The 71,637-nt window shown below is 37.9% G+C and overlaps 5 protein-coding genes and 1 long non-coding RNA gene across 10 annotated transcripts; 4 read left to right on the top strand and 2 right to left on the bottom strand.

Annotated features, from left to right (window-relative positions):
• The first annotated feature begins 17,527 nt into the window (after window positions 1-17,527).
• Window positions 17,528-21,338, top strand: LOC104240487 (bifunctional protein FolD 1, mitochondrial-like). Of its 2 annotated transcripts, none has more exons than XM_009795332.2 (5): window positions 17,528-17,767; window positions 18,777-19,093; window positions 19,418-19,654; window positions 20,404-20,571; window positions 20,724-21,338. In XM_009795332.2, exons 1-5 carry the CDS (start codon window positions 17,599-17,601, stop codon window positions 20,892-20,894), a joined length of 1,062 nt encoding a protein of 353 aa, XP_009793634.1. In that variant the 5' UTR covers window positions 17,528-17,598; the 3' UTR covers window positions 20,895-21,338. The 2 variants fall into 2 exon arrangements, with proteins under 2 accessions (XP_009793634.1, XP_009793636.1); XM_009795334.2 differs by having other exon boundaries at window positions 18,796-19,093.
• Window positions 21,339-24,997: 3,659 nt separating this feature from the next.
• On the top strand, window positions 24,998-33,191 carry LOC104240488 (tRNA dimethylallyltransferase 2). 3 transcript variants are annotated; one of them, XM_009795336.2, is made up of 11 exons: window positions 24,998-25,249; window positions 25,329-25,383; window positions 26,422-26,501; window positions 27,633-27,701; window positions 28,144-28,216; window positions 28,313-28,431; window positions 29,672-29,746; window positions 31,379-31,777; window positions 32,304-32,379; window positions 32,513-32,670; window positions 32,873-33,185. In XM_009795336.2, exons 1-11 carry the CDS (start codon window positions 25,046-25,048, stop codon window positions 32,984-32,986), a joined length of 1,422 nt encoding a protein of 473 aa, XP_009793638.1. In that variant the 5' UTR covers window positions 24,998-25,045; the 3' UTR covers window positions 32,987-33,185. The 3 variants fall into 3 exon arrangements, with proteins under 3 accessions (XP_009793638.1, XP_009793637.1, XP_009793639.1); XM_009795335.2 differs by having other exon boundaries at window positions 24,999-25,249; window positions 28,310-28,431; window positions 32,873-33,191; XM_009795337.2 differs by lacking the exons at window positions 24,998-25,249; window positions 25,329-25,383; window positions 26,422-26,501 and adding an exon at window positions 26,509-27,537 and having other exon boundaries at window positions 28,310-28,431.
• A 4,480-nt stretch (window positions 33,192-37,671) lies between these two features.
• LOC104240489 (stress-response A/B barrel domain-containing protein At5g22580) lies at window positions 37,672-38,659 on the top strand. Its single transcript, XM_009795338.2, has 2 exons — window positions 37,672-37,834; window positions 38,237-38,659. The coding sequence occupies exons 1-2, from the start codon at window positions 37,713-37,715 to the stop codon at window positions 38,439-38,441; spliced, it is 327 nt and encodes a 108-aa protein (XP_009793640.1). The 5' UTR covers window positions 37,672-37,712; the 3' UTR covers window positions 38,442-38,659.
• A 2,425-nt stretch (window positions 38,660-41,084) lies between these two features.
• Window positions 41,085-42,465, top strand: LOC104240490 (uncharacterized). The gene is made up of 2 exons (XM_009795339.2): window positions 41,085-41,990; window positions 42,235-42,465. Exons 1-2 carry the CDS (start codon window positions 41,276-41,278, stop codon window positions 42,333-42,335), a joined length of 816 nt encoding a protein of 271 aa, XP_009793641.1. The 5' UTR covers window positions 41,085-41,275; the 3' UTR covers window positions 42,336-42,465.
• A 1,269-nt stretch (window positions 42,466-43,734) lies between these two features.
• LOC138882264 (uncharacterized) lies at window positions 43,735-45,587 on the bottom strand. Of its 2 annotated transcripts, XR_011403744.1 has the most exons (3): window positions 45,398-45,587; window positions 44,999-45,063; window positions 43,735-44,229 (listed from the first exon to the last, which is right to left on the bottom strand). It is a non-coding gene; the product is annotated as an uncharacterized lncRNA (long non-coding RNA). The 2 variants fall into 2 exon arrangements; XR_011403743.1 differs by lacking the exon at window positions 44,999-45,063 and having other exon boundaries at window positions 45,398-45,533.
• A 1,435-nt stretch (window positions 45,588-47,022) lies between these two features.
• Window positions 47,023-47,433, bottom strand: LOC138881603 (uncharacterized). The gene has a single exon (XM_070161840.1). It carries the CDS (start codon window positions 47,431-47,433, stop codon window positions 47,023-47,025), a length of 411 nt encoding a protein of 136 aa, XP_070017941.1.
• Between the last annotated feature and the right edge of the window lie 24,204 nt (window positions 47,434-71,637).

Genomic DNA, 71,637 nt, shown 5'->3' on the forward strand with positions numbered 1-71,637 from the left:
CTTCGGACTCCTCATCATCTTCAGGATATGCCAGTTTTGTCATGACCAAAACTAGAGGGCCATGACTAGCACCCGACCATACTTGCCGAGCACCAACGTACATTTTATCTAACCTTGTTTATTATCTTTTAGGGTTGACGAGATCAATATGAATGGTAGACATAGATCATGGACAACCAACAATAAAATATGATGGCATGAACATACATAACATGGGATAACCAGACAATCAAGAAACTACATATAAGGTACGAGCTACCACGCTACCATGAAAGACAATACAACAAAAACCAGCCGACAAGGCATACCAAACTATACATGAGTCGACACTTGTCTATGAGCCTCTAAAAGAACATAAGTGCTGCAACATAGCCGAAACAGGGCCCTGACATACCCGTAATGTCTATAACAAAACTGCATACCAAGACCACGTCAAGTCCGGAGAAGGGATCTCGCCAATTACTGCTGAACTGGACAACCTACTGTGGTGGGGGAGCTGCACCTGCCTGTCTATCAGGGCCTTCAGAACGACATGCAGCGTCTACAAACAAAAGGACGTCAGTACGAATAAAGTACTGAGTATGTAAGGCAGGGAACCATAAATACGAACAATAATATAAGCAGGGATAGAGAATATACAACCTGTAACATGTGAGTACCTCAGAGGGCTACTGACATGAAATGCATGATACATATATATAAATACATAAACTTTTAAATCATACGCCTCTGTGGACATCATCATCATCATATCGTACCCGGCCGTAATAGGCTCGATAAAAAAAACGTACCCGGCCATCATAAGGCTCGGTAGTATCGTACCCGGCCACGTAGAGCTCGGTAAAACCCAACTGATCAGTGGTTGCACAATAGGTGCCGTACCCGGCCGACTATAGCGCGGCTCGGTAGAGTAAAATAAATACATATATATAATGCATGCTCGACTCATGGAATCACATTCTAAACCTTTCGGAGTGACGTAAGGTCGGTATCCTCTGTACACGTTATTAGGACTAACTCTTCACTGTGAACCTTATAAGAATTAGGAAGTACCAACAACATTGATAACATAAGAATAAGAGAATCAACATTAACATCAATCGTTCCATAAGAGGGAAAACAATGTAAGTACTGCTAGCTTCTAAGAGTAGAGTATCTTTGGAAGCTCGTTCATTACATTATGTACAATCGAAGTCGTGCAAAAGAAGGAAAGGGATAGCCTCACATACCTTGTATATACTGCCCCAATTACAAGCTATGCAATTGTCACAACTCCTTAGTCTACAATAAGAGAAATGATACTATCGTTATCATTTAAGCGTCATAACTATTATGTATCGACCACAACCTATTTTACGATGAAACGGACAACACCTCCCCTATATATATGACTTCACACAATTCAAAACAATCACCAAACAGCCCAAACAACATCAATAATAATCATATTGAGCCTCCCAAAACAGTCCACGCACAACCTAATCACTTTATACATACGACGGCCACCGTAGTCGTGTCAAACGACCAGGAAATGCTACGAAGAACTATCAGCACACAACCCTACATATATATATGGTGCTTCTCCACCCCCTTACACCTCCAAAACTCCACAAAACAGTAGTAAACCACACATCCCAACAGCAACACAAAATAGTCCACAAAATAGTCCGCTACAAGTGAATAACTCGAACTCATGGCTTCCGATCACCGTCCCGTGAGTTCTTACATGTATAGAACGAATTACCATGAATTCATAGCAGAAAAAAATGTATGAAAGAGGGCAGTAACTTATCTTACTTGTTGGATAACTCAGCCCTTCCCTTGGTTCTTCAAACTCTAGGTTTTATCTTCAATTAGAACTTGAAAAAGAGGGAAAATCGATTAGGGTTTGTGTAGGATTTTTGGGGAGGAGTTGCAGGGGTTTAAATTGGTTTTGAAGGTCTGAAATAAGGGTGAAATAACTGAGTTTATAATCCCTTAAAATTCCTCTCTTGGCCGACTTTGGGACTTTTACTTTTGTCCTCTCATTTTGGCAAGTAGGTGATGCACCTACTTGTCACCTACCAATCTGCGCAGACTTGCGAAAATACGAATATCTCTATACTTCGAGATCGTATTGACAAACGGTTTAATGCGTTGAAAACAAGACTTATAGATCTTTAATTTGGTGGGTAGATCACCCTGTAATTCCTTGTAAATTGGGAGAAAAGCTTAGAAACATTTGACCTAATGTTTAAGTAAAATTATGAACCTAAGTTGCGACAACGTTTGTCGACTTTTGTTTCATGACTCGTTTGACTTCAAGACTTATGATATGGATATTATATGATTAAAATACCTTAACACATGACCTCTTGAGTGTATTAAGAACCTCTAGGTTTTACCTGAAAATACGAGTTACAACATCCTTGATTCGTTTAACTTCTAATACTTGTTAATCACCCTTATACACCCTTGTATCACTTAAGACCAATAGGATTAACTTCTTATCATCTCAAAGGTAATTCCTTCTTGGATTTATGTTAAGTAATATATGGCATGAACTAACGCGTGTGGATATGGGTTGTAATACCCTTTCCCCCCTTAGGAACATTCGTCCTCGAATGTAAGGGTTCATGGGGAGTCTAAATCATCATGGATTCCGGCCAAGTTTCTCCCATAAATAGAGGACAAACTTGCAAGTAGTTAACTCAATGTATTGCCTTACAAGAGTATGCAAAGCATTATGCATATTTACATTATCTACATATCACCATTTTGTATTAAGGAGGAGTATTCTCAAATTATTGCTTACCTCATAGAGCCGTTTCACCTTCCAATGTATCCTGTCTTCCACCAGCATCCTTGTTATCTTCATTCTGGAATAAGTAAGGGTATTTAGACTTCATCTCCTCTTCTGCTTCCCATGTCATTTCTTCCATATTTTTGTTCCTCCACAATACTTTGACGGAAGCTACATCTTTTGTTCTCAGCTTGCGGACTTGCCGATCTAATATCGCCACTGGCACTTCTTCATATGATAGGTCCTCTGTAACTTGTACATCTTTGATAGGGACGACTCGAGAAGGGTCTCCAATACATTTTCTCAACATAGATACATGGAATACCGGGTGGACAAATTCCAATTCGGATGGCAATTCTAACTCATAAGCAACCTGTCCAATCCGTCGAAGAATTTTATACGGCCCGATATACCTTGGACTCAGCTTACCTTTCTTCCCAAAATGCATAATACCCTTCATTGGTGAGATCCTCAGGAAAACCCAATCACCAACCTCAAACTCCAGATCACGATGTCGGACATCGGAATAAGATTTTTGCCTGCTTTGTGCCGTCCTCAATCGCTCATGTATCACTTTCACCTTCTCAATAGCTTGGTGAATCAAATCTGGCCCATATAATTCTGTTTCACCGACTTCGAACCATCCAACCGGTGATCTACATCTCCTTCCGTATAGTGCCTCGTATGGGGCCATTTTAATACTGGAATGGTAGCTATTATTGTAGGCGAATTCTATGAGTGGAAGATGGTCATCCCAATTTCCCTTACAATCTAGAACACATGCTCGTAGCATATCTTCCAGTGTCTGAATGGTACGTTCAGCCTGTCTGTTAGTCTGCGGATGAAATGTAGTGCTGAGATTCACTTGTGTGCCTAAACCCTTCTAAAAATACCTCCAAAAGTTAGCTGTAAATTGAGCTCTTCGGTCTGATATAATAGATATCGGCACACCATGAAGCCTAACAATCTCCTTTGATATACAACTTCGCATAATCTTCAGCCATGTAAGTTGTCTTAACTGGCAGAAAATAGGCATATTTTGTAAGTCGATCAATTATCACCCAGATGGAGTCAAACTTATGATAAGAGCGAGGTAATCCAATAATGAAGTCCATATTAATCACATCCCATTTCCATGTTGGAATCTCTATATTCTGAGGCAATCCACCGGGTTTCTGATGTTCTATCTTTACTTGTTGACAATTGGGACACTGGGCTACAAATTCTACAATAGACTTCTTCATGTTATCCCACCAATACTGCTCTTTGACACCCTGATACATCTTTGTCGAGCCGGGATGGATGGAATATCGGGATTGATGAATCTCATTCATAATCTTCTCTCGCAACCCTGCCACATTAGGCACATATAATCGGCCCTGGTATCTCAGTGCCCCATCTCTTCCGATATCAAAAGCCATACTTTTACACTACTGAATGCTCTCTCTTAATCGTACTAAGATAGGATCTTCATATTGTCGTGCTTTTACCTCGGCTACCAAAGATGATTCTGATGTATTCTGTACAGTAACACCCCCGTCATCAGAGTCTAACAATCTGATTCTCATATTGTCTAGCTGATAAAGCTCTTTAGTCAACCCACATCTACCTGCCTTAATATGTACTAAGCTTCCCATTGATTTATGGCTGAGAGCGTCTGCCACAACATTGGCTTTATCGGGATGATACAATATCTTGACGTTGTAGTTTTTCAGCAATTCAAGCCACCTACGCTGCCTCAAATTCAACTCTTTCTACTTGAAGATGTATTGTAAACTCTTATGATTTGTGTAGACGTCAACATGGACGTCGTATAAGTAGTGCCGCTATATCTTCAAAGCATATATTACTGCAGCCAATTCCAAATCATGGGTTGGATAATTATTTTCATGCTTCTTCAATTGTCTTGATGCATAAGCAATTACCTTCCCACGTTGCATCAATACGCACCCCAAACCTATACCTAAGGAATCACAATATACCACATAACCTTCTGTTCCTTCAGGGATGAGCACTGGTGCGGATGTCAATCGATTCTTTAGCTCATGAAAACTACGTTCACAAGTGTAAGACCACTGGAACTTGGTAGCTTTCTGTGTTAACTTAGTCAATGGTGATGTTATAGAGGAAAACCCTTCTATAAACTGCCTATAGTATCCTGCTAGCCCTAGGAAGCTGCGGACTTTTGATGGTGTTGTAGGTCTCGGCCAATTATTTACTGCATCGATCTTCTGAGTGTCGACACTAATACCCTCATCAGATATCACATGGCCAAGGAAAGCTACTGAGTTCAACAAAAATTTACATTTGGAGAGCTTAGCATATAACTTACAATCCTGAAGCGTCTGTAATACTATCCGCAAGTGGACCGCATGTTCCGCCTCCGAACGAGAATACACTAGAATGTCATCAATGAATACAATCACGAACACATCAAGATAGGGCCTAAATACAGTATTCATGAGATCCATAAAAGCTGCTGGGGCATTTGTTAGCCCGAACGACATCACCAAGAACTCAAAGTGCTTGTATCTTGTCCGGAAGGCCGTCTTTGGAATATCCTTCTCCTTAACCCTCACCTGATGATGCCCTGGACGTAAATCAATCTTGGAGAAATACTTGGCACCCTGGAGTTGGTCAAACAGGTCATCAATTCTTGGAAGTGGATACTTGTTCTTTATAGTAAACTTATTCAACTGTTGATAGTCGATACACATCCGTAACGACCCGTCTTTCTTCTGCACGAATAGGACTGGTGCACCCCAAGGTGAAGTGCTAGGCCTAATGAAGCTCTTATCCAGCAAGTCCTTCAACTGCACCTTCAACTCTCGCAACTCTACCGGGGCCATTCTGTATGGAGGGATAAAGATCGGTTGAGTGTTAGGCAACACATCAATGCTAAACTCAATCTCCCTTTTAGGAGGAAGGCCTAGGAGTTCATTTGGGAAAACATCTGGAAATTCATTGACCACGAGGATTGATTGTAGAATAGGCGGCTTCGCCTCCGCATCCCTAACGCGAACGAGATGATAAATGTAACCTTATGAGATTATTTTCCTAGCCTTAAGATAGGAAATAAACCTACCTTTCGGTGTAGCAATGTTCTCTTTCCATTCAATGATGGGTTCACCAGGAAATTGAAACCTAACCATCTTCGTATGACAGTCAAAATTTGCATAGCATGAGGCCAACCAGTCCATTCCCATTATCACATCAAAATCAACCATTTCCAACTCAAATAAATTTGTCGAGGTTTGACGACTATAAATCATCACAGTGCAACCTCTATATTCTCTTCTAGCAATCACCAAATCTCCTATCGGAGTAGATACCGCAAGGGGTTTACTTATCAATTCAGGTTCAATGCCAAACTTATTAGACACAAAGGGTGTAACATATGATAATGTAGATCCCAGATCAATCAGCGCGTATACATCATAAGAAAACACAGACAATATACCTGTAACAACATCTGGAGATGACTCAAGATCCTATCGACCTACTAGAGCATAGGTTCGATTTTGAGCACCACTCGAACTCGGCACTGCACCTCTACCTCTACCACGACATGTCGACTGCTGAAAACCCCGTACTGGAGGTCGAACTGATGAGGAAGAACCTGGCACAGATCTAGTCGGTTGAGCCATACCATCACCTTCTCTATTAGGACAATCACGTATCATATGGCTAAGTTGTCCGCAAGAATAACACGCATCAGAACCTCGACTACACAGTCCAAAGTGGGCCTTGCCGCACTGATCACAATATGGTGTTGGGGGTCTTGTCTGACTAGTATCCCTGTGATGTTGCGAGCTTGATGCCCGCGAACTCTAACCTGGACTAGAATAGGTAAATCGATTATATCGAGGCCTCTGAAACTGGGGAGGAGCACTAGCTACAGGTGGCGCCGAACTCCTCGAAGACCGGGGCCTGACGCTGCCTCTGAAGTCATCAGAATACCCTGCAAATCTCACCCTCTTATGCTAGCCCCTATCTTGCTCCCTATCAGCCCCCTGCCGGCGCTTACGATCCTCTAGGGTTTGGGCATAAGCCTGAATACGGGAAATATCCATGCCCTCCACCAAGGAGGCTGTCGTACACTCATTTATTAGATGTGGTCCTAACCCGTTCACGAATAGATGCACCCTATCATTCATCTCGGTCACCATATGGGGAGCATACCTTGCCAAAGAATAAAACTGCATACTATACTCTCGCACACTTATATTACCTTGTCGAAGGTTCAAGAACTTATCAGCTCTAGCTCGTCGTATCTCAACTGGCAAGTAGTGACGAAGAAAGGCCTCAGAAAATTCCTTCCACACAGCTGGAGGAGCATTCGGACCCCTAGATCTCTCCCAACTATCATACCAGAAAACCGCTAAATCCCGTAACCGATAAGAAGCCAACTCTACTGCCTCCGTATCTCTAGCATGCATAACCCGCAGTGTACGATGAACCTGGTCAATAAAAGTCTGCGGGTCCTCCTTGGGGTCTGATCCGGTAAACACTGGAGGGTCTAAATTAATAAAATCACGAACTCTTGTACTAATTGGTTTATCAACAGCACCTGTATTCTGCCTCTAAGCCTGAGCAGCTACCAAGCTAGTCAACAACTGCAAAGCACTCAGCATATCCTGGTCTGTAGTGCCAGACGGAGGAACTCGAGGTGTTGGGTGCCTCCTAATATCCTCTGGAGGAATGGAGTAGATGAGGTATGAGAGGGCATCTCACTCTGAGCCTCACTTTGTCCTGCTCTGGCTTGGGGAACCTGACTGGTACCCTATCCCGCTGCTATATCAAGCCGTCTACTAATCGTTTGCTTCCTAGTTGAAGGCATCACTGAAAGAAAACAAGGTGAATATTAGAGACGAACACTTACGACTCAACTCTATGCACGATCTAGATTCATGAAGAAGGTAACAACCCTAGATGTCATGTAGCCTCCTGATTATAAATGTGGCACGCTACACATCTATAATCAAGACTCTACTAGAAACGACTCATAGACAACCCCTAGGACACACTTGCTCTGATACCAAGTTTTGTCACAACCCAAACTGGAGGGCCATGACTAGCACCCAACCATACTTGCCGAGCACCAATGTACATTTTATCTAACCTTCTTTATTATCTTTTAGGGTTGACGAGATCAATATAAATGGTAGACATGGATCATGGACAACCAACAATAAAATATGATGGCATGAAATACATAACATGGGATGACCAGACAATCAACAAACTACATATAAGGTACGAGCTACCACGCTATCATGAAAGACAATACAACAAAAACAAGCCGACAAGGCATACCAAACTATACATGAGTCGACACCTGTCTATGAGCCTCTAAATGAACATAAGCGCTGCAACATAGCTGGAACATGGCCCCAACATACCCATAATGTCTATAACAAAACTGCATACCAAGACCACGACAAGTCCGGAGAAGGGATCTCGTCAATCACTGCTGAACTGGAAAACCTACTGTGGTGGGGAAGTTGCACCTGCCTGTCCATCAGGGCATGCAATATGACATGCAGCGTCTACAAACAAAAGGATGTCAGTATGAATAAAGTACTAAGTATGTAAGGCAGGGAACCATAAATACGAACAATAATGTAAGCATGGATAGAGAATATACAACTTGTAACATCTGAGTACTTTGAGGGCTAATGACATGAAATGCATGATACATATATATAAATACATAAACTTTTAAATCATACGCCTCTGTGGACATCATCATCATTATATCGTACCCGGCCGTAATAGGCTCGGTAAAAAAAACGTACCCGACCATCATAAGGCTCGGTAGTATCGTACCCGGCCACGTAGAGCTCGGTAAAACCCAACTGATCAGTGGTTGCACAATAGGTGCCGTACCCGGCCGACTATAGTGTGGCTCGGTAGAGTAAAATCGATACATATATATAATGCATGCTCGACTCATGGAATCACATTCTAAACCTTTCGGAGTGACGTAAGGTCGGTATCCTCTGTACATGTTATTAGGACTAACTCTTCATTGTGAACCTTATAAGAATCAGGAAGTACCAACAACATTGATAACATAAGAATAAGAGAAGCAACATTAACATCAATCGTTCCATAAGAGGGAAAACAATGAAAGTACTGCTAGCTTCTAAGAGTAAAGTATCTTTGGAAGCTCGTTCATTACATTATGTACAATCGGAGTCGTGCAAAAGAATGAAAGGGAAAGCCTCACATACCTTGTATATACTGCCTCAATCTCAAGCTATGCAATTGTCACAACTCCTTAGTCTATAATAAGAGAAACGATACTATCGCTATCATTTAAGCGTCATAACTATTATGTATCGACCGCAACCTATTTTACGATGAAACGGACAGCACCTCCCCTATATATATGACTTCACACAATTCAAAACAATCACCAAACAGCCCAAACAACATCAATAATAATCATATTGAGCCTCCTAAAACAGTCCACGCACAACCTAATCACTTCATATATACGACGACCACCGTAGTCGTGTCAAACGACCCGAAAATGTTACGAAGAAACTATCAACCCACAACCCTACATATATAAGGTGTTTCTACACCCCCTTCCACCTTCAAAACGCCACAAAATATTAGTAAACCACGCAGCCCAATAGCAACACAAAACAGTCCACAAAACAGTCCGTTATAAGTGAATAACTCGAACTCACAGCTTCCGATCACCGTCCCGTGAGTTCTTACATGTATAAAACGAATTACCATGAATTCACAGCAGAAAAAAATGTATGAAAGACGGAAGTAACTTACCTTACTTGTTGGATAACTCATCCCTTCCCTTGGTTCTTCAAACTCTAGGTTTTATCTTCAATTAGAACTTGAAAGAGAGGGAAAATCGAATAGGGTTTGTATGGGATTTTTGGGGAGGAGTTGCAGGGATTTAATTTGGTTTTGAAGGTCTGAAATAAGGGTGAAATAACTGGGTTTATAATCCCTTAAAAGTCCTCTCTTGGCCGACTTTGGGACTTTTACTTTTGTTCTCTCATTTTGGCAAGTAGGTGATGCACCTACTTGTCTCTTACCAATCTGCGTAGACTTGCAAAAATACGAATATCTCTATACTTCGAGATCGTATTGACAAAAGGTTTAATGTGTTGAAAACTAAACTCATAGATCTTTAATTTGGTAGGTAGATCACCCCGTGATTCCTTGTAAATTGGGAGAAAATCTTAGAAACATTTGACCTAATGTTTAAGTAAAATTATGAACCTAAGTTGCGACAATGTTTGTCGACTTTTGTTTCATAACTCGTTTGACTTCAAGAATTATGATACGGATATTATATGATTCAAATACCTTAATACATGACCTCTTGAGTGTATTAAGAACCTCTAGTTTTTACCTGAAAATACGAGTTACAACATTCTTGCTTCGTTTAACTTCTAATACTTGTTAATCACCCTTATACACCCTTGTATCACTTAAGACCAATAGGATTAACTTCTTATCATCTCAAAGGTAATTCCTTCTTGGATTTATGTTAACTAATATATGGCATGAACTAACTTGGGTGTTGTAACAAGTTTTTTGGCCTCGGCTTTGAGCTTTTTAACACTTTCAATCTCAGCCGATAAGTCGAAGCCCCGAGCATGAATTTCTTCAAGGGTTCCCTTCGAGACTGCCACTTAGCATGGTCAATGATGTCCTTTGCCCAAACCTGTGTTGCCTCGGCGCCGGCCTTATAAACGACCACTATTTCCTCAGTATCAACTTTTATTGCTTTGGCCTCTGACTTGACCATTTCGAGATCCTTGGCCAAATTTTCTCGATCAGAAACGGCCAAGTTCAGCTGGGACTGGAGCTCCTCGATTTCCTTGGTCTGGGCCAAGGACTTCTCCTTTAAGCCTAGAAGTTAAACCACAGTTGCAGCCAGCTATGCTCGGGCAGTCTCCTTTTCTGAGGCCAAGCGGTCCATGTTCTTTTTCCATTCTTCTATATAGGACTTTACCATGTTTACCTCTGCCCGAAGCTGTCCGATATGGTCAAGCTTCTATTGGACCTGCATATTCGGACCATTAGCCACTAGATCTTACTTATTGTCACTATCCTCAAAGACTATTCTTACCTGCTCTTCCAGGTCAGCATGCTCCTTCCAGGCCGCCTCCAGCTCAACTTGGAGTTTCCTGACCCCACTCGCGTTGCTCACTAAGAAGCTTGAAAGCATCCCTGTTCTCGATGAGCTCACGGGTCTCGGCCTCGTGGTGGTTTAATTCTTCTCGGTACCGGAGAAAAGCCTCGTGAGTGAGCACTGAGGCCTACAAACACAAAGGAAAATATTGCGATTGTTTACAGATTAATCTAAGTACATAATAAATGAGGCATCAAGAGGCATTCGAAGTTACCCAGTTTAACACCTGTTGGGCTTTGTTGAACAGGCAGAGCGCTTCCACGTCGTTCATCTTCGTTTGATCCTCTTCTGTCACCAAGCACCGAAGATAACTTGCGACCCCCATAGGGACTGAGAGAACCCGGGCATCCTATGGGATGGACATAATAATTGTTCGCTTCCGGATAAGATCTAAACTAGGGGCTGGGAACTGGTTAACTAATTTCGGACTTAAAGAATGCCCACTAGTTCCGAAGACAGACTCGTCTTTGGTACCGTTAAGTTGCCCAACCCGGTGACATCCTCTGAGGCGGAAGAATCTAAGCCATCTAGGAAGTGGTCAAAGGGGTATGTTGCCCCTTGGGAACCCTTAATTGGGCATCCTTTAAGTGTTTGGGCGTCACGGATCATGGAGTCGATGAATAACGGCGACTCAGAGAGGTCTATCACCCCGAGAGCATCTTCCGCGCATTATCCTCCGATCGAGAGGCATTATCCACAATATTTTGGTTGACATTCCTAACTTAGGGCAAAACGGCTTTGACCCTACCTGGTTCAGAGGCCTCGACCACCGCCTCCTCAACAACCCTCTGGTTTGAGGCAATACGACATTGCCTCGCACACGGGCCACCAGCTTGGATTTTCTTCTTCTTCTTCAGACTCATCCCTTAGCTGGTGGACTGAGTCTGATGGGAGAGTGTTGGTGCTTTCCTTGGGTTTGCGCACCAGCCTCCTTCTGGATTTTTTCTTCTTCGAGTTAGGAGAACTCGGAGGTCTTTTACTCTTCTTTTCCTCGCCCTGCCTCGGAGCAGAGGACTCTCGGGGCTATCCTCATCGCTAGTTGGGGGCGTCATTGCAACATCCTTCCCAAGGCCTACATAGAAAAATAAATTATTAATCTCAGAAGAAGCTCAAGTGTTGTCTACTCTAGGAAGGGATCTCACCATGAGAACGGACCTCCCACCGGTGCTTTGAAAGTTTGCTCCATGCACGCTCATAGTACGGTTTCTTGGAGACAATGCCCTTAACCTACTCCCTGAGTTAAGGAACTGCCCTTGGAACCTGAGCAACAAGTGCATTGCAACCAAACATCAGTAAGAAAGCTGGAAAGGAGAACAAAAATATTAAATTCTGGAAAAAAAAAAGAACTTGACTTACATTTTGTGTTCCACTCTTCAGGGAACGACATATCCTCGGCCGAGATCAAGTCCAAGGTTCTCACTCGGACAAATCGGCCTAGCCAACCTTGGTCTCGATCCTCATCGATGCTCGAGAATGGGGATTTAATGACCCGGCGCGCAAGTTTGATTAGTCCCTCCAGAAAAATCAGGGACTGTACAAGGGCATCAGATGATCAACGGTGAAAGGGCACCCGTCGATCTTGCTCACGAAGAATAGAGGGAGAATGACTACCCTCCAGAATGAGGGGTGGATCTAACCGAGGCACACCTCGTACCTCTTGCAAAACTGGTTGATCACCGGGTCCAACGGGCCCAACGTAAAGGAATAAGTGTAAACACTTAAATATCCCTTTACGTGGATAGTGATGTCTTTTTCGGGTCGGGGAATCACCACGTCATTTTCGGCCCAATTGCAATCCTATATGACCTTAGGAAGTATATCCTTGGTGATCAAGCAAATATACCTAGGCACCTTCTCACCCCAGCCCAGAACGGGTGAAGGTTTCTAAACCTTGAAGTCGGCGGACACTGAGCACCCGCCAGGAATAAACGCGTCGATCGGCCGGGAAGCAAAAGCGCTTTCTTTTTGAGAAACTGTTTTACAAGTCTTCACCATTTTGTGGATAAAGATAGAAGAATGAGTTAAAAGAGTATGCTTACAAAGGGGTAATCCTTGCAAAGCTCTCAAGAAATTTGGGTATGAGTACTAGAAAATGCAAAGATTCTTTAAGAACAAGAGTAGGAAAAGATTGGATGTATAGTTTGAATGAATGAATGAGGAGGTATTTATAGTTTTCAAATGATGGTTCAAAATTTGAAGCAGTCGACCAGTAACTGACGAACATTAATGCCATTAAGACGTGACTAACGGAAGATTTTGTTCGTTTTGTCATTTCTGGCACGAAGTATCGAGATGAGGATCGAGGGCTCATATCGTTTCTCGTCGTTTACTCTCCGAAAAATGAAGGGACTATCTGTATACGGTCGAAATCGGGCTCATCTATTGCATGACAGAGCGAGGCTGAAACGTGATGGATTGAAGATCGACCCCCGATTTCATCGAACCAAGGTACGAGGTAAGAACATACATATTCAAGATCGTCGGGTCCATGACTCCGGAACCAACCCCTACTACGAATGAGCCCAAGCAAACATTATCGGATCGAATAACGGAAAGGCAAAATATCTGTAACCGGGCGAATATCACGGCAGAAAACTCGACACGTATTAATGAGAAACGGATTAATTAGCAAATCATGAGATTTTTTACCTTAAATAAAGTTGTACTTAATATAGGACTCCCCTACTATATAAAGGACTCTTATTATTCGTAAAAGGGATTGTAACATTCAGTCAGAAGCAATATACTGTTATTTTCTCTTTAAAGCTCTATTTCAACGGTGTCTTGATACTGTGATCGAAGTACACACTGTTCAAGGGAAACTTTTCTCCTAAGGTTGTTACTGTCTAACTCATATGGTTTGAACTTATTTTATCATACCTTATTTGCAATTTCAATTTAACTTATTACTTTGTGTCAATTTAATCCACGTATCCTTAAAACCACTTATAAATTTATTTGTTATTTGATTTTGAGGATAAACATGCATACAAGTTAAATACAAAAAAAGAATAGCCTTGATGTTTCTTGGAAAGTAACTTCATGTACCAAGTGAATCCTAAAATATCCATCACAGGGGCGGCTCAAAGAATTGTGTGGCCTAAAGCCAAAATATATTAAAAGGACCTTAAATTTTCATAAAATACATATCATAATGAGACATAAAAAAATTCATGTGACTTTGGTTTAGTGGTAAGAGTATAACGCATGATGAAGCTAGGCTCATTTTATGATTTCGAACTCTCACGTAGACAAAAGCATGATATTTGAGTGAAAAAGAGTAGAAGAACGAGCTCATTATCCATCGAGTTCAAATCTTCGTCGCTGTCCTCGAGAATTTCTTAGTTAAAAAAGATGAGACACAAAAAATAGCTAATCCAGAGAATCTGAGTTGAAATGAGTGTGAAATGTCAAAACATGAAGAAAAGAAAGAGTATACATAGAAAAATTAGAATTAATGAGAAGGCAAATATACAATTTAATTTAATAAGAGTGAAAAATTGTGTTATTTACTCACTCAATCATACAACGTCAATCAAATTTAAAAATTTAAATTTTTTATTAATAATAATTGTATAAATTATATGGTATATATAATACTAATAGTATGTTGTAATTATGAGCCCTTAATATTTGGGGCCCAAGGCAAGAGATTCGTTTGCCTTACCTTAGAGTCTTGTATTAAAAAAAGAACTTTTACATTCCTATACACTATTTGAAACCTTATTACTCTCCCTGCTTAAGTTTCAATTTAATTACATGGTCATATACAATTTACCAATTATATACAAATAAGTTTTAAATGAGTATCCCTTTATATTAGGAATTGAATAAAGAATATTAGTTATTTCCTTATTCCTTTATACTTGTCCACTCTCTCTCTTTGTGTCTCTCTCTGCTTTTTCCAGTGTACCCATCGTCTAGCTTTCTTTCCAGTAGTGTGATCTTAATAAAAGAATATAATTTCTGGCAGTGGAACTTTCACACTTAATTGGTTATTATAAAACTTAGAGTTCACAGAACAAAGATTGCAACTCAAAAGTGTGGATTACAAATATTGAAAAGAATTACTAAATTCAAGACGAAGATATTGTAGTAATTCATCAGTGGATTTCTTGTTGTATAAAGTTTTACTGGAATTCATCAATGGATTGCAATCGTTTTAACTTAGCAATTTCCTTTCGTGTTGCACAATTGGTGTTCAAATTGAAATTGTCAATCAATAAATTTTGAAGGTGTTTGACTCTCCACCATTGACAGCCACTAAAAAGCTTTGAAATTGAATTTGGGTTTTCAAAAATCATTATTTGTTTGGATTGGGTGTTATTGCAAACAATTGAAAATATTATTTGGAGTTTAGATCTCAAATTTGAGAGTGTTTTGGTGAAGATTAGACTTGATTTTGGCTGAATTTCAGATTGAAACTCGAAGAAGAAGAAGAAGAAGAAGAAGAAGAAGAAGAAGAAGAAGAAGAAGAAGAAGAAGAAGAAGAAGAAGAAGACATGACATACAATACACCTACAAAATTGTAGTAAAGTTGTAGGTAAATTGTATTCTGTTATAGTTATATATTTTTTTATTTGAAAGTTGTATGAAAGTTGAAAAATAGTTGTATTATGTATGAATTGTTGTATAAAATTTATATTTAAGTTATCAATACTATCTTTTTACATAAAGTTGTTGATATGTATCAAAATAAGAGAGTAAGTTTTGATTGGAATTTTAGAGAGGAAGAAGCACACACTACACACAAAATATATACAAATCAGATACAAAATATACAAAAGACATATTGTATAAAATTTATATAACAATTGTATTTAAGTTGTATGATATTGTAATTGTATTTAATTGGGTATAAATAATGTATGAATGTTGTAGATAAATTGCAGATTAGTTACAAATAAGTGTATATTGTATATTTAGTTGTAATTCACTATAACAAAATCAAATGCAATGTGCCTAATTCAATATTACATTCAAGTCGCAATTGACTATAATTTCTTTGAGGGTAAAATTTGATTACGTAATTTGACCAAATAACTTGTGACTATAATTGTCAAAAATGTCGATAAGTTCAAAATGTCTCTGTGCCAATTCTCAGTACTTGTACTGAGTATTGCCATTTGTCTAAGTAATAAGGAGCCCTATTTTCAAGTTGGTTACGTGATAGACCTGTAGGCTTTCGGTGCTTGTGATGTAATTTTGATTTCCTCTGCGTTATGAAAAGTAATGCATGTTTAAGGAAATCAATTGTGCTAAGCTGATAATAATGAGATAAATATTATCGTTGAAAGGCATTTGCTAAAAAAGAATTTCGTGATGCTTAATTGTGTGAATGTTAGAGTTAAATGCCAAGAGGTATTGTTATATCAAATATCACCAGTTTCTCAAATTATACATGGGGAGACAACTAGATTTTATCATCGTACAACTATTTTTAACTTTCAAATTAAAAAAAATATATAACTACAACAGAATATAATTTACCTACAATTTTCTACAACTTTACTGCAATTTCGTAAGTATATTGTATGTCATGTCTTCTTCTTCTTCTTCTTCTTCTTCTTCTTCTTCTTCTTCTTCTTCTTCTTCTTCTTCTTCTTTCAATCTAAAATTCAATCAGAACCAAGTCTAATCTTCACCAAGCACCCTCAAAATTGAGATATAAACTCCAAACAATATATCCAATTGTTTGCAACAACATCTAATCCAAACAAATAATGATTTTTGAAAACCCAAATTCAAATTCAGAGCTTTATGATAGATCGGTGTTTGAAACTTCAATTCCTACGACCTGGAGGTTACTTCAATAGGTTGATTGGCAGAAGACAATTTTAGGCTTACCTTATTGAGAGAGAAAACCAGTGAGAAAAAAAAAAAGAAAGAAAAATTGATGAGAGATGCGGCAGCGAGGAACGATGAAAGGAGAGAAAAAAGAAAAAAGGATGTAACTAAATCCCCTAATTCAAGGCACTAATAATGGATTGTATATAATTTGTAAGTAATCCTTGTTTAGGATGAGTAATATACAAAACTAAGACAATTTTGATAAATAAGTTTCAAATATTGCATAGGAAGGAAAAAAATCCCATTTAAAAACCTCTTACTACAAAGATAACCTTAATTTAAAGATTAGTAGCCTAATGAAAAAAGGTATTTGGAACTTTTCCTCTATTTCTTTTGACCTTCCTCCAAACCTAATTCATACCATCAAAAGTGTTCATCTTCCACTATATTTTGTTACTGAATTGTAATGACCTCTTCACTACTGAATCTGCTTCCCAACTCGTTCACTTTGGATATGAAAACTTAATTAGGACTCTAAATAAAAATAAGTTTTTTCTTTTGTTGTGCTACCATAACAGATTACCAACTAGATCATATTTAAAACTCTATTGGGATCATATTAACAAACAATGCTCTATTCAAAGTGAAACCACTAATTTTAGGGCTTAGGACCAAATTTGTCAACCTTTTTTTTTTTTTTTAGGGACTATATTTGTTGAGGGGTATATATTAATATTAATTAAGAACCAAAATAGTCCAACTTGTAAACATTAAGGACCATTTTGATCATTCTCCCACTAAACCCTTGGCATTCCTTTTCTTCACTCTCTTCTCTCTTCAGTACTGAAAAATGATAGGTATGAGAACGGTAAGAAGAATGGTTTCATTATTATCAAGAACGTCTCAGATTCGAAATGGTTCCAGAATTCCTAAGTCGTCTCCACCTCTTGTTTCACTTGACCTCCCCGATGAATGGTCCTCCAATTTTATCCAGTCTGATTCTCCTCCTCCAAAATGCTGTAAGCACCTCGATTTTTGAGTTTTCCCCCTATTTCGTTATTCCTAGATTCTTTTTCCTCTCATTTTTTCCTTTTTTTGGGCTCTAAATGTCATGTAGAGAATTAAGCTTTGCAAATTAATTTTTTCGGAGGTTAAATGAAATTCATTTAACTTTTTTTCTCCTTCATTTTTTGCCGTAAAAGTATTCCCTTTGTGAGCCCCAACAGGCTGATTGGATGGTTGTATCTGTGGTTTCATAACGTACTGTTTTGTGTTGTATCGTGTTTTAATATATTGGTTTGATAGATTATAATGTTTGCTCTGGTTTAATAACATGTTTATTGTCTGGTTTGACTGTATCATATTGTATTAGAATAACTGATAAGTTTACCAAGACATCTATGAAAGGAATAATGCACGTGCAAAAGAAGGGGAAAAAATGTAAGATGAAGAAGATTACTCCGTCTCCAACCTAACATTTGCAAATGAAACATAATGAAAGAAAAGAAAATATTGAGGGAAACGAGAATGAATGGTGTATATTTTTTTTGATAATCGTGGTGCTAGCTTGCCCACACCTCTGACTAATTCCTGGAATACCTGCTATTCCACCAGCAATAGGTACCAGGTAACTCTGTCCACCAAAGCTTGAACAAATGTGAAGCAATTATAGAGAAACCAAATTTTAAAGGAGCATTGGGGTACAAGAACTCTACTATATTCTTAGGAGCAGTCCTTAGGACTCTTCATATCATAACGTCAAACTTAATGTTTCAGATGTGATACTCCCAATCTCATCTTTAGCAGCCTCACAAAGTAAATACTTGTCATATTTTGGGGAATGAAAATTGTTCATGCTACACAACAATGGCTGTTCCGATAACTTTAATACTATAGAATCTTGCTTTCTAATGATCCTTACACTGCCCTTGTCTATGTTTTGCATTTACGTTTTTTCAAGTTTCCTATAATGGAACGAAAAAAGAAACAAAGAAATGTTCTGCTTCTAGTTTAATTTACTTTGAACAGCCGACAATGCAACTGCTAGAATAATTGATGGGATCTCTGAGGCCGAGCAAATTAGATCAAGCATAGCCGTTGAAGTTAGCAGAATGAAGGAGTCAACTGGAAAGGTTCCTGGTTTGGCTGTAGTATTGGTTGGGCAAAGGCAAGACTCTCTTGCCTATGTCCGTAAAAAAATAATGGCCTGCCATGAGGTTGGGTTCAGATTTTCACTTTCTGAACTCCCTGAGAGCTGTACAGAAGAGGAGGTCTGTGATGCATTATCAAATTATAACAAGGATGCATCAATTCACGGTATTCTTGTGCAGCTTCCTTTGCCACAGGTAAATCTTCAACTAAGTAGTAGTATACACTTATCCATGTTATGTGAAAGGCACTGCATAGAAAGCATGGAACTATCAGTTTCCATAAATATTGTTGATTCTTAAACCTGAGCATCTGTTCAGTTATCCTCATTTTCTCCCCAAAGATGTTTACACAGTTGAATAAATGGTTGAAATTCACAATGTTGAATATGAAATCTAGGGGAGATACTAATTTCATCCCTCTAATTACTGTCTGTATATGGTTTTGTCATTATGTTGTCCCTCCAAACAAAAAAAGGTATGTGATATATTTTCTGGCGCTAACAAAAGTTATTGGAACAGCATTTTGACGAGGGAAAGATTCTGAATGTACTAAGCTTAGAAAAAGACGTGGATGGATTTCATCCACTAAACATTGGGAACTTAGCCATTCAGGGTAGAGAGCCATTGTTCATCCCGTGCACTCCGAAAGGCTGCATCCAGTTACTGCTCAGGTCTGATGTCGAAATAGTTGGCAAGAGAGCTGTGGTGATTGGGAGGAGCAACATCGTTGGACTACCTACATTTCTGTTGTTGCAGGTGATACATCTGTCGCACATAGCCGTCAATTTGTTGCACTCGTATAAATCCAACTCTTTACAAATATCTATCCCACACTAAGGTAGTGATTTATGTGTCAATAGCACAACGTATTAGGCATGATGAATAGTTGGGCATTCATTCTGGCATTGTTAGGTTGGAGCATTATTAATACGGTGTATGTGGCCTTGCAATAACTAGAATATATTTTCTTGTTTAAGGCTAATTTAAGTTTATTTCGACTTTCGACTAAAATTAAATGTAGAAGATTGAGAGTTATCCCTCTGTCCTATTTTACGCGACGGTGTTTGATTTGGCACGGAATTTAAGAGAGAAAGACTCTTGAAACTTGTGGTCTAAAACAAGTCATAGATGTTTTATTTCCCTTATCATATCTGCTTTTCCTTTTGGGTTAACTATAATTTCATTATTTTACATTTTTACATTTTTAATTTAATCAGTTTCTATAAGAAGCACTATATTGCCTGTGACAAAATATTGTTAAAGGACAATGAAGAAACAAGTTACTCTACTTGTATAGCAAACATGGGTATTGATTTATTTACGGCATATCTGGTCTTTGGTAACAAGACATTATACTGCATGTCCGGTCTTTGATTAAAAATGAGCCAAATGTTTGATTGTACTGATAATTCTAAGATTATATTTACCCATATCAGTAATCTCTCTGTATTACAGTCTATGCATTTTCTTCTCACCATGTCAAACGATGTGAACATTGTTTGCAGAGGCACCATGCAACAGTAAGTATTGTGCATGCATATTCAGAGAACCCAGAAATGATTACCCGTGAAGCTGATATACTTGTTGCAGCAGCTGGAGTGCCTAATTTAGTCCGCGGTAGCTGGTTAAAGCCTGGAGCAGTTGTTCTTGACGTTGGAATAAACCCAATTGAGGTAATTTCTAAAGACCCTTCTTAGTATTGCATGGCAGTTAAAGTAAGATTGGTCGGATTAGGCATAACTCTTCTATCGAAAAAAGAAAATTGATTTAAATAATTGATGTACATGTGAAACAATAAGGTCATTTGTATGTTTAACTGGTGTAGGACCCTGAGAGTGAAAATGGTTACCGTTTGATTGGAGATGTTTGCTTCGAAGAAGCAGTCAAGATAGCTTCTGCAATAACCCCTGTTCCCGGAGGTGTAGGTCCTATGACAGTTGCAATGCTTCTTCAGAATACCCTTGAAGCTGCCAAGCGTGCTCTTCATTTTACTTGATTTAAGGTGGACGAATTCCTAAAAATGTTCTCGCTTATTCCTCTCCATTAGAAATGTGGAGAAGAAATGAATGATAACTAGCCTGAGTTTTACACAACCTCTCCATTGTTGGAGCTATGTCTGGTGGACGAGTCGCTGCCATTAATCAATCCTGACATATTAGGAAGTTCCCAGTTCCCACATCAAGGAAGCAGCAGTACCGAATGAATGTAGCAGCTTCAGTATTCGGGATGACGCGCTGAGATAATGACATTGAAGGCCCAGCGAATAGCGCTAACAAATTGACGTTTGGTTTCCATAATGCAGAAAGTTCTCGTGTATACTGATTTGCTTCTTCAAGGTTCCTCCCCCCCCCTCTCCTTATGGTTGACCTTTTAAAAGGTACACAAGCATATGTTTTGTCGGACAGAACTTTTGCAAATGTAAAAGGAAATTTTGAAATGATGCAACATGCATACTGTGAGGTGGATTTGATGGTAAACTTCAAAGGCTTTCTGCAATGTTCTTCCCCTTATTTTCTAGAATTTGATACTTTTTCCTTCAATTTTTTCTAATGTTGCACTATTATTACTTAGTTGTTGTAGTACCTTTTATCATTCGTTATTACCTAGGTAACTATATTTTGGGCGAGATCGACAGTAAGAGTCAAAAATATACTTCTGCTATCAAAAATTGTTTAAAGTTATCCTAAGTTTTTTTTCCCCGTCAAAAATACCCCTACCGTCTTACTATTAGATAAATATACCCCCAAGTTAATGGAGAGGCCACATGGCAGTCACTTAAGCTATTTGATCCATCCGGATTAATTTTTACACTGATCTGACCCAATATTTGATACCCACCCTAAAATTAAACCCTTATTCAATCACTTTGAATTCAGAACCTAACTTTTTGGACCTTTCTTCATCTGCTTCGTTTGAGCCTTTTATCTGCAAATGCACTTTGAAGAACTCAAGAAATGAAGGTCAATCTCTATCTACATCATCCACATTGATAAACCCAAGAAAAGAAAGGTTAAATCTCCGTAAGAATAAAAGATACAACCTGTTTATATTTCTTATCACTTAGATCTAGTTATTGTTGACAACTTTTTAGGGTGGTAATGGATGAAGAAGGTGGGTTTCTTTCTCACTATCTATCCAAAAATTCGAAAACAAACCATATAACAATAAGAAGAAGAAATCAACAGATATTCAGTACGATAATTTAATTGCTGATTTTTTTTGAAGTAATATTACGAGGAATGGACGGTGTAAGCTTGTGCAACAATTAGAATTCGGGCAACATGTGGAGAAGAAGAGGTTAGATTTGAGAATAATTTAGAGTAAAAATAATGAGAGTGATACAGTAGCACTGAATTATTTGAAAGGGTAATGCCAAGGAATCCAAGTTCAACTACTTATGGAGGTTGATTGGAAGATATTATAGAGTTCTTTGGTAGTAGGATATATGAAGCCTATGCAGCTAAAAGATGTGAAGGTATGGTTATGTTTGTCTGGATTGAAGACTTAGAACTTGGGGAAGCGGTAGCTCGGGATGTTGAATATGGGTTTAATTTTTGGGAAAAGGCTAAAATTGTCCCTATACTATCGAAAATTAGTCACGTTTTATCCGTTTCTACTTTCAGTCCAAATATACACCTGCCATTAAGAAAGTAGACAAAATCGTCTCTAACCCTAACGGCTGTCCATAACTCAACAACTAAAATGACACGGTGGACTCCATGTCACTATTTATTTTCCATTTGTAATAATAAATAACTAAACCCACTAAAATTAGTCTTCTTCTCTAACAACATACCACCGTTGCTGCAAATTCAAGGTTCTTGTCCTGCTCCACAAAATTATTTCATAAATTCCCATCATTACCGGTCAGTGACCGAACCACCACTCCAGCCGTCTTCTGCCACGAAAATACCCCATATTCTCTCCACCTGGAAAATCATTAGCAATCACTCATCGGAAAATACCCTCCAAAAGCTTCACTAGAAACCATTAGATCTAGAAAAAAGAAATCCTCCATAAAAATTCATTTACTAGTGACCTCCTGTTTCTCTTTAAAACCCCATTTAGTAGGGTTAGGACGATTTTGTTTACTTTCTTTACGGCAGGTGTATATTTGGACCGAAAGTAGAAACATGTATAAACGTGACTAATTTTCGATAGTATAGAGATAATTTTGGCCTTTTTCCCTTAACTTTTAGTGTGGATATTTGGTATCAAGTCGAGTTAGTGTTAAAATAAACCCGATGGACTAAATGACTTAAGTGGATGCCACATGGCCTCTTCGTTAATTTGGGGTTATATTTGTTTAATAGTAAGACGGTAAGGATATTTTTTGCTCGATTAGTATAACGGAGGGTAACTTTAAAGAATTTTCGATAATATATTTTTGATCCTTTTCCGTGGCAAATAATATACGTAAAAAATTAGTAGTAACGAAGGTGTACATAAATAAACTAATCAAATATATAAATAAATCCTTTGCACTAGTTTGAAAATGTACTTAAAAATTTTCGATTTCGATTACATAGTACTAGGGGTGACAAATGGGCCGGTTGGGCTGAATTTGAGCGGGTCAAGAGGGGTTAGGTCAATAAATGGGTCATTGCCCAATCCAGCCCAAAGTGTATTTGGGTCAAGATGGGCTAAACAATGGGTCATAACCCAACCCGCCCAACTTGACCCATATTTTAGAACCATGCTCATCTTGCATAAAAAACACCTTTTACTTTAAAATATGTAAGTTGACATATATTATATGGGTGGGGATGGGTGGATGGTGCAGAAAAACGAAAAAATATAAAACACAAAACAGAAAATTGAAATTATTAAAAAAAAGTAAAAAAAAAATTGAAGGGTTTTGCCCGCGGGGGGTGGGGGTGGTGCATAAAAATAAAAAAAATAAAAAATTGAAAATAAAAAAAAAGTAAATTTTTTTTTAGGAGGTTTGCGTTGGGGGGTGGGAAGATAGGAGTAGGGTGAGTGGGTGGTGCAGAAAAATAAAAAATCAGAAAATTAAAAATACAAAAAAAAAGTAAATTTTTTTTTTAGGGGTTTTGCGGGGTAGGGGGTAGGGGTAGGGAGGGGGGCAGGGGGATAGATGGTGCAGAAAAACAAAAAAACAGAAAATTGAAAATACAAAAAAAAAGTATAATTTTTTTGGGGTTTTTTTTGGGGGGGGGGGGTAGAAGTAGGGTGGGTGAGTGGTGTAGAAAAACGAAAGAACAGAAAATTTTAAATACAAAATAAAATAAATAAATAAAATTGGGGCAACTAAAAAAATTTCTAGATAAGTTGGGTTGAGATTCTTTGTTTTGGGTGAGTTTCATGGGTTGTATTTGGGTTGTTAAATGGGTTAGAATGAGCTATAAAAAATAATTGGTTAACTTGGGCTCAACCCAAATTGACCCATCAGTTAAAATATTTGTAGCCCAACCCATTAATCTCTGAGCTAGTTGGGCGGGTTAGATGGGTTGAGCTCAAATTGCCACCCCTACATAATACACACCCATTAATTTCTTTCGATTCAATTAAATGGCGCTTGTAAGTTGCAAACATGTCATTTCGGAGGGCCTTATTTTGCATTCATCTCAAATCACATTGAAAACATGTTACTTGGAATATTAAAAGTTTGACATTTCTACGTATGAAATTTCATCTTAATGTTCAAGAATATCTCAATCAAAACAATATAGTGGCGTTTATCTGAGCAAAGTTTTAACAAAATGAAGTTACTTTTGTAAATAGTGTTTCTTTCAAAAATTTGATTCTTTTATAAAAAGTTACAATTTTTATCTCAAGTTGACGAATTGTTGAGATATTTTTCATACTAAAATTTCAACTTACAAACACTCTTAAAAGACTAGTACAATTTTGAAAACAAATTTCAGCTTTCATCAAAAAATTTCTCCAAATAAATCAAAGAACTTTTTCCAAATGGCTTCTAAAATTAGGATGGTAGGACTTAGGAGTGAAAATGGTTAGTAAAACACATGAAAACCAAATTTTAGAAACAATATGGACTATAGTTGCAACCACAAAACATTGAGATGCTAAACTACTTATTGCCAAAAAGAAAATGACCCAAAGTGACAAAAGCTTGTATTATTACTTCGTTACTGAAACAGCAACCAATAGAGAAGCGCGTCAATGGAAAGTGGTGAAGAACATGAACAGAAAATGCAAAACCCTAACAATGGAACAACAATGGGTGAGATAAACCTGATCCCCACATCAAATTCAAAGCCAAAAGTGGTAGTAATAATGGGAGCAACAGGTTCTGGAAAATCAAAACTTGCTATTGACTTGGCTTCACACTTCCCTATTGAAATCATCAACGCTGATTCTATGCAGGTATATAGCTCTTTATATACTCTTACAAGTTCCATAATTTTTGTATAATACTTTTATTTCTGCTATTTCTTTTGGATAGGTTTACAGTGGATTGGATGTTCTGACCAACAAGGTGACTCCCCGAGAGCAAAAAGGTGATTTCTTGCTCTGTTTTGTGTAGTATACTTCTTCAGTTATTTAGTTTTATGTGCTGGTGTTTGACTGTACATGAACAACTTGTTTGGATGGTTGTTCCCATTGTATGGTATTGTATTGTTATCCCAAAACAATGTTTGTTTTGATTGTTTCATTAAAATTGGTTGTATTGTATTGTTAAATGTAAAATCACATTTTTTGAAACAACCGATTTAGTGTGGTGTGATTGTTTCCTATTTTTCTTTCCAATTATGCCCTAACTTATTAATCCATAATTCTATTTTACCCTTTAACTTTTTTTTCTATTTTAACTCCAAATCTCCAACCTATAACCTACTTTATTTGTTTCCAAAACTTCTGCCGCCAACGTTAAAGGTATTTTGCCATCTTCTGTTTGATTTTTTCTCCTAATTTGCTTTTAACTCAATCTAATTAGTTGTGTTCCTTTGTTTTGCCTTCTTCTGTCTCGCTCCTTTGTTTTGCTTTCTTAAGGTGTTTTGCCTTCTTCTGTTTAGTTTTTTAAAATTATTTTTATGCATATTTTTTGATAAATTTAATATTTAAACAATTGAGGGTATTTTAGTAAACTTATCAGTTACAGTATAGTACGATACAGTCAAACCAAACAGCAAAATATTATTTAACAATAACAAACAATACAATCTATCCAAACATTGTATTCATAAAACGATACGATACAATACAATACATTATAAAACAATAAGGAACAATGATCCAAACAGAGTGGAAGTTTAAAAAAGAAAAGAGACAACTCACACGAGTAAAATATATACTACATAGTATAGCAAGGTAACCTCTAGTCTTCAACTTGCCATGTCAATACCTATAAATATGTTATTAATGGTAAAATACAAATAATATTTAAGAGTTTTCAGATGTCTTTTTGGAGCGGACCAAAAAAGAAAGATGTCCAATAAAATGGACTAATATAAAATGGAATGCCGTACTATTTTGATGTGTAACTTTGTGCATATAGAATCAAGTATCTACATTTTGATTTTGGGTTGTTGTGACAGGTGTACCTCATCATCTTCTTGGTACTATCAGCCCTAGTGTTGAATTTACTGCAAAGGATTTTCGTGACTCAGCTATCCCTGTGAGGCCTCTTTTCCCGGTGATCTCAATCTTATGTATATCAGGGATTACACAAGAAAAAAAAAATACAGGTCTATTAGAATGTCCCTGGGCATTGGATGATGTAGTTCTGATATTCTAAGTCACCATCAAAGCTGCATCTTCAATAATGGCTCTAATGATTTTGTCTTTGTTGGAAATGGGTAAATAAGGTGTTACCTTTTGCCTAAATGGAAACTAAGAACCTATTAGCGCTTGAAGTTTCTTCTGAGGTTCGATAACCTCTTGAAGCCTCTAGTCTGGGCACTAGGATGGTCAGTTATTATTTGTTCTATCGAAGGTTCTTCATATAAGCCTCTTAGTTTACCCAGAACCCAGAAGTGTGAACTCTACGGTATAGAATGCTGTAATAATAGTTATGCATGAGACACTCTTTAAAGTATTGCAAAAAGAAGGGCACACTGCTTTTTCAACAGGGAGGCTATAATTGTTGTCAGATCAGACAGAGGCCTGACCTGTAAGCTGGCCCACTTAGTGAACTCCTAAAATCTTGGGAATACCTTTATTTAATCTTCTTTTGGGATAAGGTGACTATAACTTTTTTAATTAATTATAGCAAACAATTAGTTATAAACTTATTGCACATATTTCTTCTAGTATAGAGTGAATCTCAATTGTAAAATCTCAATTGTATGAGTATACTCCAATTTTCTGACTAATTAGATAATGAAGAATCTTCTTTTAAATCACTAAGTTTGGTGTGTTGAGGGGTGGTGGTGGCGGCATTGATGAATGGGATATCTACATCTATTTGCATGTACTGAGGGTTTCTGTGTCTATCCTTTGACTCCTGATATTTTGTGAAAACTGTGAAAAGAATGGATGCAGTCAATCCCCTCCTCTCCACAGTTGAAAACTTGAAACCTCTATTCAATGACCAGCAACTCTGGAGCAACGAACTTTGGTTGCTTTTGTCACTAGGCGATGTACCTAACCTGTCTTTCCCTGTAGCAATATTGATTAGTGTCTTTCAGCCATCTTCTATAGGAAAATTTGAAGTAAGCTCTTGAAAGTTGAAACGTTATATCCATCAACAATCATATCTATCCACTCTTTCTACTAATCTGGTTTCTTATTTTATTTGTAATTTCAGATCATAAATGAGATATGGTCCCGCAATAGGTTGCCAGTTATAGTTGGAGGAACAAATTATTATATTCAGGTACTTTTTGGCTCTTCTCCACTCTCCATTTTTTTGCTTGTGTGCATGTCGTCCGTCATAATAGAAATTTCCGGAGACACTGGGACCAAAATGACATGATTATAGAAGTTGTCTACCTCAATATTCTGATTATTCAGAAAATTACTTTTCTCCTGAATGGTTCACAAGGTCAGTTAGAGAGTTAGATTTGCTGGGTGCTGCCCTTAACTCTTAGTAGCATCCTTCTTCTTAAATTATGAGCTGTTCCAAAATCAGCAATAGACTTGCGCATCTACTTTTATTTTATCTGTTTGAGGCTAGCACCTAAATCTGTTGGTTTCTCTTTCACTCGTGACCATTCTGTTTTTCTATTTAACTAAATTCTGTTTTTCAGTTCTTCTGAAAGTCTTCCTAGCTGGGGTTGTTAGTCATCTTTTTCTTGATTTGATTTGTTTGCATTCAGGCTCTTGCGAGTCCATTCCTTCTTGATGAATCTGTTGAAGATTCAGAATCAAATTGCTTAAGCGACTCTCAAGGTAAGCAATCAGTTCTGTCTTTGTTTTTTTGGTCAAAATTTATTTATTCAAGACCAAAGAATTGTAGGTATTATTATCTTCCTTTCTCTGCAGAAGATGAACAGCCTGATCTTGAAGTTGAATTTACGGACAAGGAACATGATTGTGCTTACAACCGTCTTAAACATATTGATCCAGCTGCAACTGTCAGAATTCATCCAAATAATGATAGAAAGGTGAGGTGATGTTTGGCTTCATATCATTTCTGTTTCTTTGCATGATGCAATCAGCTGAAAACCTTTCGGCTGGAGGTGACTATTTACAATGAATTGTATTGTTTATTCTAAGATGTAACAACTACAATGACATTGATTTAACAGTTAACACAAATTGCTCTTTTATTCAAAGATGTCACAGCTATAATGATTTTAGTTGAGACATTATATTGGTCAGTTTGATTGTGCATGTTGCTTCAAGTTGCAAGCTGCGGATCCACTTGTTAATATGTCATTCTTCATCTATCACTTACCTTGAGCCGAGGGTCTCTCGGAAACAGCCTCTCCACTCCTTCGGGGTAGGGGTAAGGTCTGCGTACACTCTACCCTCCCCAGACCCCACTTGGTGGGATTTTACTGGGTTGTTGTTGTTGTTGTCATCTATCACTTACCTAGCTTTTCCTCAAAGTTATTTGCCATTGTTAAATGTGTTCGTAGTTCATAGCTAAGTTGCTCCGACACGGCAGTTTAGGTGCCGCACCCGTGTCGAAACGACATTAGTATGGGTGTAGATATGGGATCCGTACCGGATATGGTCAAACAATTTGGGTACTTTGACCACGATGGACGGAAAAATTCGAAACGAGATACAATTTGATTCCCGAAATCAGAACCAAAACTAGGGTAAGTTTGAAGAAAATAGCATACCTTATCTAGGAAATCAATCATTTACCTATCTATAACCTGAGAATAAAAAAAAGAAAACTACAATTTACAGTATTCCACAAAATTTCTCATAATTTAGAGATATTTCTATATTTTTATTCTTTTGAATTATTTTTAGCCGGATCCCCGCACCCGTGTCCGTACTAGGATTCGTATCCCCGAATCTTAGAATTTACATCTTGAAGGATCCGACCTCTAGATCCGCATCCGTGTTGGACACCCGCACCCGTGTCCGAGCAACTTAGGTTCATAGGACTGAGTTAATTTGTAATAAGAGTTGTTTGTTCTTGAATTCACCTTGAGCATTTCTTGTGATTTCTGGTCTCTGACACTACATATTCAGAGTTGTTATGTCAATGCTTCTTTGGTTTGAGCAGATGATTATTAGGGGTAGAATTGTTAAAATAATTGCTTTTATCCTACACAAGATATAATTTCTGAGGTGGAATGTGATGTAACGATGCTTTATACAGACTTGTGATTCCTATCTATTGCTAGAGGTTTCAATTGATGTATCTGTTGCCATAAGCTGCAGATCAACCAATACCTGAATCTGTATGCACGATTTGGTGTTATTCCAAGCAAACTTCTTCAGGAGAGAACCGTAGAGGTGCATTCTTCTTGTTCACTCATTTATTGTTTTAACATAATTTTCCATAAAGTTAACTGTGTTAATTTCTAATGATAGTAAGATTTGGATTTTGGAAATAGTTGGCGACTACATGATGAAATCAGATTGTTCCCTTTACGATGCTCTTGAGAAAATATTTGCATTGAAGTCTTTCTACAGAAAAAAGGGAATTTGGTGCAGGGAACTTAAATATCTATGGAGATATATGCATCAGTCCATCATATTGGATTCCCTGTCTATCAACCGTCTTTCAAGCGGCTGATAGATCTTTTCCTTCACTTTGCTAAAGCTCAAATTTTTGTCAGTTTAAGATTCTCTTGCTTTTACATTCTTCCGTTCTTCCATCTGTTTATTTTGATACTACTGGAAATCGTTGCAACGCCATGTTTGATGTAAGATAAAACTAGTAGTTGGTACACTAGAATGGTCGAAAGAGATTCCATTTATACTTAATAAGCAGAAACATGAAATCGTTTTTTAGATTAATTATCGAAACGAAAAGAGAAAAGTTAGGAAGATTCACTCTTAATGGCTGTAGGAGGATAATCCACATTATTAACTCAGAGAAAATGCACAAACTAGTGTAAGACATTTACATATGCCCAGTCATCTGTCAAAAGAATTCTTGAGAAATCTGGACAGACACAATTTTTTTTGTTTTTTGATGAAGTAATAATAGATTTCATTGCTGGCATCAAGAAGATGCATAATAATACAAAAGTTATGGAAGCAAAGAAGATACTGTTAGCTCAATTACAAAAAGACTATTCTAGTACCAGAGAGCTAACGAAGTTCAAAAAGTTGTCAGGAGAATCTAAGGGGGAAAGGTAATGCCAACTATAAAGATACAAAAGACATCTAGCCTTGAGGGAATGATTTGGAGTTGATAAACCTTCAAAACATCTGTTGTTCCTTTCTGACCATATACACCAAAAAATACTCGCAGGAATCATCTTCCAGATTGGCCTGATGGCCTTACCAACTCTCCAGTTACACCAGCACTCAAAGGCCTCTTTAGTGGTATGTGGCATTACCCAGTTAATACCAAAAATGCACAAAAACATATTCCATAAGTCAGCAGCAACTGTACAGTGTAAAAATAGATAGTTGTTAGATTCAAGTTTCTGTTGGCACATGTAACATCTATTGATCATCTGGAAGCCTCTTTTCTTAAGATTGTCTTGTGTGAGGCATGCTTCATAGAGGGCTGTCCAGCTGAAACATTTGATCTTTGTTGGGAGATTAGTCTTCCATATCAACTTCCATGGCCAGTCATCAATAATGTCATTAGAAGCATATGAGTTTGCATAGCCTGCTTTCACTGAGTATTTACCATCAACACTGCTCCACTTTAACTTATCTGCTGCCTGGGCATTCATCATGTGGCTTTCTAGTCTGGAAAGCAGGTCTGTCACTTCTTCAATTTCCCAGTCTTGTAGGTTCCTTCTGAAAAGCATGTCCCAAGTGTTGTTTGCCCAATTCTGAGATACAGAGGACAGGCACAATTTATTTATCAAGGACATTTAGATAGTAGCTATAGGCTGTTGGATTTGTGATGTGAATTGCCATAGCATGCCTCTTCATGTTATTTTGTTGCTTGTGGCAGGGCAGAACTGGGGTCGAGTTGATAATTCAAGATATGATTTCTGCTTCTTATGCGTGAATGCATCTCTTTCCACTATGGATCCATTTGTCAATAAAAGAGTTGATCACATGGTTGATGCTGGTCTACTTGTGGAAGTTGTTGACATCTATACACTAGATGCAGACTATACAAAGGGCTTGAGGCAGGCCATCGGTGTTAGGGAATTTGAGTTATTTCTTCGACGTCACATACTGGAACATCAAAAAGCCTGTGGTGAATCTTACCTTCAGGCACTAAATGATCAGACATTGAGGCAGAATATACATCATATCATGGATTCCCCTGACAACAATGAACAGAAAGCTCTTTTAATTGAAGCAATTGAAAATGTCAAACTGAACACACGAAGACTTGTACGGCGTCAAGTAAGTACTGTTCCCTTCTAAAGTAGCTAGTTGTATGTTTAAACAAGGTATAACCAAGTAAGAAATGTTTGTGTGCAGAACATTCGGTTTTTCAAGTCTGCCTTCATGGGGTGGGCAAGTGTTCAGTTCTTGCAAAACCGGATGTAATTGAACTGTACATCGAATTTGGTTAAACTCTCTGATCAAAGGTGCAGAATTTGGTTGATTTGTGTAGGACACGAAGTTCTTGAAACCAATTGCTGATGTTTTATACTCTAGGAATAAATATACCTGACATATAAACAATATCTGGAAGATATATAGCTTATCAAAGTTCATAAAAAGATGCAGAGCATGAACTCCTAATGCTCTTCCCCTTCATTAGTGACAGAGGAGCCTTCTTAATCTGAACTTCGTTATTTGATATTAAAATGAGGAAGTACTTGCAAGTTTTCTTGCTTTCGGTGCACTAGTTGTTACTGATCCTGAGATTCTTTGAGTTAGACCTTTTGGAAATGCCTATTGCTGATTGTCTGATTGTTCTCAGAGGAGAAGGCTTAATCGGCTGCAGATGCTATTTGGATGGAACATACATTATGTTGATGCTACAAAGTCCATAATAAGTATGTGATTCGGCTTTAAACTTAAATGAAATTTCACATCAATTTCAAAGTCCTTTCTTCTTAGAAGGTATATTGTCCTGATTTTGGCTGTACTTGCAAGTAATATCTGAATTAATTGGCATATTTTACACAGGTGGCTCTGATGGTGTATGGGCAGTGGAAGTGGTCGAACCCTCTGCGAGAATAATCAAATCCTTTCTCACTGGGGAATGCAGCACAGAGAATAGCAGCAATGCTTCTGAAGAAATGAGGTTGATGCAAAAGGATATCTGGACTCGGCATGTATGCGAGGTTAGTGTCAGCTGCTTCATTCCTTCCGCCCCCCTTTTCCGACTCCCCTCAAATAATAGGAAATGAAAAGGGAAGGGTTAAAAGTAAAAATGAAGATAAAACCGATGTATCCAACTATTGGTAATTTGGTGATAGCTACCAATCATGCAACATTTATATAGTTGTCCTGATATATGTGCGTATTATTTTGGTTGCTTGTCAGGCATGTGGGAATAAGGTCCTCAGAGGTGCGCATGAATGGGAACAACACAGGCAGGGCCGTGGCCATCGAAAACGAGTTTCTCGGCTTAAAAAATCTGGAAACTTGTGCTCGTGAAGCTATATGGATACCTCCCCCGCTTCAACCACAGTTAGTTACTTTTTAACTGCCATGTGAAGTATTGTCATTTTTTTTTTTTTCCACATGTGTTAGTTACGTTGTCAAAAATGGTTGCACTCATTTTGCTCAGTCTGTAATTTACTGAACAGTTTTTCAGTCAAGTTAAATGAAGCAGTTTATTCGATTGTCTTGCAGAAAAAAATTAATTCTCAGTGTTGCTTTTGTTCTTTTGTGCTCTAATTAGACTGGCTCCAGGATTTGCTTATAATCTTCTTTATTGGAGAGGGTTTAGACTATTTTCTGCAGCACAATTTTTCTTACAGCCATTCCAGATACATGTCTATGCTGCATACACTATGCAGAAACTAAGGGGTTGTTTGGTTACCAGGTGTGATGGACAAGGATATCCCATGGGATTAGCTATCTCATCTTCTATATGGGATAGGTAATCCCACCACCATTTGGGTATAAAATTTATCCCATCACTAGCTAATACCTATAACCAAACATTGAATAAATACTATCCCATATTCTATGCCGTATCCCGATAACCAAACGACCCCCAAGTGTTAACGGTGGTTGAATAATAGAAGAGCACACGTGTTTAATCAACAACTTGCATCATTAGTGTGGTAAATCAGTTGGCAACAAAATAGGTGGTTTAGTTAATTTTCAAATGAGTTACAGGCTTACAGCTTCTGCTGTAGCTCAAAGTGTTTTTTTTTGGGTTCCCATTAGACAATAGTATTCTTTGTGGTCCGACTAAATTTGAATTCGTGTTGGAGAGTTTCATATTGGGGGTTAAAGCTCTCTAATTAACAAAGACGACTTCATACATGGGGCTTGAACTTGAAATCTCTGATAAAGATGGAGTACTTACCATTTCACAACTAATTCCTTTATTGGTAGCGAAGAGTGGTTGAATTCTATAACATAGCTGACAATATCATTCATACATCTGTTAGATGCAATCAATGAATAATACAATAACAATTACTCTGTTTTCTCTAATCAATGATAGGAAGAAGGGCTTCGCTAGTTTACCTAATAATCTAGTTATTTAGTCAGTTTATAACCGTCTTTTTCGATTGATGGAAAAGGCTACACCCTAAAATAGACAAACACAAAATGATTAAATTTTTCACCTCTTCTATCTTATTTCACATTAAAGAAATTGATTCAGCTAAATGAAAAAAAAAGGAAAAGCAAATTACCAATTATAGGACCAAAGAAGCTGTGGCAAGGTCTTCAATTACATTGTCATTTGTCAGTTTACCCTTTTACTATAGCTGTGGTGGCTCAGAAATGGCAGGGGCTAGTGGAATCCAAGCAAGGCTGATGCAACTTTATTTTAGTGGACTGTTTGTATGCACGACTGGATGTCCGACAACAGATTCGATTTGTTTGGACATGGGCCTCTTTTGCTGTTTCTTGATTCTAATGTTAAAATCTGATATCAAGATTTAGCTACCACATTCTCAAATTTATTTTAAAGATTAAAATCTATTTGAACATTATTTTTAAAATATATTTTACTTTTTTTTTTTTTTGAAAAAAACATGAAACGTGACTTATACTCATAAGTTCTAATCAGAGATACCAAACTAGCTAATCGTGTATATGCAGAACCTTTATCGATGTCATTCATTATCATTATCACAAATCATAGTCCTGAACATAGATAAGTTTGGCACAAAATTATCATTTATATAATAAATTACATAATACACTATCCTAAAACAATAACCTGATATTTTAATAGCAACTGCTATTAACACGATTACTAGCTACTATAATTCGTCAAATTGTAATAATATTACAAGATCCATCAGTTAAAAAAAATTATTTAGCTGGTGGATTAGTTAGGTCATAATAGATGGACTTTTTTTAAAAAATATAAAGTTTGGGGTAATTTTTGAAATTGTTAAAAACCCCAACTGTACTATTTTGAGCCAAAAACAGGTATAGAGTTATTTTGGGATTTGAAACTTTTGTTTTCAAAATCTGTCAACATGTGGATAAAATCTATAAACAAACATGTTTTACCAAAATTTTTGAAAAAAATTGCAAAAATCTATGGCCAGATGGTGCTTAATCATTTGATAGAGCAAAAGCATTTGGATTTTTACCACCTCCAATAAAAGATTTAAAATTCATTTTCAAAGAACTAGTTTCACCAAGTAATGCTGATTTTTTTTTTAAAGAATAGCTTTTCTGTCTATAAATGCTCGAGCCATATTTTTAACCGGGGTAATAAAAGAAATGGGGCGGGTCTAATAATAGGACGAGTAATATTATCAATATTTGTTGTCTGACCCAAAGAGCCATGTGGCCAAGTAAAAAGATGCCTACAAGTTAAAATCGTAGCCAACAACTTTTACCGTTAAATTGAAAGGTAATTTTAGTATAAAAATAACGATGAGAGTATTTGAGGACCAAAAGATAAATGGAGGATAATTTTAAACTATCTACCAAACAATATGAGTAATTTTGACCTTTTTCTGTAAAACAAATATCAAAGTTTGAAAAAGAAAGTAAGAACTTCTGATGGAATTTATTTCCAACTTTTCGTTCATTAGAGAGAAAATTGGTCACTAGGGATTTTTCCAGTATTGATGAACCATGGTCCATAGAGCATGTCGAATATCTTTTGGGATTTGCTCCTTCAATATTTACATTTAGGGCCCGTTTGGCCAAAAAAAGTTTTTTTTTTCGAATTATCGTTTGGCCATAAAAATCTCAAATTTTCACTTGAAGTTGAATTTAAGAATTTTTTGGAATTTGAAAAACTACAAAAAGCTATTTTTTAAAAATTTCACTTCAAAGCACTCACAAAAATTCAAAGCTCCAAATTGCATATATATATATATATCCAAACACAACTGTAATTTTCAAATACCATTCTCAACTTGATTTTTTTTAAAACCCTTTTTCGGAATTTCACAATTCTTATGTCCAAACACCCACTTAGTTTAATCAAGGGGATATAAATAGAATAAGATTTACTTTTATTATACGGTCAGATGTTCTCTTTCTTGTACTAACGTTACTATAACATACTGGAATACACGCATATGATACTGAAAATCTAATTTCGAGCATAATAAAGAACATGATAAATCTCTATAGTGTATAACCTTTTAATAATTCAACAACATACCAATTATTTGAAAGAAAAGCCTAAGGTCACATTCCTTAAATTAAGTGATGTTATGTCAATGATTTCCATATCAAAACTCAATCGTAAATTAGATAGCACAAAGAAGGGCCATAGGGAAAAATCCAGTAAATGAACATGGCATGCTCAACTTAAAGCAAAAGAAAAAAATGAGGACTAAATAAAAAGAGTATCTTTCAATTTAGCCCCATTTGTCCATAATTTTTTTTTCAAAAATATGTTTGCCCATGAAATTTTATAAGTTTTTGGAAAATTTTCGAAAATGAGTTTTTCAAAAAAAATTCAGAATTTATATTTTCTCCACTCACAAAATTGCAATATTGTTTTTAAGTGAAATGCATGTTCAAACATAATTTCAAATTTCAAATACTATTTTCAACTTAATTCCAAATACTACTCCCTCCGGTCCATAATAAGTGACCTTTTGGTCCAAAATAAGTATCCTTTTACATAATCAAGAAGGAATTAATTTTATTTTTCCAAAATTTTTGCCCTTATTTACATAACCCAATATGTCAAGGTAACAATTAATTATGGGTAATTTAGTGAATACATATTTTTTTTTATCTCTAGGAGTTCGTGTTTTCTTAAGTGGTGTGCTAGAACTAAAAATTCACTTATTATGGACTAAAATGAGTACTTCTTTTAAAAACAATTACTCCATCCGGTCCACAATAAGTAACCAATTTGCTTTTTTATTTTGGTCCAAAATAAGTGTCCATTTATATAATCAAGAAAAAATTCAATTTATTTTTTCAAAATTACTCTTATGTACGTAACCCTAAAAAATCATGTACTCCTCACGTTTGAGAAGATAAACAAGTGCTACTATAACTATGGTGCAACATTTAATGAAGGGTAGTTTAGTCATACTAACTATTTTCGTTTAGAATTTAGTGACTTAATGGATGCGCCCAAAACAAATTAGTCACTTATTGTAGACCGGAAGGAGTATAATTTTTACGTCCAAACTACTTGGTCCCACAAATGAGAAATAGTAGTAGTAGTCGTTTCTCACTATGATGTTGCATTTTGAAAACTAGTCCCTCAAATTCCAAGAAGAATGGTTCAGAGTGGGGTCACTCCTTTTTGAAAAGCAAGGTTAGGACAATTAGGGTGAAGCCATGAAAATTACATTGTCCCATGCAGCTAATTGTACCTTTTTCCATATATTGTTTTGCAGATATTGTCTTGTAAAGGAGAGACTTGACTTCATGGTACAAAAATGTGTATTTATGCAAAGATGGATCCAAGATTTAAGTTTTATGAGTACAATTTTTAAGATTATTATCCTTAAACTCATTATATTTTTAAAGTTATGAGTTTGTATCTATTATTTATTGTAATTTTAGTAAATTTTTACATATAAATTTATACTCTGCATTAAAAGTACTGAATTTAGATGAACTCGACACGTATAAACTCCATCTGCCCCAGCATGAGTGATGACAGACTGTTGAAGTTGACAGAAAAATAATGTTGGGTGTATATATAGGTGTCTTTTGGTGAACCATTTTGCTTCATTGGTTTACTAATTAACTGGCCATGGCTGATGGATTCAAGCATTTGGTTTTGGTGAAGTTCAAGGAAGATGTGGTGGTGGACGACATTCTAAAAGGATTGGAAAAGCTTGTTCAAGAAATGGATATTGTCAAGTCTTTTGTTTGGTAAGTCATTGAATACCTTTTTATGCTCATTTTTATAAATACTGATACACTATATTATACGGACTCTCCAAAATGTTACTGTACCCGTGTCGGATCCTTCAAAAATACACTACTTTAGGAGGATCCGACATGCAACCGGAGATAAGTCTGAGCAACATAGCTGATACATAGAAGAGGAGTCTTGGTGCAACGGTAAAGTTGCGTGACTGGGAGGTCATAGGTTTGAATCGCGAAAACAGCCTCTTGCAGAAATGTGAGATAAGGTTCCATACTCATAAGATCAAATGTGGTTTTGGTCTGACTCTTTCCCAGACAGTGCGAGCTTAGTGTACAGAACTACTCTTTTGCTTGCACATTGTTGTGATGATTGTAAATTAAAATGGTTTCTATAACTTGTGGCAGGGGAAAAGATGCTGAAAGCCATGAAATGCTAACACAAGGTTTTACTCATGCTTTCTTGATGACATTCAATAACAAGGATGACTATACCACATTTGTTAGTCACCCAAATCATGTGGAATTTTCTGCTACTTTCTCCACTGTAATTGACAAGGCTGTGCTACTGGATTTCCCTGCTATTTCTGTCAAAGCACCTGCTCCAGCTTGACCACATGATCAATGTCACAAAAAAATAAAAAAAGCTAGTTGTATGTGTGCATCTATGTTTCAGTATGGTTTGATTTGTTTAGGATGATATTTGGATGTTTGAGGTTCAAGTGTGTGAACAGTCTATTATCTTTGCTTCCCAAATTGTGGATGCTTAAGACATGTAATGTATCACTATGAGGAATCTTGAAATAAAGGCTTAATACATACTTTCCAAAATTGTGGATGGTTAAGACATTTAATATATCATTATAAAGTATTATCGAGAAGTGTGATGAAATAGTTGTGATCCATTCATTTTTAATAAGGGATTTCGAGTTCGAACAAAAAAAATGTAGAACTTTTCGGTAGGAAGCGTTTTACCCTTTTAGATGGGCCTACTTTGCGTAAATACAACTTAATCAGGCTAATGAATTTTGAATACTGAATGATTAAACAACAAACGTGTTGGCTGTTGAGATATTTAAGCTCTTTAATGAATTGGCATTGATATTTTACTACTCATACTATGTTCATTCTATATTCGGAAAAATGCATAAATACTCCTTAATTAGATTTGTCTTGGATAATTAGATTTGTCTAGATCACATGAACGAATCTTCAAAACTTAAAATTATAAAATAATTACCTTTCTTGATTCTATTGCTTTTTTGGAAGTAGTCCAACACGTGCTCCTTATTAAAATAATGTGGGGGTGTATATACTGGGCAGAAGTGGCGGAGCCAGAATCTTCATTAAAGGGTGTCAAAATATAAATAATTAGATACATCAAAAAATCACAGGGAGTAGTATAGTAAATATACATAAAATAAAAAATATATCTAGTAATATATTGTAATTTTCCAGTGAAGCGGTGTCACTCAATGTGGCTCGGCCACTAGGCAGAGGTAGGTAAGGACTTACTTGTTCATACAATCTCAGTAGTTTTGGCTCAAACTCTATACATATACTTAAAAATCTACTAAATAAGTACATATAATAGAGTTGGAACCCAAATCAAATAGGGTTGAGTAAAATTAGTTGTCGAAGTCATAATATTCAAATGTTGAATAGGACTTGATGTATACAAACGCGGGTTTCGGAGGCCATTTTTGCTTCATTGATTTACCAATAACTAGCAGCCACTGCTGATGAATTCAAGCATTTGGTTTTGTGAAGTTCAAGCAAGATGTGGTGGTGGAGAAGATTTTTAAAAGGTTGGAAAAGCTTGCTTTAGAAATGGACACTATCAAGACCCGTTTCACCATACATTTTGTCAAAACATATTTGAGTTTTTTTTTTTTTTTGCAAATACATGTTTGGCCATAGATTTTACTTATATTTTGGCAAATTCCTAAAACTCAAATCTCAAATCCCAAGAGCTGGTTTTGGCCCAAAATATCACTATTACATTTTTTAAAAATTACCCCAAACTTTTGTATTTTATAAAAGAGCTCACTATTTATTATTTTGTAACAATGCTGCTTCATCTTCTCAGTCATCTGATAGTGTATTATGTAGTTCATTATGAAAATGATAATTTTGTACCAAATTTATTTATGTTCAGGACTATGGTTTGCGATAATATAATGAATGTTATTGATAAATGTAACGTTGGGTATTTGTGATAGTTTTTAGAACTTGTAGGTATAAGTCATGTTTCATGTTTTTACAAAAAAAAAAGAAATGAAATATCTTTTGAAAACTTATGTCCAAATACATTTTCATCTTCAAACTAAACTTCACCCAAATCAAGATTTTTCAAAATAAATTTGAAAATCTATGATGAAACGCTAGCCAAGTCTTTTGTTTGGTATGTCTTTGAATACACTGTTCACATTTTCTCATAGGTCATTTTAATGTAGTCACACATTTTTGTGATAAATAGTACGTACTAATATTCAAATGGTTCTTTAACTTGTGGCAGGGGAAAAGATACTGAAAGCCATGAAATGCTTACACAATGTTTCACTCATGCTTTAAAAATGACATTCAGTAGCAAAGAACACTATAAAAAATTATGTTAGTCACCCAATTTATGTCGAATTTTCAGCTACTTTTGCCACTGTAATTGACAAGGCTGTGGTGTTGGATTTTCCCTGCTATTACTTTCAAAGCACCTGTTATCCATGGCACAACAAACTAGTGTTATGTGTGTTATTATGTTCCAATATGGTTTGGTTCTGTTTAGACTGTTTTGGTCTAATTGAGGTTCAAGTGTTTGTATTGTGGATGGTTTTGCATTTTATGATATCCTTTCATGAATGGACATTTCAATAGAACATTGTGTCCTTTTCAACATCTTGTGACTAGTATTTTGATTATGAAATAATCACTGAACTAGAGTACAAATTTAACTTTTGACTTTTCATTACCTATGCTAGAGATCTACATGCTAAAATTAATCTTCTACTACATCATACTGACCCCATTATACCAAAGTTTGTCTGCCATATGTTGCCTCTATTATCACTAATCGGAAAATACAAACAAATTCAGTAAAATCTTACCCATGGAGACCGAAAGTAACGTGTACTCAAACCTTATCCCGCTCCCGCTTATAAAGTAGATAGGTTGTTTCCAGACTCAAAAAGGACTTTGAGGTCAACAAAGCATATCAGAAAAATAAAAAGGTAATAATATTTTAATCCAGAATTTTATGATGCTCAAAGAATATTACAGTAACAAAAAGGTAGAATTTTTTTCCTGCAAAGTGGAAAAGTTAGATTCTTTAATTCCTCCTTTTACAGCCTTTCATCTATTTTGCATTTTCTCATTGCATCAAAAACTCCATTTTTGAAGTTCCAATACAGTAGAAATATCAAATCAGGGTAACAAAAGAAAGGAAGCAAAAACATGGAAATCTTGATCAAGAAAGTTCATCTTTTAGTCTTTTTCCTTTCTTTAAACTTTTACATGTCTCAAGAAGCACAAGCAGCAAAAAACTACTGTGGTAATATAAGAATTGAAGAGCCATTTGTTTCTCAAAACTCAACAAATTCATCTTTCTTGAAAAACATGGTCTTTTGTAGATCAGAGATTTTATACTATAGAACTTCTGTTGGTCTTTTCCAAGTTTCATCAATTGATTACAAAAATAAAGTACTTACTGTTTCTCATAGTTCTTGTTCTACTTCATCTCATTATGTATCTGCTAAAGATTTATCTTTTGGATTTCCTCCTCCACCTAAGCCTAACTCATTACTCTTATTCAACTGCTTAAATCCTAAGGGAAATACATCAATTTTTCGAAATTGTCCTTACTTGAAAAATGATAAAGGAATTTCTTTGAAGTTGTGTAAAGAAGGTCTAAAACAAGGGTCTTTTTCTTGTTTGATGGTTGATGATGTTCAAGATTTGGGAAATGAGTTTCATCCTAAGGATTTGAACTGTTCACATTATAGAAGAGTTTATAAAAGCAATTCTCAAGATGGGAATAGTGAGAAACTTGAGTTAGGGACAAGGATATCTTGGGATATTGAACATGTACCAAATCCTTGTGATGAGTGTAGAAAACCTTATGGTAATTGTGGAGTTGGATTGAGATGCCTTTGCTATGTAACTCAATGTAGTAAGTTCTCTTATCTCATAACTCAGAAGCTTTTACACTAAAAGCTTTCTTTGTTTTCCCTTGTCAAATCATTGTCATGGTTTGAGCCGTAGAAACAGCCTCTTGTAAAAATATAGGTAAGACTCTATACAATAGACCCATGTGGTCCGGCCCTTCCTTAGACCTTGTGCATAGCAGAAGCTTAGTGCACCGATCAGTTCTTTCATTGTCTTGATTCTTATTGTGGTGTTTTTTTTGTTTGCAGAGGTAGAGGTTTCTGCTGGTCTAATTCCAAAACCTAGTGGTATTGTGCTCTTCTCTTTGCTTTGCTTAATTGTTGTGATGGATCTTCTTGAAGGGGTTTGAATATAATTAAGCTCTTCCATTTTATGGAAAAAAACAAGATGTATTTATTTTACTTTCATTTTCAAAGAATGAGAATTTGTATTGAAGAATATCTTTGGGGATGTATATTGTACTATATGATATGATGTTATCATCTTGTACTAAAAAGTGTGAAAGGGAGCGTTACGTAACTGGTAAAGTTGTTGTTACGTGATCGGTCACGGGTTTGAGCCGTGGAAACAACCTCTTACAGAAATGCAGGATACGATTGCGTACAATAAACCCTTATAATAGTGTGGCTCTTTTTCGATCCCGCGCATAACCGGAGCTTAGTGCACTAGGCTAACCTTGTACTAAAAAGTGTGACGAAGATTTCCTGGATACTACTTTATCAATATATATATATATGTCTACTGAAATTACTAGTGGTGTGTTGCCTTTTCCACTTATTGTGTCTAAACTTTATGAATTGAGCAGGTTATGGAACATGTAGGGACATTTACAGCCCTTTAGTGAATGCATTGTTGAATTTAAGCTTTTCATTATGCTGTAAAGTCATGTCATTGTTTGCAAAAAGTTAAATGAATCCACATTTTTTCTAGAAATATGCATGTGGTAGGGATCAATTTTGCTTGTGATTATAGAAGAGAGTTGTCTTCTTGAGTGAGGTTGACAACTAGAGAATTTGCTGAGATAAATACCAAAGGTTACATTAGTTCAAAACAGTGGAAATATGATGAAATATTCTTGTTTAGAAACTGGTTCTTTTAGGTTGAATGACCAAGAGACTATAATTATGTTTCATAGTACTAGTAATAGAAAGTTAAAAAATGTAGACAAGTTGTATGCATTGACGGTGTAAAATATATGATAAATTACTTATATGGGTAAAATATATTGATTAGTAGAATGGTAACTACCCTGTGTAATACGTTAAACTAGGCTAATTGTGTAGAAATTTTTACATGCAACTTAAGTCCTTTCACAATATGGTGTCTAGAAATACTTGAGAAATTCTCATTTGAAGCATGCATGTTCCTCATTCTTTTACATGAGTGCAGCTTATGACGCTCCAAATGATGTACTGTACTTTTAATCAAATCATCGTCATCTTGAACTTGAATGCTCTAAGCATTAATTGTTGCAGCAGTTTGGAAGTGCTTACTGTCCTGTCATAGCTCAGCACCTTCTTCTTGTGATATGTTCTCCCCTGCTTCATAATCATATTGTAGAAGAAATGCACGAACCATCCCGCTTTCACACGGGAAAGTCCGCACCCCAAGGAGTTGTGTCACGATCCAATTTAGGATTGTGACCGGCGCTTAGGAGCAAGTGCTCCCAAGTAAGCCTCATCGGTAATTTTACAGAAAATCGAACAGAGTTTTCCCTATTTTTGGACCATCCCAAAAACTTTCCTGTCTCAAATCAACAACCAAACATCCTAATATCATACCAAATTATTGACAACTTGTCAATTAACCAATATAAGTCTCCACCATAACTAAACCACCAACTAACCACTAGAAATACAAATTTATCTCCAACTTTGATAAATGAGAACGATACTCAACATAAGACTATAATAACAAAAGAATACTCACGACACAATAACGATGGAGCGACTCAGAGTTCAATGAAAAGACCATAACAATAAATAAAATCTCTGCCCACGCGAATTGCATCGAGAGACTTAAGAGAATGCCGCCCAGTGTGACAGGCTCTTGCAAGAAATCTGTGTGCAGGCAAGAGAAGTTGCCCGTGAGCAGGGAGGAGTGCGGGACGAACTCATGCTGGAAAAACTCGTCGACGCCGTCAAGTATCTTGCAGACATGGACGAACAAGTGCGAGGCTCACCGAGAAATATCAACCCGTGCGCTCTAATTAACGATATTCTCGCCTACGTCAACTGCTGTCTCTGTAAAAAAAATTAGCGGGGAATGAGTCGCTAGCTCAGTGAGTAAATAACACTTAACCACAACCGTTTTTATTGGGGACAAGTCAGAAAATATGCTAGTATATCAAACAGAAAATAACATAAAAATGCCCTTTCAGAAACAATAAATAATTTTCAGTCTCGTCATGCTTTTCTTGTAGTATAATACAATTAACAGTTTGGTAAAAAGCTTGGTAACCACTGTCTAATATCAATATTCACATTTGGGAGGTTTCAATGAACGAATCATGTAATCGGTATAACTGTGGACTTCTTCGCAAGAAGTCAAATATAACGGTAGTCCCTACTCGAGGGAAATCGGTAACGGTATGCTAGTTCTACCTTCCCACTAGCGAGGACTATAACTGTACTCTGTAATCGGTAAATACAAGGTGCACCAAGTCTAACGAACCCGCCGTTAGCTACGGGATCCTTCAAAGTTTACTCCCATTTATACTTGTCTCTGTAATCCATATATGCTCATAGGAAATATTTTAAAACAATATAGGGCATTTCGGTTCTTATCAAATCATATAATTTCATTTGGATAACAATAAATTCAAGTAACGGTAAAATGTATCTAGTGACAACAAGAATATTTAAAACAATGGTAATCATATCAAATAACTATTTTGGTATCATATCGAGTAAAAGACTTGTCCCACATGCAACTCAAATTAATCGGTAACATATTCTTATTAAAAATCATGCAGGTTATGAAAACACAAATTGCTGTAAGATTACTACTCACAGTACTCGTGCCAAAATTCCAAATGCTTCACCTCGAGCAATTCGTACAACTTCCTCCAATTCAATCTATAATTACATAATATCGGTGTCATGTTAATTTCTATGTTTAGGCTAATTCATAGCTAATTTAGAATACCCAACCCTCGAGGTTCCATATTTGACTCTTAATTCGCCGAATTATATTTACCCACATATGAGTAATTACTAATCTATCAACTCCAACCTATTCATATAATTTACCCAGTTAATTCATGGAAAAGTCTCATGAATTTCTCCCAATTTCCTTAACTATATCTTTCAAATTTTTAATCCAACTTCAAAATTATATCTACTCAGCCCTACAAAGATTATGTATATAAAATTCCATAGCCTTAAAAGAGGAAGAAATACATGTAACTACCTGGAGTGTATTGCTGAAACTTAAGGAATTGTATGCCAAAGATTAGATGAAACACGGTCTTCGGCGGTAGAGAAACAACCGAAGCTTCTTTCTTTTGTTTTTCTATTCGATGGTAGGTCTAAGGGATTTTTGTCTCAACCCTTTTCTTTTGCTTCTGTTTCAATTTAAGCAGACTGCGTATTCCTTTCCCCAACTCCTTTTTGGCTTTAATTTTTTTTGTTTTATTAGTTATTTTGCTAGATTTTGTTTCTTTTCCTTTTTGGGCAGAATGGGCTTCAACCCTTTTTTTTTTGAATTCCTTATCTTTTTTTTTTTGGTTATTCTTCTTCTTTTTTTGTAGCTATTTTTTTTATTATTATTATTATTATTATTATTATTATTATTATTATTATTATTTTGCTAATGACCAATACACCCTTATTAAAATATAGGGTATTACAGGTTATTATGTAGACGGTCTACTCTAATGCAAGCATTCCACAGTTTAGACCAGAAACTTTTAAAAAAAAATTGAATTTGGTAGGGTGGTGATGAGCAAAAGAAAATTTAGTAAATATATCATGGTTTGTGTCCTCCAAGGTTGATGTTATCACAGTGGTTGCTATGTAACTCAAAGCTAGGTTTGATGCTACAAAATATATGTAGTTATGTACGAAGTCTACTGTGAAAAATGTGCAAGTTCACATCTTGATGGCATTAATTAAGTGAAAAGCTATTGAAAACTTCTCACTAGGGTATACTGGGACACTGAAAATAGAAAGTAGGGAATTTCAAATTGAAACTAAGGTTGTTAGATTCCTTACAACTAGGGTACAAATTATAGAATGACAGAGAGCAGGCTAAAAAGATATAGTTGCAAATTTATATGAAGATGACAATTCAGAAACAGGATCATGATAAATAAAGGAACAATAATTTGAATTGTTATAATAACTATGCTTCAATTCCAAGAGAAGTTGTCACATGAATCCTTACTGATCACGTCGATCCATTTTATCTCATATCACCAATGATATATTCTGTATCGTTAGAGTTCATAAGTTGACGAGTTTTATGTTGATTATATATCTACCGCAACCCTTTTTCTTTATCTAAGTTTGGGACTGACAATGTAAGCAAGCTCAGGCACACAAAGTTGATAGCTTGACTTGTTATTCTATCCAAATTATGTTTTAGCATTTCTTGATTCATTTAGTGAAGACAAAGGTGTGTTTTTTCTTCTTGCCTTTTGCATTAGGGCATCTCCAACCTTCACCCCCATTTTGGTCCCCAAGATGGGGATTTTCCCATTTTGGTGACAACTTACTTCAACCATTCCCCCCCTTTTCCCCCAAAAGCGAATATTCTTTTTTATATTCTTTTCTCTTCTATATTATATTATTATCTTTCATTTCAATTTTATTTTTTAATTTTCATTATTTTGTAATTTCCATTAAAACAATTCCATAAAATTTTAAATAATATAATTTGTAAGCAATTATTATAGATTAACTAATAATTCAAATAAAAGTGAAATAATTGCGATACAAGATTAATTAAATACATATTACATAACGATAAATTTTATTCGAAATACTACATAAATATTCAACTTCAACCTCTAGTATTCTCCCATAAATGATCTATTAATGCATACGAAGTGCAAAATGAGTATCTTTGTCCTTAATTCTTCTATGTCGAGCTAAAAATTCTTGAAATCGTTGATTTTCATCTTCTGCCATTTCCATTGTTGGAGGTGGACCTTCCAAATCATCTTGAATTGGTGCATTAAGATCACGCTCATTCTCGATTATCATGTTGTGCAATATAATACATGTAGTCATTATATCATGTAGCACTTCTTTTTGCCAAAAACGTGAGGGTCCTGCAACAATTGCAAAATGTTGTTGCAAAACTCCGAATGCACGTTCAACATCTTTTTGACATGATTCTTGTTTCATCGCAAAATAATTTTTCTTTGCCAAACGTGGCTCACGAATAGTTTGCACAAGGGTTGACCATTTTGGATATATATTGTCAACTAAATAATAGCCCATATTATATTCTTGTCCTTTCAATTTTAGCAACATCTAATATTTTATATTTGCACTATTCATTTTTTGAGATGATTATATATTTTTTATACAATTATAACTTATAATAAAATTAACTTATAATTTTACATAAAAATAATAAATGCACGAAAATTAATTTATCAAAATTATACGCCAAAGTTAAGATGTTAAATTAATATTATAAAGATATTACATAAACATAACTAGGTATATATAAAGAGATAAATTAAAAGAGTTAAATAATAAAATAAAAATAAAATATGCATGAATAGTAATGTGGAAGATGAATAATGTACCCCCATCTATTCATCCTCCATTTTAAGGGTAAAAATAAAGGAGGGTTGAAGCTTCATTATGACAAAAGTTGCCCATATTACGGGGAAAAGGGGGAAGGTTGGAGATGACATTAAGGAATTAAATTTGATCCTTTCCTTTTCTTCTCCCACTTTTGTAATGTTTCCTTCTCCTCTTTATTATGATCGTTGGTGGTTCTTTTTGCTTTTGTGAAAGGTGTGTGGTGTTTTTGGCCGGATGCTCCTTTTGCTAAATTTTGATGCTACAATGTACAGGGTCAATAGTAAAGAGTTTGCAAGTCTTTTTTTTTTCTAATTCGGTATTCACATTAGGGCTCCGTCCAATCCGCATTCGCATCGCGTAAGGCCTATTAAAGGGACCAAAATTGTTTTTATTCTTAAGGCTCAAGCTCGAAACTTTTGATTAAGGGGTAAAAGATTTTATCCATTCCACCACAATTCGTGACGGTGGTACAAGTTACATCTTGATGGCATCAAGTAAATGAAAACAATTAGTGACTTGGATATCGAAATAGAAAGGAGGAAGTTAGAATTGAGATTAAGGGGGTTCAAGATTTTCAAAATTCTTTAGAACTAGGATACAAATTACATAATGACAGAGGCCAGGTTGAAATAACAACAACATTTGTATGAAGATGACAATTTAGAAACAGGAACATGTTGAAAAATAATGTCAAGGTTTTTGGTCAAACACCCTATGAATTTATGGGTGTCAAATGGGCTTATTGAGTAAAATTTGTACACGTCAAAATGGGTCAAGTCAATGAATAGATCGTGACTTAATATGTCTAAATTCTGCTTGTCTAAGTGAGTTAACTCAATAAGTTATGACTTAAATTATGATATAAAAGGAAATATAACAATATATTATTTAGCTTAAATTCCTAAGTCTCTAAGTTTGTGGTAAACCACTTTGTGAATTTACGGGTGTTGAATATGTTGGTCGAGTCAAATTTGAGTAGGTTAAAATGGATTAAATCAATAAATATGTCTAAATTTTACATGTGTTATGTCATGGGTGGCTTTTCAGCCGTGCCCCATGACCCCTTGGGCGCGCCCCGTGGCGTCCTAGCAAGCCTTCCAATGCCTAGCGCCACGGACAGCCCCATGGTCTTGGCCGCGCCAAGTGACAAGCGCGCATGTACCTTTGTCGCCCCACCGATATCCCTTACCAGCGCCCAATCGCAGGCAGATGCCAACAGCGCCGCGCGCGCAGACCCTGATGCCAAAGACTATGCTGCTGACAACGGACCTGTTTCTGCCTTATAGCAAACTAAGTCTTTTTCATTGTAAATATAGAGTAGTTTTATTCCATGTACTTCCATTATGTTTCTCCAGCTTAATCAAGTCTAGTCTTGTAGCTTTGGATTATTTTTTTAAAGTATTATTAGGGGGGATCAAGCAATCAAACTTTCTAGCAAGCAAACAATTCTCTGTACTGGTGTCTCTCCCCTCGACACCCCGTTGCCTTTCTGTAATAGCTTTCATTAATGCAATCAATCTTTCTTTCGTTCTCAATTCTCAATCCTGTTCTCTCAATTGCTCTTGACATTGGTTTTCCCGTACGGCACTGACAATCTAGTCTAGCGTACGGAGGGGACCTCAGTTGGCGGACAACAACTGCACTGACATCAGTTGCTTAGCCTTACGTCTCCCTTCCAAGGAATCTCAGGAAGGCACCACGTAACAGTTGGTATCAGAGCCTAGGCTCGACATCAGATGAGAGAACGCATTGCCATTACCACCATTTCTGACCATGGTGAATCTGCCCTTGAACAGACGGTCGACGGATTACTGCCCATCATGAATACTGCCTGAACTAAGAACCAGCCTAGGGCAAAGGTTGGATGACCTGGACCACAGGGTGCTACAGGCCGAAGTTGACATAGAAAACATCAATCGTGACTCCGAGGGAGACCGGCAAACGGCAGCCACAAAGGTAGCCAAAAGTTTTGGCAAATTCGAGGGATTCCAACAGGAGCGTGCCGAGGATTTAACTTACAGGGCACAAGAGGCAGACAGGGTGACTGCCATGCAACAAACTATTGACGACTTGACAGACAAGCTCAATGTCGTCAATGCTGCTTTACAGGGCCTGCTGCGAGGCGATGGAAACCAGATCGGGGACGCTGCAAACCCCACTTCCGCGACACAAAAATTGAAAATTCGTGAGCCAAAGCCATACAGTGGAGCTAGGAATGGCAAGGAAGTGGAGAACTTCATCTTTGATGTCGAACAATATTTCGATGCTGTTGGGGGCCTTGAAGAAGGTAAGAAGGTAGCAACTGCTGCCATGTATCTTCAGGGTGATGCTAAACTCTGGTGGCGGGTGAAATACGAAGCCATCAAGGCCGGTGAAGATGCTCTCGAAACATGGGCAGAACTGAAAGCAGCCATACGCCTACAATTCTTCCCCGAAAATGTTGAATACAATTCAAGGAGAAAGCTACGAGAAATCCGTGCGGGACTACGTGCGGGAATTCTCCACGCTCATGCTAAGCATATGCGACATGGGGGACAAAGACAAGCTCTTCACTTTCCTAGAAGGGCTGAAACCTTATGCCCGTATGGAGCTACAAAGACAACGGGTAGATACCCTGCCCAAGGCGATCCAAACAGCTGAATGCCTTGGGGACTATCAAATGGAAGCTCGGAAGGATAGGCCTCAGCCGCCTGCCTGAGCGAGATTCAAAGGGGGCCAGTCTAGCAATGGTGGCCCTAGCAGAAGTGGGGTAGATCGGGGCTCAACCAAACCTAAGGCTCCCTCCACTGGCAGCAACAGTGCTGCGTCTAACAACAATGATCGGGGGAGGAAGCCTCCTTCAGGATGCCGTCATTGCGGCATACCATATTGGAACAATGAGTGCCCACATGCACAGATGAACGCCCATCAAACTTTTGATGATGGGACTGATGATGACTCAAACGATGCGGATCAGACTGAACCAGTAGGTGCCTTCAATGCAATTGTTGGCTCCATTTCTGAGGCATTAGCAGAGACTAGTGCTGGTATCCGTAAGAAGAAGGAACCATGTCCAGTCACCAAGAAAGGGAAAAAGAAGGTGGATGATGAGACTCCTCTTAAGCACGAGAGGACCTTAATGTTCGTTGAGATGAAGGTGAATGGCAAGCCCATTCGGTCCATGGTAGACACGTGTGCTACCCACAACTACTTAGCCTCGACTCAGGTGGAGCGCCTTGGTCTAGTTGTAGGGAAAGGTAGAGGCCGTGTTAAGGCTATCAACTCACCTCCCCAGCTAGTGGGTGGAATAGCCAAAGAAGTACCGGTGAAGCTTGGCCCTTACGAAGGAAAATTCAACCTACGCGTGGTGATCATAGATGACTTCGAGTTGATAGTTGGATTGGAATTCCTGAGGCAAACCAACACCATGCATGTACCGTATGCTGACATGTTACTGATGATGGGAGCAAATGGGACCAAGCCCTGCATTATCTCGTGCATGCCCATGAAGATGGCCGTTGAAAACATCTCAGCCTTGCAGTTGAAGAAGGGGGTCAAAAGAAATGAACCCACGTTCCTGGCAACCCTCTGCATTGAAGATGTAGAACGCTCCTTGGGTCCCATTCCTGAACCCGTGAAGGAGCTACTACTAGAGTTTGAAGATGTCATGCCAAAGCGACTACCGCCTAGGCACACTATGGACCATGAAATTGAGCTGGTGCCGGGCGCGAAGCCACCCGCCCGGGCGCCTTACAGAATGTCACAACCCGAACTCACCGAGCTTTGGAGACAATTGACGGAAATGCTAGACACAGGGATTATCGTGCCCTCCAAATCCCCATATGGGTCCCCTGTGCTATTCCAAAAGAAACATGATGGTAGTCTAAGACTCTGTGTGCACTATCGGGCTCTAAACAAAATTACTGTGAAGAACAAGTACCCTATTTCGCTAATGGCAGACTTGTTCGATAGACTGGGTGGTGTGACGGTGTTCACCAAAATAGACCTGAAGATAGGTTATTGGCAAGTTCGGATTGCAGAGGGTGATGAGCACAAGACGACCTGTGTGACAAGATATGGGTCGTACGATTTCCTGGTTATTCCATTCGGCTTGACTAACACCCTAGCTACGTTTTGCACTTTGATGAACCAAGTCTTCTGAGAGTATATTGATGAATTCGTGGTGGTCTACTTGGATGACATTGTGGTATATAGCAAAACATTGGAGGAACACCTGATGCACTTGCGGAAGGTCCTATCTCGATTGCGGGAGCATGAACTATATGCGAAGCTATCTAAGTGCTCCTTTGCTCAAAAGCAAATTGACTTCCTCGGACATGTCATCGAGGAAGGGTGGATCAAGATGGACAAGCAGAAGATTCATGCAATCACAGATTGGCCGCCGCCTAAGGATATCCACGCCTTGAGGGCGTTCCTTGGTCTATGCAATTTCTATCGGCGATTTGTGAAAAACTACTCCCTCATTGCAGTACCATTGACAGAACTCCTCAAGAAGGTCACGCCTTGGGAATGGTGACCCAAGCGAGCGGAGGCCTTCAACGCATTGAGCGGCTATGTCTAGTAGCCCCGTCTTGGCCCTTCCTGATCTGGCCAAGCCATTCGAAGTACAAACAGATGCATCTGACTATGCCCTCGGTGTAGTCCTGCTACAAGAAGGGCATCTTGTAGCGTACGAGAGTCGGAAGCTAAAAGATGCAGAGCGGCGCTATGCCGCCCATGAGAAAGAATTATTGGATGTCGTCCACTGCTTGCGCCTCTGGAGGCACTATCTACTGGGGACCCCGTTCGTGGTCAAGACAGACAACACAGCTATTAGCCATTTCATGACCCAGCCGAAGTTGAATGGTCGACAGGCCAGGTGGCAGGAACTCCTAGCTGAATTCCACTTCAACCTGGAATACCGAAGTGGGAAGACCAATCATGTTGCTGATGCGCTCAGTCGGAGAGCTGATCTAGCATCAGTGTGCTTACTCGCCACCCTAAGGGGGAGCGAGGTAGCCACCTCCATCAAGGACCAGATACAAGATCTACTCATCAGAGATCCTGCTTCACAGTATTTGGTTGATTTGGTAGGACAAGGCAAGACTCGCCAGTTCTACATGGAAGATGGTTTTCTGAAAGTGAAAGGGAACCGACTTTATGTTCCTAAAGGAGGAGATCTACGAAGGACTCTTCTAGCGGAATGTCATGATACTCTGTGGGCCGGCCATCCCGGTGAAGAACGCACCATGGCGTTACTTCGCCGTGCATATTATTGGCCTCAAATGGCCGATGACGTTGCTCAGTATGTGAAGACTTGTCTAGTATGCCAGAAGGACAAGTCAGACCGCTTAACACAGGCGGGACTCTTGGAACCACTAGCTGTCCCAAAGAGACCTTGGGAAAGTGTTTCCCTGGATTTCATCACCGGATTGCCCAAGGTCGGAGATCTAACAACTATCTTGGTTGTGGTAGATCGGTTTTCCAAGTATGCTACCTTTATTGCTGCCCCACAATATATATCAGCAGAAGATACAGCTCGACTCTTCTTCTCTCATGTCGTCAAATATTGGGGCCTGCCCAAAGACATTGTTAGTGACCGTGACTCACGCTTCACTAGTAACTTTTGGACCCAACTCTTTAAGTGTATTTTTAGGAAATATTGTGCGATTTTCCTGTTGTTTGCATAGATCTGTGTGCATGTTTAATTTTATTAATGCGTTAAAAATACAAAAAATATAGCATTGGCATTTTTAGAATTGTATTTGTATATTTTTGGAATTAATTAATAATTAGTTGCTTTACAAAAATAAAAATTCACAAAAAATAACATATTATTCGTATTTTTGTCAAATCGCGTGATTTTCTTTTAATTTAAGTGTTTAATTGTTTGTGATGGGTGTTAATTAAAGTTAACCAATATTTTTAAGTTAACTTAGGTCTTCTATAATTTAATGTAGGATCTTTAAGTTTATTTTTGAAGAAAAAAAAAAGAAAAAAGAAAAAAGAAAAAAGAAAAAGTGTTAACAAAAAAAGAGGAAATCAAATTTGGGCTAGAAGATACTCAAGCCCAAACAAAATTCGTCCAAACCCACTCCAAACCGGCCCAAATCCGCTCCCCTACCCGATCCAGCCCCACTCCGACCTAAACGACGCCGTTTCAAACCCTTTTAATCGAAGCCGTTGATTCCCTTCGATCCAACGGCTCGAGATCAACCCCCATTTAATTACCCCAAGACCCTTACCCCTACCCTACCCCGAACCCGGCCCTTCCCATCTCAGTACATCTCACATACCCTAAATACCCCCGTTTTCCCACTGCCTCACACCACCATCCGCCCACCGGAAATCGCCTCACGACGGTTCCGGTGGCCCAAACAACCCCGAAAACACACCACAGAACCCCCTCACTTCCCTCACTCCAAATCCCCAATCCCTTTTCCTCGAATCACCCCCTAACTCTTCGAATCTTGGATCGAAGATCTGACCTTGAACCTTAACTCACCCAATCAACCCCAAATTCACACCGTAGAACCACCACAACTCCCTCTTCACTAATCCATGACCCGTTTCCTTCGAATGGCTCTTGATCTGCTCGAATCTTAAATCTAGGGGTCCATGTTCTAAGGTCAAACCTAATTCAAGAACTGTTGATAATTGTAGAGCCGGTTTTATCGTGAAATGATATTAATTACTTGTTTTAACAAAGAACAAGTGATTAACGTCATTTGGCGATGAAATCAAAAAGAAGAAATTTGATACCAAGTTGTTCAATTAAACTGGTAAGTTTCTTAACTGTTTTTTTTTCATTTTTCGTTTTACTTCCCTAGTTGTTGGTCCACTGATTCTGTCAGTTTAATTAAATCTTTTTATTAAATTCGTTTGAATTTGTTTAGTAACAGGGCTAGTTAAGTTGGTGTTGATTGTTTTAAGGGTCGAACCACAAATGAGTTCATCCGTTGGTTATTCTTGTTTGTTTCAATTCTGATCAGTCGTGTATGGGGTATGATTTTCTATTTCCTTTTAATGTCAAACCCTTAAATAATCAGAAATTGATGTTGTTTGGTTTTGGCTGCTTGGTGATTCTATTTTATAGAACTGTTTGTGCCAGCTTACAAATAATCAAAATTTTCAGTAGTTTTAATCAAATAAAGATTTCAGAGTACAATTTGAGCATTGTTTAATAATTAAACGGGGCATTCACCCAATTTAAGAAGATTCTAATAGTGGTAGGGATAGAAGTGCATTAATTGAGTAAGTGGAATCATTTTAAAATATTGAAAGGTCATTTTATGAATCCAAGGGGCATTTCCAGTTGCCTGTAAGTTAGAGCTTCAGATATGAAAAAGAGAACAATTCAGAGAGAGGAGGAGATAGGAAATAGATACAGAGAGAGAGCTTAAGAGATTTATTAGGAGAAAGAGATTTAAACTCTAAAAATTCTGAAAATTGAGGGCTAAGACATACACGGATATACACACACAGGAAGACAATTCTGCTGTTCCATTGAAGTTTTTACTGATTGAGAATTGTTTTTAAACTTCTGAAACAATCTCAACTCACCTGAGGGAGAAAGGTTTTAGAATTGGTCTTCAAATTTGGTTTAAAATTGTACGAGATATTGTTTGATTGAGGTTGTTTGTTGCTGCTGGTGATAACTGTTGTTATTCTTGTTGATCTTACCTCCTTTTGACTTTCATTTCCAGGTATGTAAAGACATTTGAACCATGAAGTAAATCTAGACCAAAAGCCTATGAAATCGAGCTGAAATTGTTGTTTTGTTCTTTCAAACAGAAGCTATTGCTTTTCTTGTGATTTCTGCATAGTTATCTCGTCAATCATTATGAATAGTTGGTCATATAGTTTGTAGTCTATTTCCTTTTCAGATTTGGGATTTTCACCAATGTGTTATAAATAATGTTAGATTATTGGATTATAGCATTATTCTAGATTGTAAATTCTGATTGTGGCTCTCATCGGATTGATTTGCTGGTTAGTCCCCATTGAATATGATTTCTAGTACCTGTTTAACCTTTCAGAAAAATGTAAAAATGTGGTCCAGACCATGCTACTCATGATATATGTTTGGTTACTGAGGAGAGTTTGCCCAGGACCTACCTGCTTTTTTCAGGGAATATGCATTTGTTCTAATGTGTTCTTCGTAAGGTTTATTTTTCAGAAGTTGGGGTTTTGTTGCCTTTGTACGTTCTTATATCGAAATTTGTTCCATTCCGCTAAAGTTTGCTGGATTCAGGTCATAGCTTTACTGTCAGTCTTCACAATTCAATCGTTAGTTTTAATATATGCCCAGAGGTATGATTCTTTGCGAGGGCATTTCAAATGAATTATTAGAGAAATAGCTTTGGGCTTTAAGAAATCAGGTTTTGGACAATGGTTTGTGTTAATTCTTGGGGATTATGTCAAGCTCGCCTGAATCTTCGAACTTGTCATGTGACCAGATTTAAAGGATGTAATTTCAAACAAAGGACATGGGCCTAGCAAATAAGCTGCCAGGTCCTTCTCCATATTAACATTTCCTGGCTACAAATCCATGTGCCTCGAATTAGCCCATTTGCCCTTTTTACAATATAGCTGGCCCATAACTTGTGGCCCTAGCGATACTAATTCGATTTAGGGATAATTGTTGAATATTCGTAGAGAAACATATAAGGCCGTTTAAAATACAATTGTGATTGCGCACATGTTCGCGTGACATGATTACAACTAATTTCGGAGTATGCGTTCGCGCAACTCCGAGCAAACCTTCTTAATAATAAAAATGGGTTTACGGAGGTTATTAAATTAAATTAGCTCATATAGTCTGAGGTGTGACGCCTACCATTTAATCATACAAAATTGACAAATGTACGTAGTTTTAGGTTTTCACAATTGCGGCCAAACTTTTAAATTAGCAATAAAGAGCTATCAATTATGGACAAAAAATAGTGTTATAGTCCTTAAGTCACAAATAGGTTAACTTTTTCTAGTCATTCTTGTGAATAGACTATAAACTATAATAAACTTTTTTTATAAGATTGTAGTAAATTTTTTACATAAAGAAAAGTTTGTCTTCTCTAATTGAACATTTATAATTTTTAACTACCTAGCCATGAAAGTTGGAAATTCCTAATCTTAATTTAGTAGGAATATTTTTTTTTATTTTTTTTATTTTCCTAAAAAAAAAAGGAAAAGAACAAAAAATAATGTTGGATAAGGTATTTGGAATTATTAAGTTCACTAAGAAGTTTTTTTCCCCATATATATAACAATTTTTCTTTTTATTCTCTTTCTTTAGGGGCTTAATAAATCCACATCTATCCTAATCTTAAAACAAACATAGAAAAAAATATAACTCATAAACCACTAGTATACTTTTAAGCGTATTTAAATAAATTATTGTAATTATGTACACATTCGCGTGACGTAACTACAGTTTGTTCATTTTCATTATATATATATATATATATATATATATATATATATATATATATATAAATAATTAAAAAAAAATCAGGATATGAGTTCGCACAACATCGAACAAGTTTTCTTAAATAATAACGAAACATTATTAATTGTGGACACGTTCTCGTGACATGATTTTTTGACGAGCCAAACAAATGGGTACACGTACGCGTGACCCGTTTTAAGATAATTTTCTTAGTTGAAAGCGGTCAAAAAGTTAAAATTACACATAGGTTCAAAAAATATTTTAAAATTAGATAATTAAGCCGAATATAACAGTTGAGCGACCGTGCTAAAACCACGGAACTTGGGAATGCCTAACACCTTCTCCCGGGTTAACATAATTCCTTACTCGGATTTCTGGTTCGCGAACTGTTAAACAGAGTCAAATTTTTCCTCGATCCGGGATTCAATCGGTGACTTGGGACACCATAAATCTTCCAAGTGGCGACTCTGAATATTTAAATAATTAATCCCATTTCGATTGTCCTTAAATTGGAAAAAACTCCCTTATGCCCTTGCGGATACAGGTAAAAAGAAGGTGTGACAGCTCTGGCGACTCTGCTGGGGAACCGAACCCAGAATCTCTGGTTCAGGGTTCAAGAATTCGAGCTTAAAATAACTGTTATAGTTGGCTTTGTTTGTTATCTGATTTTTTTACATATTTATGTTTAATGTGCTAAATGTTGCTTTTTACCGCTTTAATATTATCTGAATTATGCATATAAAACTGCTACGAAACCCTTCTTCTTTTTGAGTCTTCTAAATTTATGGTGCACACGTGCGCGTGGCCCACCTTTCTGTTAGAAGTCATACCAAATAAGACGAAGTTGGGACAAGTAACTAGGCCGGGTAGACTTTCGTGCTCCCAGTACGTTGCCCCCACTTCGGCTCAAGCTGTCCGTTTGGGTAAGCCAGGTCTAGAACAATATGCCTCAGGTTTTTCACTTAGAATAACTCAGCCTCATACCGGATCCCTAGTAGGAACGTCTGTTTGCATCATGTGCATTTGACCTTGGAGACTCAACACAGGGGTTGGGTCTATCTAGGACAGGTGCACCCGAAATGAAAAGACCATCCTGATGCATCTTACTTGCTACTTGTGCATTCATTTGCGTCGGATTTGCATGTTGACCAGCTTAATTGGGAAAGGATAGAAAATCATTGTGAGAGCCGAGAAAGAAAATGGGTTGTTTTAGAAAATTCCCAAAATATTTTAAAATTTTGAAAAAAAAAGAGAGAAGAAGTGTCGTTTTTTTATTTTATAAAAAAAAAAATTAAAAAATGATTTTTTTATGAGTGTCTGTTTTCAAAAGGAGTCTTGATTTTGTTAAAATTAATCGCAGATACAAAATGAGCACCATCCAAAATCCACCATTCGCAAATGTAGATGAGTTTCTATTTCGACTTCAGATATGGTGGCATGAGTTAGGAGAAGATGGTCAGAAATGGGTCATTACGTATTTGGGAACTCTCACAGATATTATGAAAGTTAAACCACGCGATGATTTGATTACGGCGTTAGTAACTTTTTGGGACCCTGTTCACAATGTCTTTCGCTTCTCTGATTTCGAGCTTACTCCCACATTAGAAGAAATAGCTGGATATGCCAGTTTTGACGGAGATTTGAGAAACCAAAATCTTATATTCCCAAAGGCTCCCTCAGTGCATCGATTCTTTGGTCTTCTGAACATCAGTAATCAAATCAGAAAAAGCAACGTTGTCAAAGGGTGTTGTTCTTTCAACTTCTTGTATTCAAGGTTCGGAAAGCCGGATGGATTTGAAATTCATGAAAAGGGCCTTACTAACAAGAAGAACAAGGACACCTGGCAGATTCATCGTCGCTTCGCTTTCATGGTGGCTTTTCTGGGAATCATGGTCTTCCCAAACAAAGAACGGACAATTTATATTCGCATAGCGAGAGTCGTACAGGTCCTCACTACCAAGGAAAGTCACACCCTTGCCCTGATCATTCTCTCAGGCATTTATCAGGCGTTGACTTTATGTAAATCAGGGGCAAAAGTTTTCACAGGGTGCAAAATTTTGTTGCAAATGTGGATGATCGAACATCTCCGGCATCACCCCAAGTTCATGCAGTATGGTCCAAGCAATGATAATTTCATCGAGAGTTATGAAGAAAGAATAAAAGATTATAAATCTCCAGAAGGGGTGGAAGCCTGGATATCTCGTTTAAGATCTTTAACGGCAAGTCAAATTGAGTGGAATTTGGGATGGCTCCCGGTAAGAGAAGTGATACACATGTCAACCTTGAATAGTTATTTGCTGCTGTTGGGTTTGAGAAGCGTCTAGCCATATGCGCCATAGAGAGTTCTAATACAACTAGGGAGATACCAAGTGGTGCCTGATGATGAGGATTTGAGTATGCAAGTGATCGAGCTACACCCCGAAGCCACTCTCCCCGAGGATTTAATTCAGCAAATGTGGAATGGGTGTCGATACTTGAAAGATGATACTCAAGTTCCAGATCCTGCAAAGGGTGAGATAAATCCAGGATATGCTAGGTGGTTTGAGAAAAGATTCCGCGTGGATGATGCACCAGAACCTGATCTTAGAAGGCCTATAAAAAGACCACATGTTCAAACCTTTGATGATAAAATCCAAGAACGATTGGCTTGGGGAGAAAAGGAAAAGGGATACAAAGCAACTATTCATGCCTTAAAAGAAAGTCTGAGGAACCTCAATTTGGAGAAAGACTTACAAGCACAAGAAGCAGAAGGTGAAAAGAAGAGTCTGATTTGTGAAAATAAAAATCTCCGCGCTCAATTTCAACAGATGAAGAAAGCTTCTGAAGCACCAGTAAGAAGTTGGAAAGATCAAAAAATCATTGCCAATCTGATGGAAAAAATGCAAGATTATGACTCCATCTTGGCAAAGACTGAAAAGGCGTTAGGCAAAGCTAAGGAAAAAAACCATACAATTAAACGAGGAGGCCGAATCTAATAAGGAACGCCAAGTAATGAGATCCGAAGAAGACATGGCACAATTCAAGAAAGAGAAGGACCGTTGGATACATTCAGAAGCTCAACTCCATGCACAATTGGAAGAAACAAGAAGGTACAATAGAGAACATCAGCACGCAGACATCGACAGAGAAAGAGCACAGGAAAGATTCGATCAGGCCAGACTTTGAGCTCAATTGGAGTCAGCTTTAGATCGCGAAGACCGCATAAGAGATATAGCCACCACTCGCCAACAACAACTGCAAAACCAAGACCAACGTCTCCAAGATTTCAGGGCACAAATCCATGATTTGGCGGTTTACACCTCTCAAAGTTATGTGAACTGTCAAGGGATGAATTATGAAAGGTTTCTAGAGCATGCACCTACTTTTACCCGTCATCTGGCAATGGAGTTAGAAAGAATGTATCGTACACTAGGAGGTCAGCCGGGTCAAGCCCCACCGTGAACAGATGTTCCAATGATTGAAAACAAAAGTGGGGAGTGGAGCATATTCACAGCTATTAGGTGTTATGTCTTTTTGTTTGATTTGGGTTTGTATCGAGTCTTTGTTTTCCAAATGTAATGTCCTTTCCGTCTTTGTATTGTTTCAAGAATAAATAAAAGTGTTGATAATTGCCTTCCGCCAGAACTACGCACGGTCTGATTCATGCGGGGACATATCAAAAGAAGGAATAAAATAAAAGGAGGGAAATAAAGATAAAAGTGAGTGTCAGTAAAAAGAAAGATCAAGAAAAGCTGGGATGACACAAGCAACCGAGCAAATACATGATAGAAAATGGTTAATTGCCTAGGAACATTGCATCTCAACGTGTAATTGTATATGTGTTAAACTCTCAAAACTAACAAGTTTGCTCATTTCCAAAATTCAAGCAGTTAGTTTATCTAGAGTATACTGGCACATTATCATTATCAAACCAGATCAAAAGGACCAATACCCGAAAGCATGTCTATCCCGGATGTCGACACAGGTGTTGAGATAGAGGAGTTGGACGTCAGTAAAATGAAAGAAGAGATGCTTAAACTTAAGCAACAGATGGCCGAGATGTATCGGGCTTGGTCTACAGGACAATCACCCCCAACTTACCTGGCTAACCCTTCTTCCACCCCACCACCAGCTCAAATTCAGGATCATCCTACCACTGATCTATCCCCTAGTTTCCCCATTTACCAGCACTACCGAGGCACCACTTCTCATGCACCATAATCTCACCCCCTAAACCAGTTCCATACCCTCCTCCACTAGTAACTCCCGTCTTCGTAGCACCTCCCCCAGCTACACTCCACAAATCTCCTAGTGAGCATATGTTCGAGGCCCAGGACAACCAATACTACCCCTCGGAGCCCACTTTCAAAACTTCAGAAATCCATTCATTTACTCCCCGTTTTGACCTCCCAACAGAAATTGACAAGCTAGTCAAAATTACCGAACACGAAGAGATGTTCAGGAAAGTCAAAATCTTAGAACAATCGTTCCGAGACATACGGGGGTTAGGAGGGCAGGTCAGTGTGGCCTACAAGGATCTATGTCTGTTCCCAAACATGCAATTACCAGCTGGTTTCAATTTGCCCAAGTTCGACCTATACAACGGGCACGGCGACCCAGTGGCCCACTTAAGGGATTTTTGCAGCAAGATGAGGGGAGCTGAGGAAAAGACGAATTATTAATGGCTTACTTCAGTCAGAGTTTGAGCGGATCAGCATTGGAATGATACACCCGCCAAGACCATGGGAAATGTTACACATGGGATGACCTGGCACAGGCATTTGCTTATCACTTCCAATACAATCTGGAGATCGTTCCAGATCGACTATCCTTGACTAAATTTGAGAAAAAGCACAGTGAAAGCTTTAGAGAATATGGGTTCCGGTGGAGGGAACAGGCAACAATGGTGGATCCCCAAATAAAGAAAAGTGAGATGGTAGATTACTTCCTACAAGCCTTGGAACCTACTTACTATGACCATTTGGTTTCAGCGATAGGAAAATCATTCAACGAAGTAGTGAAGATGGGAGGTATGGTGGAACAAGGCCTCAAGTCGAATAAAATCGTGAGCTATTCGGCTATCAAAGCAACTACTCAAGCTATTCAAGGTGGCGTAGGAGGGATTGGAAAGAAGAAAAGAGAGGAAGCGACAATGGTTGATTCAGGAAATTGGTCCGGATCCAGAGGTTCACCCCATTACTACAATCAACCTCGATCCCACCAACCAACTTATCACCACAATTCACCCCAACACTACTATCACCCGTTGGAACCTCATTTTTCCGTCCACCATGCGCAAACATACAATCAACCACCTGCCCACGCTCATTGGCGTGCTCCTGTCGTACCAAGTACCTACCCATATCCGCGAACCTATCAAAATGTTCCCGGACCAGGTTTCAGGCCTAATCAAGCACTCAAGGGTAAAAGGTTGCAGAAAAAGAAAACCTTTACTCCGTTGGGAGAATCCTACACTAGTCTGTTCCACAGGCTAAGACAGCTAGATATGCTAAGGCCGATACAATCCAAGCTGCCAAATCCTCCTCCAAAGAATCTGGACTACACTGTTAGCTGTGAGTATTGTTCTGGTACACCAGGTCATGATACAGAAAAGTGCTGACACTTAAAAAATGCGATACATGAGCTGATTGATACTAATAAAATTGAAGTTCAAGCTCCCGAAGCTCCCAATATCAACAGAAATCCGATGCCAGCCCAGCAGGAGGCCAATATGATAGAAATAGTGCGGGCTGATGGGGAAACCAAGAAGCCGTCACAAACCGTCATGTTGATTCAGTCTTATGAAGCCAAGACAGATGAACAATTAGCAGATGAGAAGTCGGTACCCAAGCAGAACAAAAACAGTGTTGAGCCATCTGTGGCAATTAAGAAGGGATCTTCGAACAAAGTTGCCACGAAGCAGGAAAGGGTAAAAGTGATTGTGCCAGGGGTGGCCAGCAAACCCATCATAGTCGTGGAAGGAGCCCGCGTAGATCGGGTTATTATCAAGCCAGTAACCCAGTTACCAGTGATCGACAACAAGGCTATTCCATGGAACTACGAACGGGTGACGGTAATGTACAAAGGAAAAGAAGTCAAGGAAGAAATATGTGAAGTACAAGGTTTGACTCGCTCGGGAAGATGTTTTACTCCCGAGAAATTAAGAAAAGCTAAAAGTAATCCAACACCAATGAAGAAAGCCGTGACTGAAGAAGAAGCGGAAGAATTCTTGAGAAAGATGAAGCTGCATGACTATTCTATCGTGGAACAATTAAAAAGACGCCCGCTCAAATTTCACTATTGTCATTACTGATCCATTCGGACGAGCACCGTCAAGCTTTAATGAAGATCTTGAATGAGGCACACGTTCCCGATAAGATCTCCGTGAATCACTTGGAAAAAATAGCCAACAAAATCTTTGAGGCAAATAGAATCACATTTTCTGATGATGAATTGCCTGTGGAAGGTACTGAGCACAACAGAGCTCTTTACCTCACATTGAAATGTGAAAACTCCGTAGTGACCCGGGTATTGGTTGACAACGGGTCAAGCGCAAACATCTGCCCTCTCTCCACTCTGAGCAAGTTGAAAATAAAAGAGGAGAGGATCCACAAGAATAGTATTTGCGTACGGGGATTTGACGGTGGAAACAGAGATTCATTTGGTGACATAGTGCTGGAGCTGACAATAGGGCCAGTTGAATTCACAATGGAGTTTCAGGTGTTGGATATAGCTGTTTCCTATAATTTACTGTTGGGTCGACCATGGATCCATGCTGCTAAAGCAGTCCCATCAACACTACACCAGGTGGTCAAGTTTGAATGGGATATACAAGAAATAGTTGTGCATGGGGAAGACAGCTTATATGCTCACAACAGTGCCATTGTACCGGTCGAGGGAATACAAAGACCATGGGTTTACCAGGTTTCTAACACAATGTTGTTAGAGAAAATTCCGGAGGGGAAATACATTCCAAATCCAAAGATAACCGCCGCATCAGTCATGGTAGCCTATGAGATGTTGAAGAATGGTTTTGTACTCGGTAAAGGTTTGGGCTCATCTTTGCAAGGCATTATACAACCAGTATCTCTTCCCGAGAACTTGGGAACATTTGGTTTGGGATTCATACCTACTGTCACAGACGTGAGAAAGGCCAGAAAGCTAAAACAGAAGGCATGGTCCTTCCAAAGCCAGTCCCACATCTGTCAAAATCTTTTGTCAAGTCCGGTACCAGAAATCACCCGATAACAACAATTCCTAAATCTATGATTAATCCTGAGGAAGAATTAATTGAAAGATTTGAAAAGTTGTTTGACAATGTAAACATGGTGGAAAGTGGTGAAGGTTCTAGCAACGCAGAGGTTCAATTCGTTGGGCCAGAGACAAAGCTTAATAATTGGAAAGCCACTTCTCTTCCCATTCGAAAGGAGTCTTGGTAGTTTATTTTGATTTTCCTTCAGTTTGTTTGGGTTATTTCAAGGTTGTAATCCAAATTTTTATCTTGCTGTTTGTTTGAAGTGTGCAAACCTTGTTATCTTTCATCATCCAATGAAATACAGTTTCTTTTTCATTATCATTCCTGATAGTTTTTCTTTTGTTTTTCTTCTCTTTTCTGTACAGTCCTTTTTACGCTGGCTCTATTGATATGGCATGCATAAGGAATCCTCAGCCCAGTCTTAAAAATCAATCTGATTTTGAAATAATAATTCAAGAAGTATATTGTGATTACGAATCAGAATATGATGAGGATGAGGCTTTCGAAGAGATTAGTAAAGAATTAATTCATTTTGAAGGAAAACCCAAACCCAACCTGAGTGATACAGAAGCCGTCAATTTAGGAGACACAAATAATACCCGAGAAACTAAAATAAGTGTCCACCTCGAACCAAAGATCCGGGAAGAGTTAATTAAAGCACTCATCGAATTCAAAAATGTTTTTGCATGGTCATATGACGACATGCCAGGCTTGAGCACTGATTTAGTGGTTCTCAAATTGCCCACTGATCCAATGGTTCCTCCTGTCAAGCAAAAGTTGAGGAAGTTCAAGACTGATATGAGTGTGAAAATTAAAGAAGAAATCACCAAACAGTTGGATGCAAAGGTCATTCGGGTCACTCGATATCCTGTTTGGTTGGCTAATGTCGTTCCTATGCCAAAGAAAGACGGCAAGATTAGAGTATACGTCGATTACCGCAATCTCAACAAAGCAAGTCCAAAGGATAACTTCCCATTACCCAATATCCATATTTTGATCGATAATTATGCCAAGCATGAGATAGGATCTTTTGTGGATTGTTATGCTGGGTATCATCAAATTCTAATGGATTAAGAAGATGCAGAAAAGACGACATTCATCACACCATGGGGAACTTATTGCTACCGGGTAATGCCATTTGGTTTGAAGAATGTCGGGGAAACTTACATGAGAGCAATGACTACGGTGTTTCATGATATGATACATAAGGAGATTGAGGTATATGTGGACTATGTGATTATAAAATCAAAGCATCAGGCCGACCACGTTGGGGATTTGAGGAAATTCTTCCTGAGACTTCGCAGGTACAACCTTAAGCTTAACCCTGCCAAGTGCGCATTTGGTGTTCCATCTGGAAAGCTGTTGGGATTCATAGTCAGTCGGCGAGACATCGAGTTGGACCCATCAAAGATCAAAACCATCCAAGAATTACCACCTCCAAGGAACAAGACTGAAGTAATGAGTTTGTTAGGGAGGTTGAACTACATCAGCAGGTTTATTGCTCAGCTCACGACAACTTGTGAGCCTATTTTCAAATTGTTGAAGAAGGATGCTGCGGTCAAGTGGACTGATGAGTGTCAAGAAGCGTTTGATAAGATAAAAGGATACTTATCAAACCCACCTGTGCTGGTTCCGTCAGAACCAGGAAGACCTTTGATTCTTTACTTGACAGTCTTGGAAAATTCATTTGGTTGTGTACTGGGGCAACATGACATCACCGGCAGAAAGGAACATGCCATCTATTATCTTAGCAAGAATTTCACAGCTTATGAGGTTAAGTACACTCATCTGGAAAGGACATGTTGTGCCCTAACTTGGGTAGCTCAGAAATTGAAATACTATTTGTCATCCTACACTACTTACCTCATTTAGCGTCTGGATCCGTTAAAATATATTTTTCAAAAGCCTATGCCAACAGGGAGACTTGAAAAGTGGCAGATATTGCTCACAGAATTTGACATCATCTATGTGACTCAGACTGCAATAAAAGCCCAAGCATTGGCCGATCATTTAGCCGAAAACTCGGTCGACGAAGATTACGAGCCATTGAGAACTTATTTTCCCGATGAAGAAGTGATGCATAACGGTGAGATGGAGTAAATTGAAAAACCTGGCTGGAAACTTTTCTTTGATGGGGTTGCTAACATGAAAGGAGTCGGGATAGGAGCTGTGATTATTTCTGAAACCGGGCATCACTATCCTGTTACAGCTCAACTTTGGTTTTATTGCACCAATAATATGGCTGAGTATGAAGCTTGTATTTTGGGGTTAAGGCTAGCTGCAGACATGGATATCTAGGAAATCTTGGTTTTGGGAGACTCGGATCTTCTGGTACATCAAATTCAAGGAGAATGGGAAACGCGAGACTTGAAGCTCATACCATACCGACAATGTTTACATGATCTGTGTCAACGGTTTCGATCAGTGGAGTTCAGGCATATTCCAAGGATCCATAATGAGGTCGCCGATGCATTGGCTACCCTGGCATCAGTGTTGCACCATCCGGACAAAGCTTATGTGGAACCACTGCATATTCAAGTCCACGATCAGCACGCTTACTGCAACATGATTGAAGAAGAATTTGATGGTGAACCATGGTTCCACGACATCAAGGAGTATATCAGAATAGGGATATATCCAGCACAAGCCACATGGGATCAAAAGAGAACCATTAGAAGGTTGACAAATGGATTCTTCTTAAGTGGAGGAGTTTTGTATAAAAGAACACCAGACCTTGGATTATTAAGATGCATAGATGCTAGACAAGCTACGGCTGTCATGTCTGAAGTACATTCGGGAGTTTGTGGACCCCACATGAGCGGATATGTGTTGGCAAAGAAAATTCTCCGAGCTGGTTACTATTGGCTTACCATGGAGCGAGATTGTATCAGTTTTGTGCGCAAATGTCATCAATGCCAGATACACGGAGATTTGATTCATTCTCCACCATCCGAATTGCACACAATGTCGGTACCATGGCCCTTCGTCGCTTGGGGCATGGATATTATTGGACCAATTGAACCGGCAGCATCCAACGGGCACATGTTCATTTTGGTAGCCATTGATTACTTCACCAAGTGGGTTGAGGCCAAAACATTCAAATCGGTGACCAAGAAAGCCGTGGTCGATTTCGTTCACTCAAATATCATCTGTCAATTCGGAATCCCAAAGGTGATCATCACAGATAATGGTGCTAATCTAAACAGTAACTTAATGGAAGAGGTATGTCAACAGTTTAAGATTATACATCGCAATTCTACCCCATATCGGCCCAAGGCGAATGGAGCAATCAAGGCAGCCAACAAAAACATAAAGAAGATACTTCGGAAAATGGTAGAAGGTTCAAGACAATGGCACAAAAAATTACCATTTGCGTTGTTGGGATATTGCACTACTGTTCGCACTTCGGTAGGAGCAACTCCTTATTTGTTGGTATATGGCACTGAGGCGGTAATTCCTGTAGAAGTTGAAATTCCTTCCCTTCGGATCATCGCCGAAGCTAAGATTGAGGATGATGAATGGGTCAAAACCCGTTTGGAGCAGTTGAACTTGATTTATGAAAAACGATTGGCAGCAGTATGTCATGGCCAATTGTATCAAAGAAGAATAGCAAGAGCATACAATAAAAAGGTGCGTCCCCGAAAGTTTGAAGTGGGTCAGCAAGTGCTGAAACGTATTCTTCCACATCAGGTTGAAGCAAAGGGCAAGTTTTCTCCAAATTGGCAAGGACCGTTCATTGTGACCAGAGTATTGTCCAATGGTGCATTATGTTTAACAGATATTGAAGGAAAATGCATAGACATGGCTATCAATTCTGATGCAGTAAAGATATATTACGCATGATTTTCCTCTGGTATAATTATTGAATATTTGTATTTGGCATTATTTCGAAGATTGGAATGACGAAGGCAATTTATTCTACTATCTAAACATTATACCCTTTGTTCCCCCTTTTTGAGCCACATTTGTTTCTTTCATACCCCTCTTTTGGAATCAATAACAAAAGAAAAGGAAAAAGGAGAAAAAGGAAAAAATATATAAACAAGGAGATTAAGGGTGAACTACGATTGACCTGATTCCTCAAAGAGGATACGTAGGCGCCTCACGGCTCGGTCATAGGGTGCATAGGGTGCATAATATGCATAATGTGCATAGTGTAACATAGTAAAATAAAATATCAAAAGACCCCCAAGCAAGAAACTGGGGCAGGAATTGTACTGGTAATAAGAAATGTGATTCCACGAGTTATAATTTTAAACCCATATCAAATTGTTTTAAACCTTTGATACCCTTTCTTTCCAACCACATCCAAAAGACCTTTCGATCAATCTTAGAGAAATGCCGAGTCGAGCAAATGGAGGTGATTCATATCAGGATAACACTCTGGTCCAAACAGGAAAAAACGATGAAAATGAGAGAGTCTTATAGGTGAAAACCCTCACGGGCACCATGAGACAACGAAAGCTGAGAGAAAGTAAAATGAGAGAGTCTTATCGGTGAAAACCTTCGCAGGCACCATAAGGCAAAAAGGAATTAAGAAATAAACAAATGAGGGAGGTTTGTCGGTGAAAACTCTTTAGGACACTGCAAGTCGAACAAGGTCCGTAAGTTGGCGAAAAGTAAAATTGGGTTGTGGAAATTTTGGAGAAAAAAGTAAAACAACTGAAAAGGAGATTGGTTAAATAGGCTGGGCTGATTAATCCAAAATGCATACCATGATCATTGGTGTCAGTGACTCCAATCAGATAAGTTCCTTATTCCTATCTCCAACAGTCATCCAAATTTGGATTTTCTTTTTATTCTTAATTGTCAAAGTCGTCATGTTTCATCACTGATAATCTTACTCGTCTAAAGCTTTTGAGGTAAGTTTTGTTCCAACAAATAAAAAGGAATGTCAAGGTATACTACCAAGATTCAAAATTGCACAATGCAAAATACGACCATGATAGGCGGGAGGTAATATGATGAAAATAAGATATGGGTGTGAGCAAAATTTGAATCGGAGAAGTGGTTCAGTAATGTCATGAGAGACATATGGTTACGATTTGAAGGGTCTGAAGAGAAAACAACAGTTGGGGATCTTGCGGTTAAGGATCAATTATGAGGACAAAACAGTCCTTTCGACCGCTTCAAGGCAGTAAAGCAGGACAAAGAGAAAACCACCCCGAGCAAGAATGCCACAACTAACCACCACGCCTTAAACTAACAAGATTTTCTTTGATTTGAAACAGGGCCAAAGACAACATTTGTTTCAGGAAGCACCCGGTGAGGGAAGCAAGTACCATGCATGTTTGGTTGTATAAATTTCCAGGACCCTCCTGGAAAATGGGGCACAGGTTAAACCTTAAAACAATCATAAGTAAATAAATATAGGACAAATAAGCACCAAAGGGAATGTAGGTTGGCGTAAAAGTTTGCGTAAAAGTTTTCAGGGCCCTCCTGGATAATGGGACATAGTTTAAAATTGGTTTAGATAACAAGATCTAGTAAAAGTCATGCCTTTAAAAGACATAGCTTGTATTTAAAATTGTCGTTTAGTTAAAATGTTGTCAGGACCTCCTGGATAATGGGACGCAACTTTCAAATTTTAGTAATAGTTGGTAATATGATTTAGTAGTTGTCCCCAACTACCAAACTGGGGCAGAAAGTTTTCTTTGCTTTTGTCTATTTTGTTGCAATCAGGCATCCACCTGGAGAACAAGGAAGAACAGTTGAAGTATCAACAATCAGGCATCCACCTGGAGAACAAGGAAAAACAGTTGAAGTATCAGCAATCAGGCGTCCACCTGGAGAACAAGGAAAAACAATTGAAGTATCAGCAATCAGGCGTCCACCTGGAGAACAAGGAAGAACAGGTGGAAGTATCAGCAATCAGGCATCCACCTGGAGAACAAGGAAGAGCAGTGGAAGTATCAGCAATTAGGCGTCCACCTGGAGAACAAGGAAGAGCAGTTGAAGTATCAGCAATCAGGCGTCCACCTGGAGAACAAGGAAGAACAGTCGAAGTATCAGCAATCAGGCGTCCACCTGGAGAACAAGGGAATACAATTCAAATTTCAAGAGGTCAGGAGCCCCCCTGAAGAATGGAGTGGGGATTAATTTTTGAAGTTGTTGAAATTTCGCCCGCCCGAAGAAAGGAATGGCGATTTATTTGTGGTCGAGGTCAGGAGCCCGCCTGAAGAGAGGAATGGCAATTTATTTTTAAAAGATGATGTCGAGGTCAGGAGCCCCCCTGAAGAACAGAATGGCGATTTATTTTGACATTGTTGGTTGAAGTCAGGAGCCCGCCCATATAATAGAGGAATACACTTAGAGTCAATAAGGCAGAGGAATCCAACCGGAATCCTCAGCAGGAAACAACAAAAATCCCAAGCAGAGGAAGGAAGTACAAGACTCGACGGAAAACAATGCGAAAAGGAAATAAGCAGTTCAAGATCGGTAGTCTAAGGAGAATACAAGACAAATCGGAAGCAAAAGATACCAAAGGGTCACCAAGACATCAAAGCAACAAGAGACACAAGAGCATGATCTAGATAAGATTTTGTAATTCATATACCATGATCTAGTCTAGCTTTTTGTTTTTCTTTAGGCAGGGTGTAATAAGGAGGTCAGCAAGCAGTAAAAAGCAACATGCAACAGCAGTAACGTCACAGTCCCATGGTAGTCCCAGCTACCAAAACTTCCCGAACTACATTGACCTGATTCCTTTATAGCCAAGGATATGTAGGAAACCTTTGAAGCAGAGGTTCGGTCAAATCTTTCAAAAATGCTTCCCACGGAGTATTCAAACAGGCAAAAATCGCTCGTATCCGCTCACTTTATCTTTGCACGAAAACTCTTCGTGTTTCCGGACAAAGAGGGGCAGCTGTGAGCACGTGATTTTTGCCTCATACGAATTACTCCAAAAACAATCCTTAAAATTAGGTCTTTTCTTTAATTATGTGTTATTTTTAGGAAATATTGTGCGATTTTCCTGTTGTTTGCATAGATCTGTGTGCATGTTTAATTTTATTAATGCGTTAAAAATACAAAAAATATAGCATTGACATTTTTAGAATTGTATTTGTATATTTTTGGAATTAATTAATAATTAGTTGCTTTACAAAAATAAAAATTCACAAAAAATAACATATTATTCGTATTTTTGTCAAATTGCATGATTTTCTTTTAATTTAAGTGTTTAATTGTTTGTGATGGGTGTTAATTAAAGTTAATCAATATTTTTAAG

This window comes from Nicotiana sylvestris, chromosome 11 (assembly GCF_000393655.2).
Source record: "Nicotiana sylvestris chromosome 11, ASM39365v2, whole genome shotgun sequence".
NCBI lineage: Eukaryota > Viridiplantae > Streptophyta > Magnoliopsida > Solanales > Solanaceae > Nicotiana > Nicotiana sylvestris.

What these genes read in the sequence shown, in the direction of transcription:
- LOC104240487 (XM_009795332.2), top strand. Translation starts at nt 17,599, where the DNA reads ATGATAGGTATGAGAACGGTAAGAAGAATGGTTTCATTATTATCAAGA. An exon ending in TGCAGCTTCCTTTGCCACAG is followed by an intron (nt 19,094 to 19,417) that starts GTAAATCTTCAA and finishes TTATTGGAACAG; the next exon opens with CATTTTGACGAGGGAAAGAT. An exon ending in CTACATTTCTGTTGTTGCAG is followed by an intron (nt 19,655 to 20,403) that starts GTGATACATCTG and finishes CATTGTTTGCAG; the next exon opens with AGGCACCATGCAACAGTAAG.
- LOC104240488 (XM_009795335.2), top strand. Translation starts at nt 25,046, where the DNA reads ATGGAAAGTGGTGAAGAACATGAACAGAAAATGCAAAACCCTAACAAT. An exon ending in TTCGTGACTCAGCTATCCCT is followed by an intron (nt 26,502 to 27,632) that starts GTGAGGCCTCTT and finishes TTGTAATTTCAG; the next exon opens with ATCATAAATGAGATATGGTC. An exon ending in ATCCAAATAATGATAGAAAG is followed by an intron (nt 28,432 to 29,671) that starts GTGAGGTGATGT and finishes CATAAGCTGCAG; the next exon opens with ATCAACCAATACCTGAATCT.
- LOC104240489 (XM_009795338.2), top strand. Translation starts at nt 37,713, where the DNA reads ATGGCTGATGGATTCAAGCATTTGGTTTTGGTGAAGTTCAAGGAAGAT. An exon ending in ATTGTCAAGTCTTTTGTTTG is followed by an intron (nt 37,835 to 38,236) that starts GTAAGTCATTGA and finishes AACTTGTGGCAG; the next exon opens with GGGAAAAGATGCTGAAAGCC.
- LOC104240490 (XM_009795339.2), top strand. Translation starts at nt 41,276, where the DNA reads ATGGAAATCTTGATCAAGAAAGTTCATCTTTTAGTCTTTTTCCTTTCT. An exon ending in TTGCTATGTAACTCAATGTA is followed by an intron (nt 41,991 to 42,234) that starts GTAAGTTCTCTT and finishes TTTTGTTTGCAG; the next exon opens with AGGTAGAGGTTTCTGCTGGT.
- LOC138881603 (XM_070161840.1), bottom strand. Translation starts at nt 47,433, where the DNA reads ATGGGCTATTATTTAGTTGACAATATATATCCAAAATGGTCAACCCTT.